The sequence below is a fragment of the Mustela nivalis genome, assembly GCF_964662115.1.
Source record: "Mustela nivalis genome assembly, chromosome: 4".
Classification (NCBI taxonomy): Eukaryota; Metazoa; Chordata; class Mammalia; order Carnivora; family Mustelidae; genus Mustela; species Mustela nivalis.
In genome coordinates, this window is record NC_139023.1 from 109,923,945 (window position 1) to 109,996,033 (window position 72,089).

Here is a 72,089-nt window from a genome sequence, read left to right on the forward strand (position 1 = left end):
GAATTCTTAACAGAAATCCTGCTATGTGGGGCGCCTGGGTGACTTAGTGGGTTAAAGCCTCTGCCTTCGGCTCAGGTCATGATCCCAGGGTCCTGGGATCAAACCCCACATCAGGCTCTCTGCTCAACAGGGAGCCTGCTTCCCCCCTCTCTCTCTGCCTGCCTCTCTGCCTACTTGTAATCTCTGTCAAATAAATAAATAAAATCTTAAAAAAAAAAAATTCCTGGTATTCAAGTAAGTTAAAACTAATGGGTGAAAGTACAGGAAAATATGACTATCTTTCTTGAAAGTAGCCCTCTAAGAAAAACTTCAACTAATGGATATATGAATTAAAATAATGTAAAATATAGAAATGGAAAAATTTTAATATTGAATGAATAATGGGGTAAATTAAAATATGTGATGATTAAACATACCATAGTATAAGAATTTGATGAATAAAGCAAATAAATTACACATGTACACACATACATGTATATATTTAGGTAATCAAAATTAGACTATTAACATTTTGGAGAGTGGGAAATAGGACAGGAGAAGGTGAACCTCTTTCAGAGAAGGATTAAAAATTAGCTTTATTAATTTAGCTAATTTAGAGAAAAATCAGTGAGGTAATTTATTAAAAAATCAAATAAAATTTCAAGTAGAATTAAAAGCTTGGTAAAACTAAAATTGAGAGAATATAAGATTTTATAATGCAGTTGGGGTAAAAAAGAGTCCCTACAAGTAAGTGAAGGAAATTTAGATTGACTGTGAGCTCTATATTAAAAGCAAAGTAAACTAAACAGGCATAGCAAAGCTGCAGATAGTGGTTATGGGGTGGAGGATAGGGACTAAAAAGGAAGAGGACCAGGGAGGGAAATGCAATGTGTTGCTAGGAGACTGGGAAGGGTTTGTTTATCAAGTTCAATGGTTGTTTTTTGTTGTGATTCAAAAATTACTGTAACTTGTATATCATCTCATGGAAAATGCTATACACACTTTTACAAAATAAAAAGGGAAAAGAAGACAGAATGATAATTGAGTCATCTGATCTATTTTGTTTTACAAGCAGCTTAAAACTGGACAATGCAAAGAGTTAAGCAATGAATGAAATATTTTAAATCCTAGAAATGAAAATTTACAAGTAGTGGGTGAAATATCAGTTTCTAAGGGGCATTTACAAAACTTGGAGGGATTTAAAGCAATTTAAATGAATTTAAAGCAATAATCTATCAAAATTATTTCATTTTATTTCATAATTTCCCCTCATTTTTCAGAATAAACTTATTCTTCCAAATTTCTTTCTTCATATGTGTTTTTTTTATATTTTTAGAGAGAAGAATCCCAAGCAGGCTCTATGCCCAGTACAGAACCCAATTCAGGGTTCTATCTCATGACACTCAGATCATGACCTGAGCTGAAATCAACAGTCTCTGAGCTACTCAGTCACCCCAGTTCTTCCAAATTTCTTGTATAGAAATCTTCATGCTTTCTTTCTCTCTTTAGCTTTAGAGGCAGTTCATCTTCAAACATTGCTCAAATTCAAACTTACTACTTCAGTTTTATTCCAGATATCTAAGTCCTTATCAGGTCAAGTATAAGGCATTTCAAAAATAGTAAAATTTTTTGGGACACCTGGGTGGCTCAGTTGGTTAAGCGGCTGCCTTCTGCTCAGGTCATGATCCCAGTGTCCTGTAATCGAGTCCCACATCGGGCTCCTTGCTCCGCAGGGAGCCTGCTTCTCCCTCTGATTCTGCCTTCCACTTTGTATGCCTGTGCTCGCTCTCGCTCGCTCTCTCTCTGACAAATAAATAAATAAAATCTTAAAAAAAAAAAGTAAATTTTTTTATCTGCTTCTGATAAAAAGACACACTACAATATTTTCATCAGTTTCTCCAACCCATAAAAACTTCCCTTTCTTTACAGACCTAGAATATAAAGTTTGAATTTATATTATTTTAAAACCTTTGGTTACACATTGAAACTAAGTTTCTTTGCTTTTTCTTTAAAGTGAAAATTGAAGATTCATTAATTAATAGAACTAAGGAGGCTGGTACATGTCTTAAGTATATATAGCACGGCCCACGTGCTCAAAACATGTCATCAGGAAACTGTCTTCTCATGTCTGGTTTTGGCTTTTTTCTGTTCCATCTTTTTCCTAAGGAGATGATAAATATATTCAGAATTAATCTCTAACATTCTATGGATTTAATAGCCCTTGTGAGAAGGACTCACTCTTTTTAACAGTTTATTAAGGAAAAGTCTCAAAATTGAGTTTGATTTAAAAAGCTTGCAACATGAAATCATCCTTAAAACAATTCTGGACCTTAGGGCACCTCAGTGGTCCATTTGGTTAAGCGGCTGCCTTTGGCTCAGGTCATGAACCCAGGGTCCTGGATCAAGCCCCGCATCAGGCTCCCTGCTCATCGGCAAGCCTGCTTCTCCCTCTGCCTGCTGTTCCCCCTGCTTGTGCTCTCTGTCAAATAAAGAAATAAAATCTTTTAAAAAATAAAATAAATTTTAAAAATTCTGGGCCATGGAATATTCTCACTGGCCATATACAGGTAACATATACAAACCTTGGAGCAGAATGGGGAATATCGTCAACTTTACTCTAACACATGGTGAGAGTGTGAGAATGGGAATATTGCCCTCTCTTTAAATAAGATGCTGGTAGAAGAAAGGAGGAATATATCCCTCTCTGGCGCAAAACATTTTTTTTTTTTCTAAATTTTGAGGAACTTACCCACAAGTATAACTTTTTACTAATTAATGCAACCTTGTGTCCTAATAAATACTATCCTGAATCTCCTGTTGCAGTGAAGCGCCTTAATGAACTCCGCACATTTCACATTCACAGCAACCTACGCCAGGACAAAAGTAACTGACTTGGCTGGGATGCCCCCTTACCTCTTGACTTAAACCAGTCCTTTTCTAAGATAACCCTACCTAAAGATGTGATGCAGTATGTGAGAATACATGTCGTAGTAAATACTCAGCAATTCTTAGTTTTTCTTTCTTTCTCTTTTTTTTTCTTTCTTTCTCTCTCTTCCTTTATTATTTCATTTCCTTTATATCCTCCTTCTTTTGCTTCCTTTTGTTTCAATTTTCTTTCTTATAAGACTTTGTAAAATATAACATCGTATGTATATGTATATATGTATATATAAAATATAACCTCATATATATTTTATATATAACCTCATATATATATATATATATATATATATATATATATATATAGTTTATTTACTTATGAGAGAGCACAAGCAGGAGGGCAGCAGGCAGAAGGAGAAACAGACTCCCCGCTGAGCAAGGACCACCCCCCCAGTAGGTAAATCCATACCAGGACCCCAGGATCATGACCTGAGCTGAAGGCAGACACTTAACCAATTGAGCCACCCAGGCATCCCAAATATAACTGCATCTTAATGATTCTACAACACACATTTATTGAAATACGACACTTAAATTTCTCTTTTCCCTAGCTTTTTGTGCCTGTGCTAACTAAATTACACAATTATCACCTCAAATTTACATATTTATTTGCTATAGTTTTACTGTAACTTTGAAACTCGTTAGGACTTTAAGTGAAATATTCTACTTTTACTTTGTATGTTGTGTGAAAGTAGCACAGTTGGGGATGGCAATAAAACGCAAAAGAGGAAGCTGGGATAGAAGCAGACAAGTTTTAGCTCTAATTCCATCACTTCCAGGCTGTGTAATCTTGAACAAATTAGTTTTGCTCCGTAGAATTGTATTTTCTTTTGCTCCAGATGGAGAGATAGATAGCTACCCTGCCCACATCACACATTTACTTTATAGATCAAATGAGATGATACCTGAGGAAGTGAAGAAATGGTGTCCTACTGTTATGGCTTTTCCAGAAAACTGCCTGGAGCAGGAAAGCAGGACACAGGTGCACAGAGAAAGTCGAGCGGTCACAACAGTCTAAAGAAAAGAATCACAGTTACATCAAATGTGCCGAAGGTCATTGGCAGGTTGGAGGGCAGAGAAAAACAATGTTTTCTTTATTCCCCAGGAGCAAGAGATGTACGAATAAATAAGTTTGCTTATAATCCTGAGACTGTAAGAAACTGTCCAGGTACCAATTTCTCTCACGATATAGACACGTGACTGCAGTATAATCCCAGTGGAAAACCCTTTTCTGATGGTTTTGTAATGTGTTCTGAGCGAGCCAGCAGATAGGATTACTTCGTTACAGAGGGGGAAACAGAATGAGGTATTAGAAGGAGTGGTCAAGATGTAAACCAGAAATATAGCAAATGCATTCTAAGCATTTGTCCATTGTCTATGGACAATTTCTATTGTCTTTGTATTCTGTGAAACTTATATCGCTCCCTTTTTTCCCACCTAAAACCAAAGAAGTAAGTCAGTGTCTATCCTGAATGGCCCCTTGTATACCTGTGGCTACTGAGAAAGAGAATCCTTTGGGAATCATATAGGAATGTTCTGGGAATTTACCAATTTTCCTTCCTGTGAAGTTGAAGCGACTGGCCATAAAACTCCTGAGCCACCAAGGGCTCTGCCCCAAGATGAATAGGACCACAGTCTAGGGAACGCTGTGGTTGTTTACGGCAAGTCCATTGTTAGTGCATCAGAGCCTTTCCCCCAAAAAGAAACTCTCCATAGCTCCATCATTTGTAGTGTTATTTCTGAACTTTGCTACTGTCCACCTTTTTGCAAATCACCGTTTCTGTGTCTCCCTCCTCACCCTTTTAGGAGTATGAGGAAGGAGATGCTATGCCTGACCCTGTGCCTGACTTATGAGTCAGGAATTGATAAGAGCTCTTCTGCTATGGGGGCTTTTTGCTTCAACTTTAATTGCTGCGATTAGTACCCTCTGTTAAGCAACACCATTTGTTGTTGTTGTTGTTGTTGCTGTCTGCTATTCTGTTATACCAGCTGTACCACATAAGAGTTAAGTCCCTATTTGGACAAGGCAAGTCGGCATAGACATCTCCTCTCTTCTCTACCTTTCTTTGAAATTATGCTGAGAAACCTTGACCTGCTAATTTTGGGCCTCTTTCCCTCTCTGACAAATCTCATGCACTGACCTCTCATATTACCATGCCAGCTGCACATTCTCGAATCAGTAGAAGTGCTCCTTAGGATTCCCCTAAGGTGCTGGCGCTGCAGGTATAAATCTGTGCTTTGTCTCCTCCCCGTCGCTCTGCCCCTCCTGCTGCAGCCGCTTTGTAAATGAGCTTGTTTAGAAAACTGGAACATGAACACAGCCTTTCACAGGGCATGACCAGAGGAAGAACAGGTGCACAGTATGTGACAAGGGCAACACAAAGTCACATTAGATGGCTCCATGGAAAAGAGAAATTAATCCTCGAAAGTGATGTCAAATAATGATCTGCTTATGACAATAAACTAACAGTAGCTGCTTTCTTATGACCGACACCGATTGTTCACCTACCGCTTAATAGGCACTCTGTTCACTTCACATATATGTTCACGCATATTTTTCCAACTTTCACAATACTGCACATGGGCATTAATGCCTTGGCTTTCTAAGTGAATAAACTGAGGATCATCCTGTTGTGCCTCCAAAATATTATTAGTATAATTATAAGAGCTTGGGATTTATTCCAGAGTTCTCTGACTACAAAACTTTTGTTGCTTTTTCCTAAGCAGAAATAAACAAAAATGCTCTAGGACTAAGTGAATAAATTTTATTTACAGGTGTGCAGTGAATGTCGTGCTATCACAACAGTCCACAGAGAAATGTATTATGTATGTGTATGTGTATGTATATATGTATGTTTTATATATTATTATGTGTATATGTATACAGAGAGTATAGAGAGAGTATTGTATGCGTGGATTATGTGTGTGTGTATATATGTATATAGAGAGATGTGTATGTATGTATTATGTATGTGTATATATATGCATATAGATAGATAGATATTTAGAGAAAGAGAGATAGAGAGAGAGAGAATAAATTGTCATTACCTGAAGATGAGATGAGGTTGGGAAATTGTTTAATAGTGATAGAAAATTATATATTACAGTGAGAGGTCACGGATTATTTTTTCTATAAGATTGTGTTGACTTCTATGCATATTGTATTTGACGCAGCTGTAGGAGTTTCTATACCCCGAGAATTAAGGAATATGTCCTCACGATATATATTCATCTTTTAGCAATTAGATGCAAGTGTGAGACTAGAAGTTCTCTAAGTAATGGCTTTCATGTCCAGAATTGCTCTTGTAAATGTAGAGCTCTCTAATAAATGGCATTCCATCACTATACTACCACGCTGATACCTCTGTGGAAAAACCTTACAAACATGCTGTGGTGTTGGAAACTTCTGGTTGAAAGTGTTGTTAAATTTGACTTTACAGTAGAAAGGTACAACATTTGACTATACAACACTCAGTCCTGGCAGGATGAAGTGTCTCCTAGCCTAGAAAAGTGAAAGCTGAGGCTTACGTCTGACTTGGAGCAAACTGACTAGATTATCAGTCACAGTGATTTCTTTTACAAAATAGTGCAATATTTCATTCTCAGCATGATTGTGAGGATTAAATGAAATCATGTTTATACCCACTCTACTAGCCTTCTGCTATACCTTATCATCATTTTGCTGTTTAAAACATAAGACAGTATTGCACTATAATTTTCTATTGCTATGATTCCATTCTATGGACAGATCTTTAATATAACTTTTTTTTAAATTATTTATTTACTTGACAGAGATCACAAGTAGGCAGAGAGAGAGGAAGAGAAGCAAGCTTCCCACTGAGCAGAGAGCCCAATGCGGGGCTCGACCTCAGGACTCTGGAATCATTACCTGAGCAGAAGGCAGAGGCTTTAACCCACTAAGCCACCCAGGCGCCCCAATATAACTTCTTATTGTGAATCATAGTGAAGAAAGTTGAGTAATTGACAAAATAAATATGAATAATTGTTTTTCAGAGAAATACTGGCTAAATAGTTACAACTTTTGTGAAAACTCACTGATACTTTAATTATAGGAATGTCTAAAAATATTATTTGGCTTATTGTATATATTAAATAACCAAAGACTAAAACAGAAAATTCAGTTGTACTAAGAATTCAATTTATAAATCATTTGCTGTTAAATGGTTGAAACTGAATTAAGAATGGCACACCAGGTACCTTGATGAGTGAGACTAAAGACTAAGGATAGGTTCAGGAGAGGTGCCCGAATGGGAATCATTTTGTTACTTTTAACAAACAAGTATCTGAAAATGACTTGGAAAAGCAAATAAAATTATACAAAAACTGGCAGAGCTAACTTGATTCTAGTTTTTCCTCATCTGTATTTAACAGTGTGGCTGATTTCTAACACAGCAGCAAAAATTTAGGTGACAGGAAGAGCTGACTAAGTAATTACTGGCATTGAAACACAGATTAATAGCATATTTAGCATAAACAGGAAGAATATTCTTAAAAATAAACTGTGAAGGGAAAATTAAGAAATATTCATTGAATGCTAACAAAGGATTAAAATTGACTTAATAAATAACACTTACATACTAAATATGCTTCATTTTATTTGTAAAGAAAATGACAAAAATTTCTTCTTTAATTTGGATGTAGCACAAAATGTTTTTTTCTCCCATTGTTGCCTTATATTATGAGTTACTGTTTTTCTCTGTGAACTCCCAGAAATTGATACTGACCACATTTGAATATTATAAACTGTTGCAAAACAAAAACACTATGCCATGTACTATGTGTCTCATCCCTGGATTAATATTGAGTGTTTCCAGACTTCAGAAGTGCTCAAATTAACATTTCACTTCCAGAATAATGGAAAGACCACAATCCTATATTGTTCATATTTTCATCTGCAGTTTTATCATTCTGCATTAGAGGGGTGGGAAAGGTTGTAGGGAATGTTGTTGTCATTTCTGTATAATGTAGACTTTTAAAAGAAAAAACCATAGGAGGTAAGAGAGACAAGGAAAAGGGCATAAACACCTAGTGACTTAATGAGATTGGTCATGTTCCATTTATGTGACATAGGTAATGATAGCAAATAGAAACTAGGGAAATAAAAATTTCAGTTAAGTGTCCTTGAAGTTTTAGATTCAAAAATACCACCCGGTGTCTCTGGGGAGTTTGACTGCTGACTGCACTTTCATCAGAGATAATCAGAGCTCACAAGAAAGCAATGTGATGATCAATAAGACTTTATGGGTCATACTTACTCTATAATGATATCCTGGGAAGCCCTAAGGGCAAAATAATGGTTCTCAGCATTGATGGGGTTGATGGGCCCCTTAGCATCTCTCTGCTGCCTTCTCTGCATTTATTTCCCACGGCTGTCTTCAGGCCGTATGTAGGCACAGTCCATCTTACCCAGATGTCTGCTGTTCATAGAGAACCAGGACAGAGGTCAAGGGTCTGCTGCAGAAATATGGCTATGAAGAATCAATGCACACTGGACATGCTGTTCCTTTTCAGAAAATTAGAAATACCATTGGCTCTGAGGCTGAAGGGAGTAGTGCACGTGGATTAACACATGTTCTTTGTCATGCCTCATAGCCACCCATAGACCCTAAAGAAAAGGGTTTGCTTCAGATACTGTTTCAAACTGAGAAAGTAAATGGTAAGGATTAGGTGGTGGGAGTGTGTGTGTGTGTGTGTGTGTGTGTGTGTGTGTGTGTGTGTGTTGAAGGGGTTGTTCATAGAAAACTGAGCAAAGTACACAAAAGAGAAGTAATGCAAAACATCAAAGGAAGAAAACATAAGGTCTTTTGGCTTTCCTTTGCCTTAAGATAGGAGGACTCTTTGTGATGTTCATCGTTAAAATAGTACAATCTTCATAATTCAAAATGATCACAACTTTAAATTTTTCAGCTATTCTGTTTTACTTTGATTGAAGAAATCTACTATTTTTAATCAGCTGCTAACATATCCATTTAATATTCTATCCTACAATTGAAACTAATCTCAATTCATTCAGCTAGAATGAATCAAAGGAAAGGAAAAAAACATGTTTAAAAAGATTAAATTATTGTAACTGAAAAAGAACATTGTGACTGAAAATGTCAAGGAATAGATTGGAATATTTTAAATTTGTCATACTGAAACATGTTGTTTTTAACCCTATACATTATATTCTATATACTGTATGTTGGCTACTCCTCGTATTGGTCCCATTGTTGTTTGTTTTGTTTTTGTTTTTTTAGAGCAGTAGGCTATTGGAAGGACTGACTTTAAAATATAGCATTTTGTTTCTTTGAGAATGAAAACTCATATAATTTTTGAATGAAATTGCATAATGTTTCTTTCATTAGATATAGGACAAAGACATAAGAGATGTAGAAATGGATTATATGTCAAAAAAATAGAAAGAACATATTAGTAGAAAACTCAGTTTTTTCCTTGAGTCTTATTCTACAAAGTTCTGAGTTTTATCATTCACTTTCACTTTTGAGAGGATGTCTGTCTTATTTCTCATTTGTGTTGAATTTGCTAGTAACAGATAGATTGATGATATCGTCACTACTAACTTCAATTTAGAAATTGGTCCAAGAAACCCATGATATCATTAATGATGAAAATTCAGAATGAAATCTTAATAACAAAAAGCATGCCTCCATATTCTTTTCTTTTACTTCTTCCCTTTACATCAGAAAATTTGACTCCCTTCTATTATCATTTATGGCTTCTTCAAGCCAGAACAGTCTTTACTTTGATTGACAAGAAATGATGATAAAATAAATGGTCTATTTTGATTTTTCTGTCTTACTTTTTTTCCTTTTGTTCTATATTCACTCATCCTGCTCCCCAACCAGCTATTACTTGTCTTATCTTTCTGCCATAATTGTCTAATGCTTCAATTCAGTTATTGCTTTTCATATTGTGCTCAAAAGATGACATGGCTTATTTTGAAAAAGCAGCAATTATTGTGCAGAACACAGTTGCATTGCTTGGAACAATTTCAGTAAAAATCAAATCAAATAAAAATATTTATGAGCACACATAATAGAAAAGGCACTGTAGTGGATATATTTGAGGATACAAAAGAAACAGAAGCAATCCCTGTTCTTAAAATTCTGAATATCCATTCATTTGGAAACTCAAGACATAAGTACAAAACTTAAATATCAGTCACAGATTAATCTGTCCTCTCCATTAGGAGAGGAAACAACCAAAAATAAGTGATTAATTGCAAAAATATGGTGAACACAGTAGGCATTCAGAAGATAGAAACATTACTTTATACTGAGATCTTGAGAAAATTTAGGACATTGGCTCTAAGAGCACGTAACAGTTATCAGTAGGCAGCAATGGTCAGCCCCAGAGAGGGTGTGGTAAGCATAAATCTGAATTAGAGCTCAAATCAATTATAGTATTTTGTAGCTAATGAATGTTAGGTTTTGGCAAGAGAGGAGAGGTTATATACCAACATATTAAGACTCTAGGAATTATTTTCTAGTCAATGGGGAGTCACTGATTCAGAGACATAGTATCCAAGCAAGAAAGTAACATGTTTACTGAAGATTAATAAGGTATCACTATGCATTTTGACTATTGGAATGAAAAGAAGGATGCCTCTGAATTAGAAAATAGATTTTGGAGGAGGAAGGGCCATGTTCCTGGTATTAGGGCTTTTTAAAAGTACCCGACACACTTAGGTTTCAATCCTGAAGGGCTGTGGAATGGAAACGACACTCTTTCCTACTTTGCCCTTCACTACCACGAGAAGCTCTTGTGACTTATGAGATACTCAAATAAGTATAAAAGCAAAAATATTTAAGAACTACTAAGCTGAGAATGATATCTTCATACTCCAATTCCTTGGCATTTAACTTCTAACAAGTGGAAACTGAGATGTGACACAATACTACTTCATCCCTTATATACAGTCACACTCTTTGTACACACACATGCATAAGACTGAACTCCTGGTTCCAGATGGCAAGAAGAGGTGATGCTTTAACTCCCTTAGCCTAGAAATATGACAAAAGGAACAAACATACATTGATACTTAAAATGAGTGGTGGTACCCTCCACATACATGCCAAAAACCTAGAGAACTCTTCACAAGAAAAGAAAAAAACAAAAACAAGTGAGAAGTGAATTAGAGAAGGGCCAATCACATCGAGAGTTCCACACATGAAGGAGAAGTCCATTCCAGCTCAACCCAAACAGTATGCCAGACTCAGAGATGTTGGACTTGGACCTAAGGCATACAATTATTGAGTCAGTAGTGAAAATCCCCTAAATGCAGCAGACCCCAACACACAACAAAGAAGACCTGCCAAGTCAGAGATTAGAAAAAAGGGAGCAGTGTTAAGATGTTGCAGTGACTTTCTCCAAATGAGGAAGTTAGGAGGGATAAAAGAGGAGTCTCTTACACAACTAACTTCAGATTGAAATAGAAATGGGGAAATCAGTCTTTCCACACAGTAGTTGTCTCATGACTGGAAAAAATGGGATATTTGAGAAAGTTGGCTCAATGACTATTATAAGCCTTTTACTATTCTAGACTTTGAAATTATTGCAAAAACAAACAAACAAACAAAATATAAAATAAATACCATTGTGGCTTTTGTTCTTCTGAAATTTACAATCCAAAAGAGGAAAATATAATAATTAATCACATGAATGTGTCATGGAAAGCAAGATAAACCATATGAAGAGAGTAAGAGGCAGCCCTGCTAGCATTTGTCCATGTTTTATATCTCATGAGAGAGTGATGTGTCAGGAAAAATTCCCTGGAAAAAAAAATGGACATTTTGGTTAAGCTTTAGAATGAGTAGCTATATTTAAATAAGCCAGGCACAAAATGACAAATGTTGTATGATTCCATTATATTAGATACCTGGAATAGTCAACTTTATAGAGACAGAGAGTAGAACAGTGGTTCCAGCAACTGAAGGAGGAAGTAATGGGGAGTTACTGTTTAGGGAGTACAAAATTTCAGTTGGGGAAGAAGAAAAAGTTCTGGAGATGGATGGTCATCAGGATTGTACAACAATGTAAATAGGCTTATTAAGGCTGATATGTATATTTGAAATTTTTTTTAAATAGTAAATTTTATGTTATGTTTATTTTGCCACAATAAAACTTCTTAATGTTAAAAAAAAAAAAAAAGAACGAGTAGATTTTAATTAAGTACAAGGGCCTGGAGAAGAGACTTTTAGAAAAAGAGTTGAAATATATGTGAAGTCACATGGGAAATAGCACTGGTATATTTGGGTACAAAAAGAAGGTGATTTGGCAGGAAAAGCAAAAGAAATCAGAAAAGCAGTATGAGATGAGGCTAACAAGATGGGCACTTCTTAAAGGAAGAATTTAAGGAATTTTATCATTAACCTGATACAAATTTGTTAGCCAATGAAGGATTTTATTTTATTTTATTAATTTTTTATTTTTTATAAACATATATTTTTATCCCCAGGGGTACAGGTCTGTGAATCACCAGGTTTACACACTTCACAGCACTCACCAAAGCACATACCCTCCCCAATGTCCAATGAAGGATTTTAAAGAGGAGGTATTACAGGGCAAAACTGGGACAGTACATTGTGGTTAAATTTGGTCATTTTCAGCTCTTAGCACAGCCATCCCCAATTCCAATGCTGTGGCAGGTACCTATGCACCTGCTCCTGGATAAACCTATGCACAACTTGTGGAAGTCAAGGTGTGTAAAAAGGATCCTGCCCTACAAATAATGGGAGCCTTTGTTCTCAGTGTTGATTGCTGCTTCTGATCACAGTGGTGCAGACCAAGAAGTGGGAAGCCAATCTTTTTGTGCCTCCCTCTATTATTATAAGCCCCTCCTTCCACTAATGTGATTTCCAGGAGATTTAAAAGGGTAGTACCCTTCATCCACACTTCACTTTCCTCTCCCTCTCTCCCTCTGTTTCTCTTTTTCTTCTGAGAACCAGACATGAAATATGAGTGTATATATTGGAAAGATTAGAAAGTGACCATACGTATTCAAGGAAAGGTGAAAGATGAAAAAAGATACAAAAATACTAAGAAACCAAACACTACAGCATATTAAAATGATTATCTAACATGACCAAGTGGACTTATTCTTGGAATGCAAGGGTGGTTCAATGCACCAAAATTGATTAATGTCACATAACACATTAATAGAATGAGGGGGAAAAAATAAAACCTGTGATGCTCATACTTAATGCACAAAGGGATTTGAAAATCTTCAATACCCCTTCATGATAGAACACACTCAATAACTCTGTGTTCATATACTGGAAGACTTAATATCGTTAAGATGTCACTAATACCAAAAGTGATTTACAGATTCAATGAGATCGCCATAAAAATCCCAATGATAATTTTTACCAAAATAGAAAAACCTACCCCAGTAAGAAAAAAAAAAAAAAAATGGGGGAGGGGTAACACAATGAGAAGTCACACCTTTGGAATGGTAAAAAAAAAATGACTGAACACAAAGAGTTGACGAAGTTATAGAAGATCTGGAACTCATGAACACTGCTGGTGGGAATGATAAAAATATCCTTAAAAACAGCTATTTTGTTTCTTAAAAATGTAAATCTATCAAATGAAACAGTCATTTCATTCTTGTTCTTTACCTAGAATAAATGAAAGCATATGTCTATACAAAGAATGAATGTTCATAAACAACTTTATCTGTAATAGCTCCAAACTGGAAATAACCTAAGTGTCTACAAACAGGTGAATGGATAAAGAAACTATAGTATAAATAATACTCAGCAATAAAATAAAATAATGTAACATAAAATAAAATAGTTACAATGACTCCCTAAGGAGGAGGAGGAGGAGAAGAAGGAAAAGAAAAGAAGAAGGAAAAAAAAGCAGGAGGAGGAGCAGCAGCATACTGAAGTTGTCTAGGTGATACTCGATAACACTGGATCCCTATATATGGGTGGTAAAATAAAAAATATTTCAAGGGCTACTCCTCAATTGTGGCTATTACAATAGAATGGGAGGGATGATTCATTGAGCTAGGAAATCATAGATGGAAAGAACAGGACTTTTGAAGAAGGGGTAGGGGAATTTTAATACTTTCAGTATGATCATATGATGAAAGATGTTGCCTGTGAAACAACCCAGTCGTTGAATGGGTCTGTAGAGTATGGAGGATCAAGTCTGCATTCCAAAAACAAAATCGAATATCACTGCTATTTTTGATATTATGCAAAGGCATGGAAGAATATGACAGGAAAATAAACATAATACTGAACTCTGAAAAACTCTGGCATTTCATGTTGGAGAAGTGGAGCATGAATCTACCAACTATATTTCAAGAAGAGGTGAGAGGAAAACCCCAACAATGTGCTATTGTTTTTTTTTTTTTAAGATTTTTTTAATTTATTTGTTAGAGAGAGAGATACAGAGCGCAAGCACAGGCAGACAGAGTGGCAGGCTAGAGGCAGAGGGAGAAGCAGGCTCCCTGCCGAGCAAGGAGCCCGATGTGGGACTCGATCCCAGGACGCTGGGATCATGACCTGAGCCGAAGGCAGCCGCTTAACCAACTGAGCCACGTGCGTCCCACAATGTGCTATTGTAATCCAAGGGAATACAAGGTATGAAAATGGATTTGTCAATAACAGCATTTTTGTTGAGAAGTCAAGTAGGAGAAGAAAGGAGTAGGGTTCAGGGAATTAGTCCATGAAAATATTTTATGTCTAAAATTTTCATATTATTATACACTAAAACTGACAGATGGTATAAAGTTTTATGAATTTTAATACATTGTTCATTCAGATATCCACTTCAAATATCAGGATATATAACAATTTCATTATCTCCCAAATCTTTATGCTATACTTTTGTAATCACACCCTCTTCCTAAACCTGGAAAACATTGTTTCTTCTTATTACCAAGTACTTGTATTTGATGATGTATTATATTTTGTTTATCCATTTATCTGTTAAAAGACAGTTGGTTTGTTGCCAGTTTTTAGGGATTATAAAAAGTGCTGCTACACTGGGACGCCTGGGTGACTCAGATGATTAAGCAACTTCCTTTGACTCAGGTCATGGTCCTGAAGTCATGGAATCGAGTCCCGCATCAGGGTTCCAGCTCCATGGGGAGTCTGCGTCTCCCTCTGAACTTCTCCCCTCATGCTCTCTCTCGCTGTCTCTCAAATAAATAAACAAATAAATAAAATCTTTTTTAATAAAAAGAGCTGCTGTAAACATTGATATACAAGATTTTGTGTAAAAAAAAAAAAGTTAATTTCTCTAGGGTGATACCTGGAGTACATTTACAGAGTCATAAAGCAGGTATTTGCTTGACTATGGAAGAAACTGCCAAACTTCTCAAATTTTGCCTTTCACCAACACATGAGAATTTCAGGTGTTCTACATCCTCACCAGCACTTTGCAGTGTCAACGTCATCATAACTTTAACTTCAACCTTCTTATGGGTATATAATGATTTTTTTTTAAAGATTTTATTTATTTCTTTGAGAAAGTGAGTGAGAGAGAGAGAGAACAAGGGAGAGGGGAGTTTCAGAAGGAGAACCAGACTCCCCACTGAGCAGGGGGCCCCATGGGCTAGATTCCAGAACCTGGGATCATGAACTGAGCCAAAAGCAGATGCCTGACTGTATAGTGCCCCTGGTGCCAATGTATAGTGATTTTTTATCATAGATTTAATCTGTATTACTCTAATGACTAATCATACTAAACATATTCTCACTATCTTATGTAGCATACTTATATACTCTTTGGTGATGTGTCTGCTCAATTATTTTTGCCTATTTTTAATTGATATTTTATTTTCCTAATATCACTTTGAAAATTCTTTATATATTCATGATGGAAGTCATTGTAATATATAGGACTGACAAATATTTCCTCCCACTCTGTAGCTTGCCTTTTAATTTTTGTAGACAATAGTTTGATTTTATTTTCTAATTAAACTATGCTTATGGAATGTACTAGATAAATAGATTGATGTTTCCTGATAAATATTTATAAAAATTTCCACAGGATATGCTAAGAGTTGAGCTACCATAGAGTTATAGAGTATGCATATGCTTAACTAGATAACTAAGTAACTTCTACCAATTCTCCAAAGTACTTGTCATCTTATATATTCCCTGTAGTAGTGTTTGTAATTATCTTAATCTTACAAGATTTAAACAATCTACAAATATAGTGATTATGATGGAATCTCAGATATTTGGCAAAGAAATTATTTGAAGAGATACACACAAAACTTAAAAATTCTTTGACTATATACAGACTATAATTCTGTATAGTCTGTAATTTTTATTAAATGAATTTGCTTTTTAAATAACAAAAGTAAAGAAAAAATATAGATGAAAGACAGTAATAAATTCACATATTTTTAAAAGCCATTTTTTTATATAATGAGCAAATATTCTTTGACAAATTCAGGAATGAAGAGTATGCAGCAAAATCTTATTCTTAGGACAAAAGTAGATATACATATGTATTATTTTTCACTTAAGCAGCAGAACACAGACAAAAGAATGATTTTTTTTTTAAATAATTGGCAGTCTTCCAAATCCTGGGTTCCATGTAAATAACAATATATGGTAGTGAAAAATATCCAAATTAGTTTTAACAAAATTCTATTTCTCAAGATTTTATGATACTGTAATCTCTGTCTGTGGATTAAGTTGCTATCTACGATGATTCCACGACATTTTGTTCAGTCATTGTTAGGAGTTCTCATCTATGCTGCATTTTAATTTATTAAACTACTTTCCCCATAGATGTTTTTGAAAGAAATCTGGCTTGAAGTCTTACAGGGTTTAAATCCCAGTTCTGTGACCTATTAGTTATTTACATGTGGATGATAAGTTCTTGAGCTAAAAAACCTGTTTCTCTGAAGTGTTTACTTTTATAAGTGTTGTGTATTATAATACTTATAATGCATACGTAGATGTTTTGGTAGAAGGCTTTCAGCAAAAGCATGATGAGAGGCGCCTGGGTGGTTCAGTCGTCAAGCATCTCCCTTCGGCTCAGGTCATGATCCCAGAGTTCTGGGATAGATTCCCACATTGGGCTCCCTGCTGGGCGGGAAGCCTGCTTCTCCCTCTCCCACTGCCCCCGCTTGTGTTCGCGCTCTTGCTGTCTCTCTCTCTCTCTCTCTCTCTCTCTCTGTCAAAAAAATAAATAAATCTTAAAAAAAAAAAAGCATGATGAGATGTTATGAAGACTATCCTCAGCACAAGCTTAATCTGTGCAATAACCTCTCAGAAGGTATCTCTTCTCTCTCTTGCTTCCCACGCTCTCACCCTTGATTCTGCCAAAACCATAATGAGTCCTAAAACGTGGTATTGTTCACCAATGAATCTGACTAAAATTCTCTAATAGTGTTCCTTAGGATTAAGTTTAAAATATTTTAACATAACTTACAAGGCCCCTCATGATTGACATTTCTCTTTCCAACCTCATGTCTTGTTAACTACTTGCTCACACTTTTCATTCCAGCCATCCTATGTTTTTTCAGTTTCTTCATTTCCAAGCCTTGTACGTCAATGACTTGTTCTACTCTGCTTTACTTTGAAACCATAGATATGAGTTAGGGGGTGGCATTAATGCCCTGGGGAGAGGGGTGTGTCACTGAGGTTTGGAAAATCTCTGCGCTGTTTGCGCCTACAAGGCTGATCACGGATGTATCAATTCCATTTTAAAATGTATTCCTGCTGGATCCACCCGACTTTCCAATTTGGTGAGTTTTACACAGGGCAGCCCATGATGGGCAGTTTTACTAGAGTCCCTGTTGATTCCCATTGTCATCTGCCTGGTCCCTACTAAGATCCAATAAGTTACCAAGAGCTTTTTTTTTCGAACAACAGTTTCTGCTACACATGGAGTGGACTTGCTCTAGAATCCTGAAGGTCTTTACCGTGAGCCTTCTATGGTGACTTATCACAGACTCAACACAAGATGTTTTTCTACACGGATACTCAGATGCCATGGGATCTACCGCATCTGTAGCCAAAATGGTAGTGGCTGCTTGTACCACTTCCAGGAAAATTGGAAGTAATAGACACATTCGACTGGAAGAATGGACTGCCCCTGACCATTCTGAGCACCCTTTACTACTCAACCATTGGACACACACACGGGAAAATACTCCCCAGTTGGAGTAACTGTTTTCAATTATCAAGAGGAAATTGGGTTGCTGTTATACAACAGGGACAAAAAAAAACTGCATCTGAAACCCAACAGATTTTCTGAGGGTGGGGGCTATTCCTGCATTCTTCGCTGCCAACTGAAGTTTTGGTTGGGAGCCAAAGGGAAATTGGGGCTAGAAGAAGGAAACCAGAACTATTACAGCCTTACGATCAATTACAGGAAGAGAGACAATAGTTTGTACATTTTTTCTTTGCTTGTCTAATTGTATATAGTAACCCTGTCTTTTTCTCTTTCCTTCTTCCCCTTTTGCTTTATTTTACATACAATTTGTAGGAGAATAACTTTTACGTCTACTCTTCAGGTAATGGAAATTTTTCAAAGCTTCTGTGATGAAACGTGATAAGGCCAATGACTAGGGAGTGTAATATTTGGGGAAACGGTGAAAATTTCATCCACTAAGAAGGACAACTCTCTCTTATCAAGGGGTAATACAGGATTGTTTGATTGTCATGCAGAAGTTCAAATGCATATAGCCGATGTATATGGAAATCAAGTAATCAAAGAAGGGGACTCTTGCAGTTAGCATTGCCCTTCTTTTCAGCTCCTAATCCACCCGCATGGTGATAATGGAGCTTGTGCTCATAGGCATTTATTTTTTGCTGCAAGTACAACTTTAAAAGTTGATTGTGGGGGTCACTCCAGAGATACTGCAAGAAGAAAGAGTTTTTCTTTCCGGTTATGGTTTTCTTTCTTTTTCTTCCATCTGTTCTCTTGCATGGTTACGTTAGCATGGGAGAGGAACCTCCAATGATGTTGACTCCCGGCTGTGCCAGAGTGTGCAGTGTGTCAGGAAGCTTGAGTCCTCAGCTCCAGTGAGTAGCCTGGGGACCGACTCACAGTGGGCCACTCGTGCAGACAGTGAACCAGCCCAAACTTGAGCCATCGGCCGTGTAAGTGCTGCCAGGGTGGAGAATCCCTCTGAACATTAGTCTGCCAGTCTCATCCCATCTGCACTGTGGAAAGTTGGCTCCTGCTTGCCTGTCCCAGCTGCTGTTTCCTGCACAACTGTATCCCTCACAACTGTCCCATTCTCAGCCTACTTGTAATCTGGAGAAATGTACCACCTTTAGTCTCTATAACCTAAGAGATATTTCCTTTGTGCGCAGTGACTGTGGACGCATGCAGGCCTGGGGCAATCCAGCACAGTTCTCTACCATCCAGCATGCTGCATTCACACCTTCTCCAGTGAGGTCCAAATCTCCAGCCTGTGGTGGGGATTCCCAAATACGTTCTTACCTTGATTGTGCTGCTTCAGTCTTAGGAGAGTCTCTAGAGTGCTTCTTACTCTTTATATTTGCTCCCTAGTCATAGTTAATTATTCTTTATATTTCACTCTCCCTGCCCAAACCATGGTTTCCTTCTCCTGATAGATCTCTACTGTTAGAGGATCAAGTGAAATTGAAAATTATGGATTTGTAGTGTTCCCAGTACCATGATATCTTGTAATATATGATAACTAGGGAGACAAAAGATTGTGCAACATGAAAGTTGAGTCAGATAGATCCTATGGAAGGTCAGGATGATGGAAGTGTTGCTGGAAAAAATAGTTCCTGCAAAATATAGAAAGCTTTAGTCCTTGGCTTTTTTTTTTTTTCCCCATATCCCTATCAGGTCCTGTGAATTCTTTCTCAGCATCTATTTCGAATCCTTTTTAAATCTTTCCAACTCCACTGCTAAGATCTTTACCCGTGCAGTGATCAACATTGATTTACATGCTGATTAAGCCTTCTAACTGATTCAACTACTTCCCGTGTTGTGTTCCTCTAAATTGCTCTTTACATACGAATTTTGATTTTGATTTCATAACATATTTCAAACATTAAAATTGTTTTATTGAAGTTTTGTGTACTTGTATTTTGTTTGCTTTGTTGTTGTAGTCTGGTTTTGGTTTTTAAAATCTATGAAACATTGAGTCAGTGTGATTCATCATTATATCTGTAACTCTGAGAAAAATGTTGGCATAGACAATAGGTATCCAATACAGGTTTGCTGAATGGATAAATGAATAGTAGGCAATTAGAAATTTACTTGGGTGAATTTTTTAAGTTGATATTTAAATCTACAAAACAGTTTAATGTATTGAAAAATGAAAAGACATTTTCTCTATAAAGACTGGTGCTTATATAGGGATGGATAAGTTGGCATATACTGAATACATTCCAGAAAAGACAGAATGCAATGTATCTTATTGTTAGAGAAACCAAATTGTATGGCAGTTCAGAAGAAGAGCAATTAGTAGGGGAGCTGAAAAAAAAAAAAAAAAAAAAGATGTTTGAAGTAGAAATTTCTTAAAAGGGTAAAACATCAGGTGGGAAGAGTAGAATAAGCAAAAAGGAGAAATGTAAGAAATTGAGTATATGTTAGTAATGATATGTCTAGATGATCTGAGCATAGGTTAGGTTACGAATAAAACAAATAGGTTTTTAAAACTGAGGGAGAGGTACATGAGTGGCTCAGTTGGCTAAGCGCTAACCCTTGATCTTGGCACAGGTTTTGATTTCAGGGTCATGAGGTCAAGCCCCACGTTGGGTTCCACACCGGGCATGGAGTGTACTTAATGAAGATAAAAAAAATTTTTAAAAGTTTTAAAAAGTTGAGGGAAAATCAGAGAGGAAACTAATAGCTACTTTGATAGACATCTGATAGTTTTCATTGTGTTCAGCTTTTGAAATCCTCCCTATGCTTAGGAAATCCACTTACTTGTGAAGCAAATCACATATTCAACTATAAAAGCAGAAAGTACCAGATAGTTGCTTTCTACATTTCTCTTGCACTTAGGGTTTAGCACAGGATGTAGGGCAATCGGATGTGCACATCCCAGTTTCTTAATCTAAAGTAGATGGCCACCTAGATACGGTAGCAATAGGGTCAACTTCACTTATTTTCCAATTTTGGCCATGAGCATAGCTCCATCGACTGTATCTATTTTTTTCGTATTGGTGATATCAGAGCAATGTCAGATATTACTGGTATCTTTGATGAAACAGTTCGGTAGCATAATTTTAAGTATTTTATTTTCTGAAATTCATGACCTGTAGTTATGGTTCTCGAATCCTGCCATAGATTGTGAGTTTGTCAGTATCCTTCTAATAAAATGCATTTCTGCAAAAACCATTTAAATTTCTGGTTTGTAATACTTGTACCTAGAAACCTTGACTGGCACACTAGACTAAGGGTTTTAAATTCTACACGATTGAAAATCAACAATAATTTAAAGTATTCTAGTTGGAAGTTATTCTAGAGATGTGAATTAGTAAAATTAATCTAGAAACCAATTGTGATCATCCTAGAAACCAAGAAAGACTTGAAGCAGTGAGACAAAAGGAAAAAAATAAAAGGCAGTATGTTACACACATTTCACAGAAAAAGAAATACAAATTACTTATAAGCATATGAATAGATGCTCAATCTTATTCGTAAATAATAAAATGTAAAATAAAACACAATAAGAGAACAGATTGACAAATATTAAGAAATAGACAAGGCTTAGGAGAATGTGGTGAAATCATAACTTGATGCATTGCTAGAGAGTATGTTGTTTCAACTACTTTGGAGATAATTTGGAAATACGATTGCATCCATAAATGATAACTTTGTAATGACACACATAAAATTGTGGTAAAGAGGGAATGGCATACTTGAATTGGAAGAGAATTTCAAATTTCATTGCAGTTTATTTTTTTAGTATGAATAAAATTTTTTTTGATAGCCTAAAAAAAGAGTAAGTGAGGGCCAGATATGAAAAGAAAAGCAACTTGAATAGAGAATAAGGGAATTGATAGAAAAAGACAATATCAAAATACAATTCAGAGGCAAAACTGCTTTGGAAAATGATTAAATATAGAAAGTGAAGAGTCGAGGAAATAAAATGTTATTGAGGCATGTGGAGATGAGACAATTGGTAAAATAGGATTATCATAAGCCAAATAAAAGAAGAAATTAGAAAAAAATTTTTTTGAAGAATAAAGTGAATTTTTTTTTGAAGATTTTATTTATTTATTTGACAGAGAGAAATCACAAGTAGTTGGAGAGGCAGGCAGAGAGAGAGAGAGGGAAGTAGGCTCCCTGCCGAGCAGAGAGCCCGATGCGGGACTCGATCCCAGGACCCTGAGATCATGACCTGAGCCGAAGGCAGTGGCTTAACCCACTGAGCCACCCAGGCGCCCCCTAAAGTGAATGTTTTTGAAACCATGCCATGTATGAGGAGTTTCTTAAGATGTCCTGTTAGATACCAAAATGGTCAGTAAAAGCTGTAGACAAGATCAGTCAAGAAGATATCGAGGTTTAGATTTCAAAAATACTCAAAAGGTTGGAAGGCTGTAACTGTGGGATGGCCAAAGAAGAGAGAAGAGTAGAGATGGAAGCAGCATGGCCCCGACTCTGTAACAACTCTGCGTGGGCAGTGGAGGAGCAGGGAGAGTCAGTGAAGAATGAAAAAGAGCAGGCTGTGCATAAAGAACCGTGTGTGCTCATTGGATTCCAGGCATGGCACAGTTTTAAGAAGATAGTCAGCTGTGTGGATAGTCACAGATCGATCAATAAAGTATTGGAAAGAGAAAGAGTCACTTGATTTTGTGATTCGACGGTCACTTTCAGGTTATGCAGTAGAAGACAACTGGTTGCAAACAATCCCGATGTATAAGGCAGAGAAATTAGCAACAAAAACTATTCTTTGGAGAAATCAGTCACAATAGGAAAGGAGAAAAGAAGAAAATGCACTCAAAAGGATTAGAAGAGCTTTAAAACAAAACTTCCCTAGAGGTATATGTGCCTACCTCTTGTGAAGATGTTACATATTTTCCTTTGTATTCAAATGTTAGTATTTTTTTTTTTTAATTAAAGGAATACCAGTAAAGCCAACCTTTGGAAGAAATAGGTGGGAAATACTATTGTTGTTGTTGTTGCTGTTCAATTCAATTCAATTCAATTCAATCTTTGCATTCAGAAATTCAAAATCTAGGTATGCTTGATAGTGGTTCTGGGTGATACAGTGAACAGAGTAGAAGAGGTGGTAAAGAGTGGCCATTCTAGTTGGAGTCTTTAGAATTATTAAATCTGAAAAGTAAATCATTTACCTTTGTATTTCTTTTCAGTAATATAGGAATTGGTACTAAACTTGTGCTTGCATCTTCTAATTTGGTCTTAGCTGTGCAACAGGCAATTAAGAGAAGGGCTCTGTGTTTTCCTTGAGTTAAAACATCAGAGGATCGTTATTCCACTGGTTTAGTGTGTCCAGCATCCCAGGGATTAACCTCCTGGTCCCCTTTCCTCCAACAGGTCTGCCCAGGGGTAGTTAATATCTAAGAGAGCCCTCAAAGGGAGAGGAAGCTTAGGAACAATAGTTGGGACTATGAAGTCTATATAGCTCTCCTCCGTGTGAAAAAATCCTTCCTTCGTTGCTTTGGAATGCCTGGATTTGATCTGGTACATTAAAAGTTAATAGAAAATCTGAGAACAATTATGAGTGTAGGAAGATCTAATATATTTATGACAACTAAAGAAGTCACCAGTAAAAAACTTAAAAGGAATATGTTGAATACAAGATGACTAGTTTTGGTTTTTAAGTGGCAAATGCATTTTTTTTTCTGTAATTTTTATCTCCAAATGGGTAGAAGAATATTTTTAACTGTTTTGAATACATCAAGAAGTAGTCACCTTAGAATCAAAGTTACAGTATATGAGAATAGTCAGTAAAGAGTTTTATACTCAGATTTATTGAGAAGGCATTGATATTGTCCTAATTCAGTAAGATGCCACCTATAGAGGTGACAGATTTGTTCAGGTTCCTCTAACAACTGGGCAGTTACTGGGAAGAAAAAGTAATCAATCAGATCAGTTACTTATAGTCTAATCAATCAAAATTCTGGCTATTTGCCTGTATTTTTCAATTCTTAATATTTCCTTTGGGCATTATGCAAGTATAACCACTTTCAATAATATTTCCTGTGTATTCAAGATAACAGTTAATTTTACTGTATTCGTACTTCCTGATATGCTCTTTCCCCACAAGATACAATAGCAATCAAATCACCTAACAGGACCAAGAATTTCATTGTTTTCAAGCATTTAATTTCTAACCAGTGAGATGATTCTGTGTACAGGGAAGAGATATTTAAATGCCACTTTTATGAATATTCAACTTAATTCAACTTAAGCTTTCCCATTAAGGCAAGTGAAGCAGAATGCTGACTATATCATGAAAACCCCTTTATAAATGACCTTTTGGGTGATGCCATATGTAAAGAGTGAATGTTAACAAGCAGTTGGGCAACTTGTATTTTTTTTTTTTGTAGAGGTGGTACATTTTTTATATCTATATTATTCCCGTGTAGTCCTTAAAATGACTGTCACAAGAAAGCTTTGAATGCTAATTTGCCAGACAGGAATACACATTTATATCTACGGCACTTAAAAAGTACATTTTTCCCTGTATAGTGACACATTATAATGATGTCAAGGTCCTGAAAAAAGAGCATGACATTAACAAGATGGAAGGCTAGCTTAATGGAAGTTCCATTGATAAAATGCCATCCTCACAAAGCTAGTAATTGTTCTTTGGCTATTATACTCTTACCAAAGAAGCAATATATCAGACGCCTGCTCATCTAGGCATAACTCTAAAAGATTCTGAGACACTGTAAGTTGTATATCACTAAACTGTGGAGCATTAGAGCAACTAACTTATTCATTAATTATTGTATCTTACTGAGTAGAATCGAGAATTATGACAGACCATTTAATCGTTGAAAACCTCATGCATAGTTATTCGGACGTGTTGTTTTCTTTTAAAATGAAATACATTCTTAGAAAGAAATGTCAAATATTCTACTTCTCATGCACAAATGAATAACCATATAGCACAGGATTGCCAAGTTCTTAGTACTACAGTTATGTCTGTGCTTCGTTGTGTTTTATTATAAATTCTTAGATCCTCATACGAACCTGAATGTAATTATGGAGTATGAGAGTCAGGACTCATCATAATAGCAGATGAAATAGCTTCAGTACAAATATGTGTCACCTGAAGTTGAAATTAAAACTTTAAAATTGAAAATATGTCATTTTAATATTTTTGTTTTTGTTATCTGCATTGCCATTATTTGAGGTCTTGTAGACCATCTTTTTGTCATTCTCCCCACCTTTGTCACTGAACTACTCAAGTTAGTTTTGGTATTATCCTCTATCCCAAGAGATTTTTCTATGATTATTACATTTGGTCACAGAGAACATGAGCAACTACTGTGCAACAATGGAATGATAGAAACAAAGATTTGTCTAATGTGATAAAATTTCTCGATGTGCCTCATGCTCCTCTCCATTTAAAACTCACCTCTCAGCATCAACTGGTAGGTTTTATGGTTTCTAAGAAATTAGCGTCATGAATAGTAACAACTCATTCTCTCAAGAAAGAAAGAAAAGAGTCAAAATGACCAAATTTACTTAAATCTCTGTGTCAAGGGTTTCTTTTTTATTCACTTTACTTAAATTAGTAAGAATTCATTGCACATTCATTGTACAAGGGTCAATCAGTCTTTGCTTTCTCGTCCACTTGCATCGGTGGAAAGTGAACTCTCAGGTACTTACCTCCCTCTGAGCACGCATGGCAACTTCCAGCATGCAGGCCGTCTTCTAAACGCCACGGGGCACTCAGACCCTGGGAATGGGTTCACATGTCCAGCTGCTTAAAGAAGGATCCCAGCAGCTCTGGCAGGGCCACGGTGCTGTCAGCTAAATGATTCTAACAAGAGACCGTGATTGTCCTAAAATGATTTTATAGCATGTTGGAATTTAAGACACAAACCCAAAAATTAAAAACTCAGTTTTGTTGATATTTAGAACTGCTGCTGATAAATAAGAACTAATACAAGCTGATCACAAAAAAGGCCAGCCTATGCTAAATGGTTTACACACAGATGATATCTGGCCTATGGCAAACTCAGTTTCATAGTTGCTAACACTTGTCCTCAATATCACCCAAATATATTTTCTTTTAAAAAAAATTCTCCATAAATGTATATGGATAAGAGCCATTTTGGATCTGCACATGTAAAACCCATATGGCTAAAGGCTGCTAAATGCCTAGAAGATTATCCTGAGAAGTTCTGCAGTTAGTTTTATATTCACTGCATTCAGTGTTATTTTTGTAATTATAAAATTGAGGAAGAGTAAATGGAAAGAGATAAAAGGTATTATAACTACTCCTTAATTAGTATGCCTTAAGTGAATTTGAATCTTTGCAAGTACATACCAACTTATTTCAGTTATTTCATGGGAAATAGATGACGAAAGAAAAAAAAATGTTCTCTGATATTCAGGCATTTCTTTTTTTCCCAAAGGCTGTTCAAATAAAGGTTTTATCCAACTGGCTAAGCACCCATCTGCTGGCCAGACAATAATTCTGATTATGTGCAACCACAGCAGATCTCCATTGTAAGACATTAAGTTATTTATTAGTCTATATGTGTTGGCTTCTTTCCTGATAACATAAAAATCCTGCAGTGTAAAAGACACTTTAATAAAAGCTCAATAATATTTGTACTCATGCCAAATAATTCTCTTAAGCCAGTAGTCTTTAAGAAACATCTTTGAGGAATTGGTGTGGGGAAGTTTATAATTCTCTTTACATATGGAAACACAGAGACTAAGAGTGGCCTTACCAGATGCAAAATATGCCCTCATTTTTAAAATAACAAAGCTTAATTATGGAAAAGAAATTTCTGAAGTATTTGCACACATGGAAATGCATTATCTCATGATATTTTCTTTTATAGTTTTAAAATAAAACACCACTTTAATTCAGGTTTAGTCACTATTAATGTACCTGTTTAAAGTTGGTAGAAAGGAAACATTTATTACAAAGATGGGTGACAAAACAGTTCGAGTGCTCACTATATGTTACCTGTGTGTTAAGACAATGGATTGAGGGACGCCTGAGTGGCTCAGTGGGTTAAAGCCTCTGCCTTTGGCTCAGGTCATTATCTCAGAGTTCTGGGATCAAGCCCCACATCGGGATCTCTGCTCCGCAAGGAGCCTGCTTCCTCCTCTCTCTCTGCCTGCCTCTCTGCCTACTTGTGATCTCTGTCTCTCAAATAAATAAAATCTTAAAACAAATAAACAAAAAACCAAAAAAACAAAAACAAACAAACAAAAAAAACCTCTGCCTTCAGCTCAGGTCATGATACCAGAATCCTGGGATCGAGTCCCGCCTCGGGCTCTCTGCTCGGCAGGGAGCCTGCTTCCCTCTCTCTCTCTCTGCCTGCCTCTCCAACTACTTGTGATTTCTCTCTGTCAAATAAATAAATAAAATCTTAAAAAAAAAAAAAAAGACGATGGATTGAATTGATCCCTTCTGGCAATTCTCATCATTAATATAGTGAATGATGATGTGATGATGTCTGACAAGAGGAACCTATAATGCTTCTTTTACTTCAGAGCCAAGAAACTCAGTTTTCATGTTTCATTCACTTGGACAGTGTGATAGAAATCATGACTTGTTAATGGTTGCATATCATCTCTCAACTCACATAGACATAACTTTTTAAAATGAAATGTGCAGGTCTACACTTCACCCGATTTACCTATTATGGGAAGGGGGAGTGGAAAAAAATAAAACAATTAGACATACAACCTGAACAATGCCATTAGGCTCATTGTAGAATGGTTTTGCCATACTCCTCATTTGCATAAAAATAGATTTAAAAGCAACATTACCAAAAATGAGCGATTATATTCAAATCATTAAGTAGGCTATCACGGAGCTCACTTCATATTAGAGAAAGCTAGCAGGCTAAATATGGAAGGGAGAGTTCTGTGAGCAAACCTTGAGCTTAGGAAGCATATGAATGCACACTCTTAAAGTTCCAATTACTTAATTCTTTCATGCAACACTTCTCTCTAAATATACTCTGCAAAATACCACTGCAGTCAAGTGATTGATTTCAAACATTTTGCTCTTTACAAATGTTCTAAGTTTTGGGAGCATTAAGGTGATATAAATATCCTTTACTTATATTTATTGATTTATTCCCTTTTAAAACAATTGTTCTGTGATAATCATTCCATGTAATTATTACCCCCTCTGTAATTATGCATAGCTTGCTTTTAAAACTATGACAATTTCATTGAATGTAATAATGAGATTTGGCTATATAAAAGGAGGAATATTAGTGATAAAGATTCTAAGGTAAATGTATGGGCTATCATGTAAGTTTATATACATACACACACACACACATATATATGTATACAATCAAATAAATAATGTTTAATATTTGGTAGTGGATCCATCAAAATTGTAAATATTTAAACACTGTTGACTTATAAAAAAGACTATTTCTTATGAGTCAATACAAGCCTCATTTGGCATACTCTCTCATCAAGATGAGGGAAAGAAAATTTTCCAGACTTGCTATTTCTAGGTTTCATAGTGTTCTTTCTCAGTATGTTCAGAATATAAACCTAACAGGGACACCTGGGTGGCTCAGCAGGTTAAACATCTGCCTTGAGCTCAGGTCTTGACCCAGGGTCCTGGGATCAAGGTCTTGGGATCAAACCCCAAGTGGGGCTCCCTGTTCAGTGGGGAGCCTGCTTCTCCCTCTTCCTCTGACCCTCCCGCTTCCACTCATGCTTTTCTTTTCTCAAATACATAAATAAAATCTTAAAAACAGAGAGAATATAAACCTAATATAGTAACTACCAATATCAGTACTGATTATAGTAATGCTTATGGAGTGCTGTGCTATGCTGGACACTGCCCAAGAACTTGAAATAAATTGTCTAATTTTATTTATAAGACATACACATTGAAGAGACTAAATCAACAATGAGACAATGATCAGACCCCCTGTTCAAAAGAACTCTGATCCATAAACTCAGCTGCCACCAGTCTAGAAGGCCACACAATTTCTGTAGCAATTGGCTTAGAACAATAAGGACTTGGTCCATGACTTCAAGCTTTCTATTTTTAGACACTGTTTCCAAGTCAGGAACAATCAGAGAAAATCACACAATCTCCCCAAAGTAATCACATAAATGCCCTGCTCCTAGTTAGTCTGTCTCCAGCTCCCCCATGTGAAAGCTTCCCATCAGAGCAGCTCTGAAGCCTTCCATTTTTTAAAATAAAGTCCTCCCAACTCTGCACTGGTTTTTGCTCTCCCAAAAGCAAGTGATTGTGGCTAACTCCCTTTCTTTTGTAAGTTGTGATTAAAGCACTACTATTTACTCTAATTTGGGTGCTTTTCTTTGACAAGAAGGTAATCCTTTACTCAAAGGAGAAATTAACCCTGTGGTTTCATGTTGACTTCCAAAAGAGAAATATCAGTGGTAAGGAAGGAGGCAGGTATCAGAAGCCCTTGGCTGTTTTTTGTAATCCCCCTGCCCTCACCATGTATGGAATCTGAGTAGGTACCAAGAGATGTTACTCACATGTAATTACAGCTTCTTCTGAAGTTCTGGGATTTCCCTGCTTTGTTGCCTGTGTCTCTGGTGGCTCTGCTGGGTGACTTGCAGTGGATGACCCCCTGCACCACAACCAGCTGTCATCCTCTATCTTCTACCAGCAGGGAAACACTGCTGCTTCCGGGCCATGAGGACAACTAAAACACCAGAGGCCAGATCAATGTGAACGTCAAATAAACAGTCAATTGTTTTTACAAAAATACAACTCTTGCTACATTTGAAATACAGTTATACACAGACCTGTGGCTTGTTTATCTGACTGTTCAGAGTAATCACAGCAGAAACAAAATATTATATACGTATTATACATACATATAGTCACACTGTAACACATGTTGCATACACATATGTACATAACACATATCTATATTATGTATGCATATGGATATATATACGTACACGATATTTGGAACATACCCTAAAATAAGCATTCATTGTTTACCGGAAGTTTAAATTTAACCTGGAGTCCTATTTTGTTTCCTCTTTTGTTTTTTAACTAAAACCACAACCCTATTCCTGTGTGCAGTTCTGTGAAAAGCAGTGCCAGGAGCTGCCGGGATATATATATATATATATATATATATATATATATATATATATATATTTTTTTTTTTTTTCAATCATCCTTTTTTTCCAGCTGTACAATTATCCCAGGAGAGTGTGGACAGAGCACAGATGTGAAGGGTTGGTGTGAGGAGGGTTACCGTGGTAGTTTCACAGTGACCCAGCAATCTAGCCCCGCCCCCCCCACCTCCGCCCCCGTCCCTCTCCTCCCCTCTTGCTGTGGCCTGTGTCAGGCTTTTACCATACTGGTGCTCCAGAGTCCTGGGCTTCTTCCATTTAACTCCGGCTTTCTGTTATGGGTGCCTAGGTTTTTAGAGCTATCTATCTCTTCCTGATCCCCAGCTGCAGACCCTTAGCAGCCTTCTTCAAACTGAGCTTATAGACCATATTTTTGCATTCTTATTTTAATTATACCTGATCATTCTATAACATTTGCAACAAGGAGAATCTCTAAGGAAAAGTGCTACTAAACTCCACCAAATGTCCTTAATTTTAGTTATTATCTAGCCAGAAAGACAAGACATATCAAAAAAAAAGGAAAGGAGGAGATGGTGGTGTCAGTAGTCAAAGTTTTCTTTGTTGCCAGAGCAACAGGCACAATAGATAAAGTTAATGCAAAATAGAAAATATTGCTGCATAGTCGTGTGCATGGGCAAGCGTAGGTAACTGAAGAGAGGTGATGCAGAATTACAGATAATGAGAATAATAAGTTATTCTATCTAAGAATAATAGTTTTTGTTGTGAAGTTTAAATGATAGCTTAACCACCTAGATCATGGTGAACACTGTGATAGGGAAGCTTGTATTTCATTTTGGATTATGGACTTTAAATGTAGGTTTGAGGTGGTAGTAAGAAAAGTAACACCATCAAAAGAACATTTTAGGCAGCTTGTTTGGTTGCTCCTATGTGGAATGGATTGAAGGAAGGACTCCCAGAGCAGGGAGATCACTTGGAAAGCTATTATAATATAGAGGGGAGACGATGAATGCCAAACATAGTAAGGAATGATACAGAAGGAAGTGATGGTATATAAAGAGAAAGTAAGAGTTGACACTCAGTTTGGAGCTTGGATCACTTAGAGAATAGCAACATTATTTATAGGATTTAGAGAGACAGAAAAAGGAGCCAATTTTTCTGGGAATATAATGATTTTTAAAAACATACAGAGCCATGGAAGTTTCTGGAGTGAGCCATCTGAGTTGAAGTATACTATCAGACACAGAGGCCATGGAGATACTGAGAGAGAGACCAAAGTTAGAAGTTAAAAATTATAAGTAATTATTAAAATTTCTTTTTAGGATGACTGATTTCTGCTGGGGAGTAAGAGCTGAGGGTAAACAACTACATTCTTTGAAGTGTTCACACAAAATGGGAGGTAAATAAACAAGAATCAGTTAAATGACATAGAGATCCTGCAGTCAGGACTGGTGTGTTTGTGTGTGAGAGAGAGAGAGAACGAGAGACAGAGACAGAGAGATCTGTGTGGGAATAAAGAAGCCCACTTGCAGAAGGAGCCTGTGATGATTTTAATGCTCTGATACCCTGATTTTGAAATTCTTCTTCTCCCCCTCCATCTTTGAACTTGTGTTTTGTAACAAATCTGATAAGAAAACAGCATGTGCATGAACAGGGAGATGTGTCTAACTCTGGTGCACACAAGGGTGAGCTCAGGGCCAGCAAACATGGATGGTTGAGGGGTGCTAAGCAATTGCTGGCAGACTGCAAAAACAAAACAAAACAAAACAAAAAGCAAACAAACAAACAAACAAACACCCTTTTAAGGCCAAAGCTGCAAGTCAGGGACATGCACCCAGAGAGAGAGCAACAACAGGAACAGCAGCAGAAGCCCTCACTGAAGACAGGGACAGCTCTAGTGGGAGGCTGGCTTGTCTGTCAATCTGGGACTCCATCCCTTGGTATTTGCACAACTTTCAACTTCCTGGCCTGAGCCCTAAACAGGAACTGGTGATGCTCAGGCTGCACACTTAGTCGGTACATTATTTTAAAAGAAAGTGCATACATTGTCATTGTGGTAAGGCATAGTAGGGTGATATTACAATTTCTCAAATTGTTTAGAGACTGTCATTCTGAAAACTGCAGCAACATTGCAAAGCAAATATCCACAGGCTTAGAAATAGAAATTATATTTAAAGATTTACCACATTTTAATAGAAATGTTTTATTTTAATGGAAAAGAAAATTGTTTGAATATGAAGCTTCAAATGAACAAAAGATTATAAAGGATGCCAATTGTAATTTTTTTTTTCTCATAATGGGAAAATGCAGTGATAGAATGAATAATTAGATGTCTTGAATTGTATACAAATCTTCAAGCCACTTTTGGCTTTTTATATAACCTCCACAAGTGACAGGAAATAGAAGAAACATAACCCACTTTATTAATTTTGTGTAAAATTAAATTCATACTTAAAACTAATTTATATGGAGTTAAATTTCTTATAGAAAAATTGTTCTGTTTGAATTATCAACCTAGATATACTGAAATTTGTATTTTGAAATAATTTATCAGAAATTATCCCTGTTGCAATTGCTCACAAAATAGATTTAATAGCCCCAGTAACAGAAGAGATCTTTCCCCAAATTAAAAAGTGTTAAACCTTCTTCAATATCTTGATATTTAACATTGAAACATTGAGACCTTGTAAGGGCCTATTCTGCCCGAGCAGCCCACCCCGGTTGAACTGCCATTTTGTTGTTTATGCACTAAAACTTAAATTGACCCTGCCCCCCCCCCCAGGGGAACTTACTTAAAAACAAGTCCTGGAAACCAGTCCCAGGTAACAAAGCCCAAATACAAGGATGGGTCAGGCCAGGTAGAGACATCCAATCAGTGGGGGGGGGGGGGATACTGTCTCTTTAGTTACCAAGGAGTGTGGGCCCCACCCTTTAAGCACCATTTGGGCACCAATTCTGACCAAGGTGATAGGCTGGTTCAAATGTCTACTAGAGTCAGTAGGAATTCAATTGGTCACTTATGTGACCTAACATGACTGTGCAGCTTTCTCTGTGTGTTACAATTTCATTGGCCACCTCTGCATGGCCAGGCCCAACCACATGGCCTTTGCCCTTAAAAGCTAGTTTGTGAAACAGAGAGAGGTTACCCTCTCTGTAAGAGGCACGGCCCGAACGTTCCATTTGATTCTCCATGCTTGGCGCGAAATAAAGCTTTGTTTGACCTTCGCTTCGTATCAGTTTCGCTCCTTTAATCACGGACCCATTATTGGGGGACCCAACATTGGGGACCCAACAACCTTACCTTTGCCAGGAAAAACTCACATCATTTCTAGTTATATCAGTTAAGAAAGAACTCGCTTAAAGTATACCTTTTGATGACCTAATAAATGAATTTGCAAAAAAGTGTGAGTCAGTAAAAAGTTATTAAATCTAAGGCATTACATTAACAAAGCATTGTTATTTATTGTGTATAGTCATGAAAATAAGATATTTTTATAGTTTTTATGTTTACATTGTTACTTATGCATCATTATTACTCCTAATATGTTTGATAAGTAGTAAACTATTTTAAGAGAAAAAGCTTTACATTGTAGTACCTTTAATGATATATTTTCCTCTTTGAAACAGGGGCCAAGCATTTTTCATTTTGTAAGTCTCAAGTTCAGTAAAAGAGAAAAAAATCAGGAGGCACCTATGCCACAGAAGCCAAAAATGTAAGTTTATTATTATTCAGATGAAGTGAGACCAACAGATCAATAGACAATTGCCATTGAAAAGGCTGTATTTAATGGAGGACATTGGAAGATGGAGAGAAGTGAGCCTGGGAAAATCAGAGAGGGAGACAAGTCATGAGAGACTGTGGACTCTGAGAAACAGACTTGAGGGTTTTGGAGGGGAAGGAGGTAGGGGGTTGGGTGAGCCTGATAGTAGGTGTTAAGGAGGGCACGTATTGCATGGAGCACTGGGTGTGATGCATAAATGATGAATTTTGGAACACTGAAAAAAAATTAAATTTAATTTTAAAAAAATTTGGCAGGAGAAAAAAAAGTGGAAAAGAGAAACTTGTATTTAGCTCTCTGTTCCCAAGGGGCCATGCCACACCAGGCATGGCCACAAGGGGGCATCAGGCTTGGTCTGGAGGAGGAGGGAGTGAGGGGGAAACAACCCTATTGTGATTCCTGTGGGAAGGAATGGGTGAGGCCAAGAGGCAGGCTTCGAGTTTCCTATTTTTAATAATTTCAGCTCTAGGGCTTGAGGCTTCTCCTCTCTGACTGGTATCTGGCCCTGGAATGATTAGTCGCCAGAAAAGGAGGCTGACCTACAAAACTAACCTAAAAAAGGAAGCTATTGGGGAATAAGGGCTCCTGATTGAGTAGTTTGCATATGAAAGGCACTCTCCTCCAAGGAAAGTCCCTCCAGGGTCAGCCAGGCTTGAGACGTCAAAATATCAGAAACACATGATTAATGCAGGGGGTTGGTGCTCAGTGACAAGCACTAGGGGAGATTAAGGAGATGCAGACTCTCCAGTGGATTTGCAAGTCAGGTAATACTGTATTATCCTTTAAAAGGACAATTTCTACAGTCCTTTAGGTGAGGAGAAAAGGCAAAACGCAGGCTGTCAAAGCAGGAACAACATATCTATTGATTATTTAACCAAAACATAGTGTATACTCTGCAGGTACTTTGAAAGGAAGCGCAAATGATGAGACCTGAGAAGAGACAGGTGTATAAACAACAACAAAAAAAAGTTGAAAAGAGAACACCACAGTAGAGGGATGTAAAGACAAAGATATTTCTGATAATAAGGATGCTAAATACCATTTAGGATGATAGACTTAAAAACAGTATTATAAGGCTAAGTACTAGCAGCAAGAAGAACAAAAGTACTTAAAAGGAAAAAGCTGTCTGAAAAAATACATATAGTGAGTTCACTTATGAAGATGGAAATGAAGAAAAATGAGGAATTTGGTAAATAGGGAAGAGGGGCTAAAATAAAGTGGAGAACAAATGGGACAGGAGGACAGCATCATGTGATAGAACTACCCCTCTTATTTTATTTTATTTTATTTTATTTTATTTTATTTTATTTTATTTTATTTTATTTTATTTCATCATGACAGGTGCACTCCTTAATCCCCTTCTCCTATTTCCTCCACTCCTCCCCCCACCTCCATTACAGTAACCATCAGTTTAAAAGAGTCTGTTTCTTGGTTGGTCTCTCTCTCTTTTCTCTCTCTCTCTTTTTTTTTTTTTTTTTGTCTTTGTTCATTTGTTTTGTATCTTAAATACCACATATGAGTGAGAGCATATGGTATTTGTCTTTCTCTGATGGATTTATTTTGCTCAACATTATACTATCGAGCTCTATCCATGTTGCTGCAAATGATAGTATTTTGGTTAATTTATGGCTGAATAACACTCTATTCTATATATAAATGTATATAATAAATACAAATATCCAGTGGTGGGATTCCTGGATTTCTTGATTGCAGGGTAGGTCTATTTTTAATTTTGGGGGGCACCTCCATATTGCTTTCCACAATGGCTGCACTAATTTGCATTCCTACCAAGTGAAATAGGGCTTCTTTTTCTCCAAATCCAAGCCAAAACTTGCTGTTTCCTGTGTGCGTGTATGTGTGTGTGTGTGTTTCCTGTTTTTGATTTTAGCCTTTCTAACAGGCATGAGGTGAAATCTCATTGTGAAGCATAGCTATTTCTATTGGATAGTGGATAAATTGAGGGCCAAGGAGAGCCTGACAATTAAAAGGATAGTATGGACTAAATCTTAAGAGATATTCTATAATAAGCTCAGGAATTTGGAAGTTATCCTGTGAGTAATAGACATGTGGAAAGTTTTATTAATGGTAAAACATAAATACATGTATATTTTCAGAAGATCACTCTGAAAATTGTGTGGAAGATAAATTTTAGCAGGTCAAATCTCTGTTGAAGGCTGCTGAAAATTAAAAGATTGGTGAAGAAGGAAAGATGCATTTATCAACTAAACAAATACTGACTGAACAACTACTGAAACGTACATATGGGCACAGATCAACACAAATATACTCTTGTAAAGCTTATAATATGGTCCAGTAGTATAAAAAACATAAGCAAATACAATGTCAGGTCACTTCCATGTTACAGAGAAAAAATTAAGAGCTCCCATTCAATATTCACAGAAGCTCCTCTCAGTACAGGAAAACTTAAACAACTCTTCTTTTAAAGATGTATTTATTTATTTTAGGAAGAGAGAGAGAGCTTGCTCAAGCATGGGTCAGAGAGAGGAGAGAGGGAGGGAGAGCAGTGGAGTCCTGCTGATCTGGGAGCCCTACTCTCTCTCACTATGCTGAGACCATGACCTGAGCCAAAATCAAAAGTAAGATGCTGAACCTACTGAGCCACCTAGGTACCCCACAACTTAAAAAGTTTCAGACCTACACAGGTCTGACCTACACAGCTAGGTAGCCTCCAGAGAATTACTCTAGGGACATGGAAGCTCCCCAGAGCTTGTCCTACCTTCCAGGGATAATCACCCATTTACAACTCTAGGGGTCCACTGCAACAAAGACAACATTCCTGACTCTATTAGACATAGGAGTCCAAGTAATGGTAATCCCAGGGAAACCCTCTAAATCTGTAAGGAAACATCAAATAGTTTACGGTCTACAAGACATAGCAGGTAAAACTGTAAAGGAAGTACAAATTAAGTTAGATGTATCTATTGGTGCCATATTTCTAGCACTGTTGCCAGTGTTGGTAGCTCTCCTGGTTCTCTCCCTTACTTGTTATGTGTCTGGTAAAATAAATCCAAATTCCAGATTTGGATTTGGATTTTCTCAGGGCAGATGCCAAATGGGAACCTGTTCAAATGTTCTGTTTATTAAAAAGAATAATAATACCACAGTATCTGCTGAAACAAGGTACAGAGAGCTTTCAGCCCATCTTTAGAGACATGTTTGACATCAGGGTCATCAGGCCTTATAAAACCAGTGTTAAAACTGGCCACCAATGAATGGAGATTAACAACTGACTATCAAAATGAAAACACACAGTTTCCCACCATTAAGTTTCCCATTCCCAGTATTACAGATGACAGATGATATCCAAAAGGCTCAGGGCCCCTACTTTGCTGTCCTAGATTTTGGCAATTTCTTTCACTCACTTCCAGTAACCGAAGCCTCAAACTGTCAATTTATTTTCAATTTCAAGGGCATCCGGTCTGTCTTTGCTAGGCTGCCTATGCTACTGTACATTCCCTACACTGACAAGATCTGAATTCACGCCAGCCAATCCACTACTGCCTTTGGCATGGGACAGATGAACTCCTGCTATGGAAACCCTCTGAGAATGCCATCTGGAAAGACTGACGCTTAACCACACAACATTTTTCAGCAGAGAGAATGGGCCACTGCCCTGCATAAGATCCAGAGACCAGTACTTCTGTCAAGGGACCTGGCATAGTATGATCAGCAGAGAACTGCAAAATTTCTCTCACTATCCACCTCCTTGCAATCCAGCCTGACACTAGATTCCAACAAGCACCTATTAGGTTATTTCCCCTTTTCCAGGCAACACAGTGCACCTGTATCCATTCTACTTAGATCTATTAATGTCATTGCAGGCCAATAGGTTTCTTTCCATTGGGGAGTACCTCACCAAGTACCTCACCAGCCTGAGGCAGGCTCAGCAAGCCATGCAGGAGAGAGGGGCCTGCCTTTCTGGACTCAGACTTCCCACTGAAAATACTGGAGATGCCTGATTTTGTCTCATGGACTCTCCCAACTAAGCAGGACTCTACCTGGCTGCCCATAGGGTCCTGGAGCAATGCCTACCCTAGACAGCAGTCTGGTACATGCCACCTGTGGGCCAAATCTTGGCAGCCTACAGGCCCTTTTAGAGAGAAAGGCATGAATGGGATCACAAACACAAAGGCAAGAATGGGCCTGTTTCCCACCCCACCGTAGATGAAAAGGTAAATTACTTCTTGCTCCAAAGCATCTTCATTTTATCCTTGGTCAGTATTCCAGATTGCTTACCAGGACTGTCAAATGTAACCTCTCCTTTGTTGTAGCTAGGACTCTTACTAAGTACCCTGGATGATGGGGTTGCTAGTCCCCTCAGGACTAACCTTGTTTTAGGAGACGTGCTGGAACAAAATCAGCCAGATGCACAATTTCACCATAGGGTGGTTGAGTGGCTGATGCTGGCAGGCCTTGAAGAAATGTCTCAGCCAGATGCCTTTGGATGTGAATCTGACCCAGAGCTCACCTCCCTCTGTATTAAATGGTACTAATGGAAGTGATGTTTAAACTAGTCATTCCCTCTTTATACCATGCCTTAAATTGTATTCCAGACTGAATGGTTCCTTCCCATAAAACCAGATCAGACTCATCTAGCTAGCAGGTTTGTGCTCTATTGATGTTACTATAGTTTTAGTATGACAATCTTCGGATTGTAAAGATGCCATTCATAAATGACCTATAATTAGTCTATCAATGTCCCTAAAATTGATATACATCATGGATGGAGTCCTTAAAAATTAACTTGGTCATAGACATTGTGACTTCCTTTGCAAAGTATACCCCTGATGATCCCATGGAGCTCACTGAGATCTGTTCAACTAGAAGTAGATCCCATACTTGTAATTCCATCCTAAGCCAGGCTTCTAGCATTCATACTCAGAATTTAACACCAGCCAGCCAGTTCTACCCTTCATAGGTTTTCTCCAAGGAAGACCACCACCCCCGGGCTGGTCTCTACAACCTCAAACAAACCAAGTGCTCAAACAATATCACCTCAGCCCAGGAAGTCATCACTGGACCTGACTGAACCCCAACACAAGAAAGCAACAAAGGAGAAAATACACCCCAACCTTCTTGGACATTATAACTGTCCCTAGAGTCTCCTACGTTCTAGAAGAGAAGTTTGCCCCTAGTGATAGGCCCTGATACCCTATAAAATATTTTGTTTGCTTGTAAGACTTGCTTCTATCGAAACACTTGTAAAACTCTGAGTAAATCCCCTGTTAACTGCCTGGCACAACTAGACATATTTTACCTTTATGGCAAGCCAAACAATGAATTCTAAACCACATCTAGCCACAATAAGACACTTCCTCAAAACACCCCTAATTTGACCTGCTTAGCCCCCATGGTTAAAGACCTCTAGCTGTTGTGTTCATTGCTCAGTGTACTAGATTATAGCCTTTGCTCTCCAACCATCATATCCAAAACAGACTATTACACTTGTTATTTCCACCACCATTGACAGCACCTCCTGTGTACCCAACACTGCCACTTCCACTTTTCTCCAGGTCTTACCTATAAACCTTCCCCATTGTATGCTCTAGTCCTGCCCCATACCACAACTGAGTGGGCAGGGTCCAACATGACAAAAATATTCATACGAACCTTCAAAAAGCAGCCCAGGTTTTTCAGGTAAGACAATGCAATCTGTCACCACACAGGGCCAGACATACAGCCCTATGTTTCTATTAGCCTGCTACCAATTACACTTGAACACAAAAGGTGGACCTCACCCTGTATGCTCATTGGCCCTAAACTGATAAATAAACCTCATTCAGATTCCACTGTGGGCCTCACTCGAGGGGCTAAGAACACATCTGCTTGACCCTGCCCAGTCTGTAAGCCATCCATAGAGGTAACCCCCATTATTGCAACATCATTACCTTTAATAAAGCCACCCTTTATCCTCCTGTCACCTCTGTGGTAAGATATACTGCTCACCTACCAAAAGAGCCATTCTTATCCTCATCCCCTTAGGACTTCCTATTACCACTGGTCTGGCATGCATAAGCACAGGTGCTACCCTCTAGTCCAACAAGATGAATTATTAAAAACCACGCAAAAATTTTCAGCCATCAGAACCAACCACATGCGGATGCTCTACCATGCTCTCAGTTTGATGCAGCAACAGTATGACTCACTAGCACAGATGGTAATGGACAATCAACTGGCATCATATTCCCTATTGGCTGAATGGGGTGGTATCTGTTCTTTACAGGGCACCTCTTACTGAATTTACAATAATAACTCAAGGCAGGTACAAGCTGACTTCCACAAGTTATTTCAGGATACACAGACCATGCATGATTTAACTAAAATATTTCAACAAATTCTCACAATTCCTGAGGTTCTTGAGTTATTCTCATGGTTCTCCACATCCAGAGGGGAAAAGGGCGAAGAACCGAATTTCAAACATAGAGTGACTCTATTTATCTTCAACTTTGTCATTATTCCCTTGGTTGAATGTTCTTTTTAATGGCTTCAGAAAATAATACCTATGTCCTTTAATATACCTGCTACCCAAATGAATGTTATTCCTGATTCTGGGCATCATAGGAAGAATTACCAAAAGTTTAGCTAAGGTACTCCATGGTTTGCTGCCTTAGCATCCATTTTCTCTGGTCAAGGGGCCTGGGCGGACCTTAAATTGACACTAGCTGCTCATTTAAGTTTATCCCCTAGATGACAGTCCCATCATCACAGGCAAATGTAAGTACCTCCCAGAGCTTTCTCCTTATAAGCCCTTTAGGTGCTGCTTAGCAAAACCCTCGTCTTCTTGGTTTGAATTGATATATACGGTCTTCACCCAGGAATCCCAAACCACTCCATCCATGGGTCCTAATAAAATCAGTTTCTGTCTTTCTGCCTACACCAGGCTTTGACTTCCCCATGCAGCCTTTGAGGATTTTTTTTTCTCCCAAGTGTTGTGTAGAAGCATAGAAATCCGAGGAAAAGGCACTTGGCAGACAGATGACAAATAGTTCCTGCAGATAAAGTGCAATAGAAAAGAGCTCACACGGCAATTACAAGACAAAGAGAAAACAAAACAAAACAAAAAAGAAATAAAGAAAGAAAAGAAAAAAAAAAACCTAAAAAGTCAGTAAATTACAGAAGGAAATTTACCAAACAATGAAATCAAATGTTTTGAATTACGATTTAGGTAAAACTATCCACTGTTAGAATGCTTAAATAAATAAAAATAAGAAATAATGTCAAAAAAAAAGATTCAAACCAAACATTTAAATCTTAAATAAAAAGTTCATTGAGGACTCAATGGACTGTGTGGGAGGCATATTACATGCACATGAAGAGAAAATTAGTGAATGGGTAGAACTGAATAAATTAACTCGAATGCAACTTAAATAGAGAGGACAAATACCAAAACGAGCTTAAGTTCTGAGGGAAAAAGAAGAGTTACTTGAGACTGGAATAAAATAGGTATTCAGTTAATAGTTGCTGAGTACCTAAATAAAGAAGTAGAAAGGATGAGAGAGAAGCAGTAATCAAAGTAATAATGACTCAGATTTTTACTAGAATAAAAGACACAAATTCTCAGATTCCAGAACTTAATTTATCCTAAGTAGAAGAGGAAAGAAACCAAAACAATAAAGTCATCATTATGAATTTTTATGAACTCAATAGAAGTAGGATTTTGAAGTATATTACAAAACATTATGAAGGAAAATAAGATTTTTAATTATATTGAAAATAAATCCATAATACTATGTATTTCAAAATATATCATAATGATATTGAAAAGACTACCCAAACTGGAAGACCTCTGCACACATAAAATTAATGAGTAGTATCCACAACACATAAAGAATACTTATTAATGAATAAGAAAAAGATACCTAAATAGAAACAGGCCAAATAGTGGATAGGATTTTCTTAGGAACAAAAACAAAAAAGATGATCAACTTAATTATTATTAAGATAATGGAGTATTATGCCTCCATCAGAAAGAATGAATACCCAACTTTTGTATCAACGTTGTCAGGACTGGGGGAGATTATGCTAAGTGAAAAGAGTCAAGCAGAGAGACTCAATTATCATTTGGTTTCATTTACTTATGGAGCATAAGGAATAACACGGAAGACATTGGGAGATGGAGAGGAGAAGTGAGTTGGGGAAATCGGAGTGAGGGAGGAACCATGGGAGGCTGTGGACTCTTAGAAACAAACTAAGGGCTTTGGAGGGGAGGAGGGTGGGTGTTTGGTGAGCCTGGTGGTGGGTATTAAGGAGGGCATGTACTGCACAAGCACTGGGTGTGGTGCATAAACAATGAATCTTGGAACACTGAAAAATAAAATAAAATTTTCAAAAATGAGATTAAAAACTAAAACTAAATTAAGATATGATTTTATACCCAGGAGATTGCTAAAATTAGAAGTTTGGCACTGTAAAGAATTATTGAGGATGAAATATAATGAAAATGATTATGTACTACTGATAAAGACATATCCCAGCAATTCCCTTTAAGGAATATATCTTTGAAAACTCTTGCATATATGAACCAGCACACATTATAAAGAATGTCTTGTTTATAGTACAAAAATCTGGAAACCAATCAAACATCTAGCAAGTATAGAATAAATAACTGTGCTATGTTTATTCCTGGGAGAGGATTTTTGAGAGTTCTTTACGTTTCTGTACATTTTGTGAGGGAAGCACTGATTACTCTTTGTTTTGGACTTTCTTTTCAAGAACACTGGTATAGCCAGAGACCTTGGAATATACAACGCTTCATTCTGGAACAGAGGACAGCTGTGGTTACAGACATGGAAGAAAGACATGGTGCCTCCCTCCAGAAGAAAAGGCAGGCCTACTTTCTGCCCAGAAAAATTATATCGCCCTGTATAGTTAATTATTCTTTATAAAAGATTTGTGTTTCATAATCTTAGGACTTCTTCCCTGCAACACAATCTACTATCCATGTCTCTGTGTCACCTGGCCCTCTTCTTGTCATTTTGTGGAAACTGAGACTCAGGGTACTGGGGAATATGCAGAGGTTCCTGTTTCTTATTGTGCATGTGTAATAAAGTTCTTTGTCTCTGATCCTGCAGGTTTGTGTCTTCTAGCAGGATTCATGAACCAGTGACAAGAAACTGGTTAGCATACAAGTGGGATAAAATCACAGACTTTTCAGAATTTATAATATTTATATAATGGAATAAGTAATATAATTTAATCTACTTTAGCCATATGCATCAAGATGGATGAATCATAAAACACTTTATTGAGCCAAAAAACACAGGTTATATAAAATATTATTTATTTCACAGAAAATAGAGTAGATACTTCATCATTTAGGTAAGATATACATACATTTGGGTTAAATCTATTTAAAATAAAAAGCAGGAAGTAAAATCAGAATACTGGGTAGTCTATTGGGAATGGCAGGGAAGAGTATGTGGTAGGGAGTAGATACAATCTGTGAAGGGTACATCAGTGCTTCACAGGTGTTGATAAGCTTCTATCTCTTCTGTTGGGCAGTGGGTGCATGGTATTTATTTTATTTGCCTCTTTAAACTCTACATATATACCTTTATATTCTTCAATACGTTGGATGTTCGCACTTAAAAAAATATAGAAAAAACAGAACAGAAAGAAATATCATAAGGAGGAAGGACAGCGATGGGATGAGAAGGGGCAACAAAGTTCTCCCTGATAAGGTGACATTAAGCATGTATCTTAGGGAATTGGGGGGAAAACTGTGGCTCTCTGGGGAAAGTGATAATCTAGCCAAAGGAACAACAGCTGAAATTGTCCTGAGTTGAGACATGTTTGGTGTCTTCAAGAAACACCAAGTAGGTTGGCATGGCTGGAGTTATGTGATCAACAGAAGGGGGTGTAGAAACTGAGTTCAGAGGGATACGGATGAGGGGAGGGGGCAGTGCAGATGTTACAGGAGCTGTAGGATAGAAGAGATGCTTGATAACACTGTATTTTAAAATAATCTCCCAGACTGTTGTGTGGAGAATAGACTATCTGGAGTCAAAAAAAGAAGGAGGGAGCTCATTTCAGAGATTACTGCCATATTTTAGGCAAGAGAAAATGGTTTGAACTCGGGAAATCAAGGAGGATATGTAAGAAGAGGTCATAGTCAGGCAGGATGCATCCTGAGGGTATAACTAAGATAATTTCCTGATGCATTTTATTTGGGAAGTTAGTGAAAGAGAATCATCAAAGATGCAGATCCAGAGGGAATGCACAGTCTGATCAGCACATTGAGAAAAAGTTATTTCTGGCCGCTTTATGAAAATCCCATATCTCCTCCTCAGTCCATCATTTTTGCTGTTATAGTGGTAGTCCATTTGTTTTATTTTTGTCACTGTTTTTTCCCTTTAAGCAAATTCTTATGAATAGAATTTTATCATTAAACATAATTGCCTAGTTGGAATAATTTACAGAATTTAACCGAAATGTATTAAGAAATAAAAGTAGGGGACACCTGGCTGGCTCATGGGTTAAAGCCTCTGCCTTCAGCTCAAGTCATGATCCCAAGGTCCTGGGATGGAGTGCCCCCCTCCATTGGGCTCTCTGCTCAGCAGGGAGCCTGCTCCCCACCCCACCCCACCCCGCCTGCCTCTCTGCCTACTTGTGATCTCTAGCTATCAAATAAGTAAATAAAATCTTAAAAAAAAAGAAAAGTAGTAAAATTAATTCTGGAAAGCATATAAGCTTAATGAAAACTAATATGCATTTGTGTTAGATTTTCAGAGATGGACAAGGTTAATTCAGCTTCTAAAGTAACTGATATGAATTGAGCATGACAATCTAAATCTCCTTCCTTTAGGCTCCCAGGTTAGCTAGGATGGGGTGAACTAATTGAATGACAAAAGGGCTCTTCTACTTTCCTCCTCTACCGGCTTTACCTCAGAATTCCTTTGTTTATTACCTGTTTCTATTCCTTTATTCCTTATTTCTGCTTCCAAACTTTAGCAATCATTAAATGTCAGAGAGGTTAGGAAATGCCAGGATTCTGCACAGATGCAGCAAAGTGCAGATGTAAGCTATGAACTTGGGACAAAAAAGATCATATTATATATATATGAGACTGGGACCTAAAGTAGGAATGGGGATCAACAAATACTTAAGTGACAGTAGGTCAGATAACGCAGGTCAGGAAATATAAGTGAGACAGAAAACAGGTAAATAAACAAAAGTAGGGCCTGGCAGAAGTCATGCCTGAATGGCTTCCCTTATATTTGTTACCCAACACAAGATCAGCACCCAAGCCGAAATCTGTAGAACTCTTTTTGGTTTAAGTCAATATTGTAAATTTCTGTTAACGTTTGAAGAAGTAATGATGATCACACTGTGAAAACTCTAGCAAATGGCTTAGGGTGTTAGAGAGCACAGACAGATCTAAAAATCCAGTACAGAAGTTACACATAGCAGTTTCCTACATCTGTTTCCTGGGTTGTGCCTTGAACTTTGACATTGTGTCTATCTTGGGGACATTATTCATGGTGTCATAGATGTCCTCAAAGTGCTTTTAATCCAGAGGAGAAATTGCCCATATATTATCAGGAACAAAGGTATTTATCCAGAAATCTAAGAATGTAAATTGAATCTCTTTCTTGCTTTGCCTTGACATTTTGAGAATTTAGAGCCAAATTTTGTTGCCAAGTGGGAGGTCCTAAGTCTATTAATTTTAGTGTGTTTATCTTTCATCTTGCCTTTATTATTATACTATATATGTTATTCTTAAAATATTTATTTTTTAGCTTTTTAATTATATGCATTTTGAGCTTTAATTTATTCCGATTCTTTCTAGAGTAAGTTGAAACTAAATTAGTAAATCATTGTTGAAATATGCATCACAGGTATATTTTATAGTTCTACCAATAATATGTAATTACCTATTCCTCTCTTCCTTTTAGCACTAAGCACTGAGTGCTTTTTCCTTCAAAGACAGTATTTATTGCTATAGGAAATTGAGAATAATATGCAATTCCCAACTATGTATCTAATTTATAAAATTTCCCACCTTAAATAATCAAAAAGTACAGTGAGAGCTCCAACTTCAGTGCTCATCATTCTCTCCAAACACTCTTCTTCTGTCCTATTTCTGCTCTCCTATTAGTCTTATTCTCTGGATGTGTCTCCAGATTGAGTTTTCTAGGGGGGCAAGCCTTAGATGACTTTATTTAACATAACCTCCTCCCACAGCATCTCTGCTAACAAATAAAAGTCTCTCCAGCACTGGCAAGGATATAGAGAGTCATCATCTTCCTCAACTATCTACCAAGTGCCTTTTCTGGTTCAATGCAGACTGGGCTAAAATAACAATGGTTAAAAAAAAAAAAAAAAAAAAAAAAAAAAAAAAACCATGAAAAAATAAGAAGAAAGAAAGATATTTAAGTTTCTTACAATTGATTGAAGTTTGTGCATGTGACACTTCAAGAATAGCACATCAGATTCTGGAAGAGGCAAAAGAAGTTAAGCTAACTTATTTTATGCCCCATCGGCACTCTTAGTGGAAGAGGAGAGGGAGAGGAGTAAGGAGGAAACATGTACTTAAGCTTGAAGCAAATACTACACTGCTGGACATGATGTCTGCTTTTGGAGGTTTGATGTCTTCAATAAATTCAGGAGTCAATTCTGACTTCTGGAAATCAAAACGTTACTGAAATGACCTAATCAAATCTTACTGAATGTTATCTCCTACAAAGAGAGATTTTCAGGAAATTAGGAGCTGGTGGTATGGGAGGACTCTAGAAGAAATTGCAGAAATTGGGGGAGGGCAGAGAGATGTAGAGACAGAAATCTGTGATCATCAAATAAATTTTTTAAAATCTTCGACCAGATTGATGGAGTGATGATATTAATAATGATATTCATACCTTGGCTTCACATAATTAGATTTAAAGATAGGGCTTTGATTTAATGGCATTAGTCATTTCCTTTATTCTGAAGTTGCAGGAATTAGCTGCAAATTCAGGGTTTAAAAAAATGAAGAGTAAAAAATGGTCATTTTTCTGAATATAGCATTTTATACTGTCCATTAAAGATATAAGATTAACCATAAAGAAATGCTATTGGCATAGGCAATGAAAGGATGTAGAGAAGTCCTATTAACAGATTGCCATTATTTTAAGCCTTTTCATGGAGATTTTACATGTTGACAAAGCAGTAATTATAGAAGCTATGTGTACAAGGTGAAGTGCCCATGGAGTGGGACCAGTTAGAAAGAAGTTCAGGTGTGCACACTCTCAGACATTGAATTGGTGCCTATCAAGCAGGTCATGGCATTGCATGCACAGGTTTTCAAAGCACAGCTGCCCCTCATTTGGATACATACTGACATGGATGCCTCTTTCTCCTGAGCTGCTTTGTCCCTTGTAATGTAACATTAATTCTATTCTTTACTATTTTAAACAAGGTTTATATAAAGTCAGAAATACAAAAGGGAATTTCTGTGTTTTCTTTTATGTAAATAAAATGCCCACTGGCTTCAGTTTGTTTTTGTTTTCGTTTTGTTTGTTTTGTTTTTGTTTGTTGTTGTTTGTTTGTTTGTTTTTACCTTAAATCTATTAAATGGTTGAATTTTTAAGGCATGGCATAATCTAACAGTTAAAATGATTGCAAGAGAGAATGTACAAACATTCTAAATGCATTTCAGCTGGGATAATCATTAAATTCTAACCCACTCATTCTTTGTTTTTCTACTTCAATGGAATCAATGGAGTAAAAGCACAGTCTCTAGAGCCAGCTGGCTTATTTTTAAATCCCAGCTTCAACGCTTACTGGCTGAGTGAACTGAAGCAAAGTATGCCTCAGTTTCCTCCTCTAAAAATGAGGATAAAATTATAGTATCTCCCTTTTTATACATACCTTGGAAAGATTGTGAAATGCTTGGAAAGATGCCTGGCCAATAATCTGCACTGCTGAAGTGTTTCTCTAAATTAAAGGAAACACCACTGAAATGCAGTTGGCAGAGAAGCTTTCACTTATTTGAGAAAACCTCAATAATGCATTAAGTACATCAGTCATTATGTACCTAAGTGGATAAACTAGATAATAAATATAGAAAAATCAAAAGACAATGTGTAAATAAATACAATGCTTTTACTTTCAATAAAAAAATATGCTACTCATTTGGTTAGATAGGAGGGTTTAAGGTTTTAAATGACTTTAGATTGCATATTTAGCATAATTTTTCATAAAGAACAAAGTTATATATTCTGACTGGAGAATTAGTTCATCTGATTACAATTTATTTTATTTAGTATGGTCATAAATGATATGGCACTGTATTTTCCATTTTAAGCTTTTTTTATATGTTTCTAATACAAACAGTAGTTTGTCGCTAACATTTTATTTTTAATACATTAAGAAATTTCAAATGTGTTTATAGAAATAGTCTATTAAGTGGAATTTAATGTTTTACAGAAGTAGATATCTGAGAATTTCAGTTATATATTTATCAAGAGAATATTCCAATTCTCTAGTAATGTATAATGAACCACCCAAAATTAGTGGTGTCACACAAAAATGGATTCTGTGGGTCAAGAGTTCAGCAAAGTCTCAGTTGGTCCATCTCTGATCTACAGTTTTTGGGACCTTAGCTGCAGACCAAAACACAAAACACCTGGGAGTGTCTCAGATAATAGGACCAGGGTCATTGGGAGGCTTCTTCACCCACATGTCTGATGCCTTAGCTGGGATGACATGGAGATTGGCTCATCTAAGACTGTTGACAGTAATATCTACACCCTTCCATGTGACTGAGGGTTCTCAAAGCATGCCAAGTGGATTCTGACATGGAGCATTCCAAGACGGAATATGTGGGAAATTAGGGGTCCAATAGATTGAGGTGAGAGCCACAAGGGTTTCCCTGACCTAGTCTTGGAAAGCATACACTATAATTTTCTCCACATTCTACCAATAATAAGTGAGTTAGGAAGGCCGTACCAGGTGCAAGACAAAGTTTATTTAAATCTACTAGTTGATGGGGGACTGCCAAAGTTAGATGGCAGAAGAATCTGGGTGATTGTTGATATTGGTGCAGCCATCTTTGAACAAATAGAACCTTCTACAGGGATCTTATGACATATAGAATTATAAGCTTCTGTCTACAGAAATTTAAAATAAGCATAAAAAATGACAAGCATAATAAATGTAAAAGGATTCACTCTTCATATACAAGTAGAAAATATTTTTAAAAGCCTTCTCCATGTGCCTGGGTGGCTCAGTCAATTAAGCATCTGCCTCTGCTCAGGTCATGATCCCAGGGTCCTGGGATCTTGCCCCCAGGTAGGGGTTCCTGCTCCGTGACAGTGTCTGCTTCTCCCTCTCTGTCTGACCCTCCCCCTCTCCCTGCTCCTGCTCTCTCCCTCTCTCTCTCTCAAATAAATAAATAAATAAATAAAATATTTAAAAAGGCTTCTCTTAAGATCTCAGTTAAGCAGTTTAAGTTTTATTCATGGCATTAATTATAAGTAAATAATATTACTAAAACAAAAGCATATCTAAAAATATTTTTAAGTATAGTAAAGTTTGCCAAAATTATATAAACCATTTTGATACACAATAAGTATTACCATATATTATGAATTATTTTTCAAATCACTTTTGTTTAAATGAATGTGATAGTATCAACACTCTCTGGAAATTTAAATAATGTTGGGGGGGGGAGTAGATTTATAAACAAACATGATACAGAACAAGAATTTCTTTAATTAGAAATGCCATCTAAGTACTCTGAGAAGGAAAAAAAAAGTTAAAATTAGCAGACAACTATGACAAAAGCTCACATATTAGTAGTTAAAGAAGTCTATGGTAGCTCAATGCTTTTCATTAGCCTAAGTCAGATATATATAAAGTGTGCATTTATATGGGATATTTCAGTATCAAACAAAAATGGATATTAGGCAAAGATTGTTTTTTTTCCTTTAGAAAGGCCTGTACTGAAAGTCAACTTTGTGTGAGATTGAAATTGTGATAAAACCAAACTATTAAAAAAGAAAAAAAAAAACGTTTTTGAGTGTCTACTTACTAGTTGCTGAGGATATAAAGATGAAAGATGTCTGCTGTTTATATGACAGAAATTAAAAGAAGTAATTTGCTATGTTTATCAGAGGTTAAAAACAAAATCTAAATGAGCCTTCAGCCCAACTTCTCCTTTCCTTTGTTTCCTCAAAAAAAAAACAAAAACAAAAACACACATTTTGATTCATCACTGTAGTTAATAACCAAAATTATGATTCTTGAACCATGAATAATTTTTAAGTTCATTTTTCCATGTTTCTTTAGTGCACATGTTCCTGTGATGATAATTTCTAAAAACATCCATGTTTCAGATACCAACACTTGAGCAAGGATGTGTACAATCTCAATAAAATGTTGATATCTCCACCATTGAGCCATTTTTTTAAGTGATATAAATTCTTAATTGTCATTTTCTTGTGCTATGACACAATAAAAATGTGTATTCAAGAAAAATTCTTGGATTAAAAAAACAATTTAGTGCTAATTTGTGTTAATTCTTCTTAATGGAGACACTCTAAGAGCAATGGCATATTTTTCTTAACCATTTTCATGCAATCCATTTATAATCATTAATCTGCTCTGGATATATTTCACAAGATTTTCTCTTAAAAGTAGCAAATGGATCTTGGTGTCCAATATGGGTGTTAATGATTGACTGATAAAATGTAATCCTGGGAAGGACTCTCCCAGTGCTGTCTCATTAACCAGATGACCTCCAGACATTGTCAGCGCAACCCAGCCAAAGTGATTGATCACCAGAGAATAGAGGTTAGTAACTCTCCTCCAGGTATTAATGTATAGCATCTTCACTTACCCCGCCCCCTCAGGCTTTTCCAGTAAAAGATTGATTTATTATGCGGCTTCAATGGGGATTTGTCAAACTCTTAATCAAGGAATCCTATATTGCCACAAGTAAATCAATGACACTTTCTGGTAAAACGACTTTTATGGCACATGAAAACATTCTTCTGTGCACAGGGTACTATTTGATAACAGCAAAATATGTTCAGGTATCTGCAAAGCAGTGATGGACCAATGGAAGGAAAAACAACACAGCCTTTTTTTGAGAAATGCTGTTGTACAGTAAAATGCTTTTTGCTGTTTCCAGGAAGGAATCAACACAATTCAAAGCTCTGGGACAGGGTAAAAAGAAGCACAGAAGGCAGAGGTGAAATGGCTAAGGAAGAAACATACTCTAAAGATGGAGTGTTTGAGGTATATACCAAAAAAAAGATGTGGAACGAAATCTCAAAGCCCGACTGTTTTTGATTAGCAGTCCTGTTTAAATGTCCCCAGAGATGAAGAAACTAGCAGGTGTTTTGTTGATTTCATGACATATGTTGTACTTGAAATTCAATAATCCACAGTGTATCTTAAGACAATGACTAGAATTCTCACTATTTGCCAGGCCATATACTAAATAAATAATGTGGAGTTAAAAGAATGTAAATAGTGCACCACAGTGTCACTACCAAACAAAACAAGTAAACAAACCTACAAACTGAAAATTCTTCTGTCAGCTATTTATGACTGGGAATATATTCGTCACCTCTGAAAATGTTTTTCAAATAACTAAAATGATATATTCTCTGTTATGGGTTGAACTGTATCTTGCACAAGAAGATAGTGACCTTACATGGAAATACCGTCTTTGCAGATTTAATCAAGTTAAGATGAGGTAATTAGGGTGAACCCTAATCTAACACAGATGGTATCCTTATAAAACAAACAAACAAACAAACCAACAAACGGGAAATTAGACACACTACAGAGGGAAGATAGTGTGAAGATGACCATGTAAGGACAAATAGAGATTGGATTAATGTAGCTGTGAACCAAGGAACACCAATGATTGTCAGGCACCACTAGAAGCCAGGAAGAGGCAAGGAAGGATTCTACCCAGAGTTTCAGAGGGAGTCCTGCCAACACCTTGATTTTAGACTTCTAGTACCCAGAACTATGAGACACTAAGTTTCTGTTGTTTTTAAGCTATCTAGTTTGTGGTACTTTGCTATGGCAACTCTAGGAAATAAGCACCCTCTCTATGCCTTGTGCACAAGAGAACCATTGACCTGATTAGGGAAAACAGAGCTGGACTGAATAGACACAGGCATGTATTAGCTCACAAGGTTGGGTAAATGAGAGATTTAGTGAACTGTGTGGGAATCAAATGGATGGAACAAAGATCACAACTTCCTTTGTAAGAAGAGACCCATCCCACCTTGATGAAAATGGGCATTTTATGAGGAGGGACAGAGGTGGCCTTTCCTCTTTAAGTTTGATACGATTTTAAATAAAGCATTAAAACCCAGTGATCATCTAAATTGTTATTTGTATATTTTTCTCTTTTTAAAAAAAAAAATATTTATTTGTCAGAGAGAGAGAGAGCAAGCAGCAGGCTGAGGGAGAAGCATGCTCCCCACTGAGCAATGAACCTCATAAGGGACTCAGTCCCTGGACCCCAGGATCATGATCTGAGCTGAAGGCAGAAACTTAACTGACCAAGCCACCCAGGCATCCCTGAGTTGTTATTTTTATCAAACCGAAATCTGATATGATTGCTAAAAGAAACTATTTCTTATATCTAATCATGTAGGCAATGAGAAAGACTTCTTCACAAAGCCAACAATCAAATATTTAAAAACCCATGAGATTTGGGGGCATCTGGGTGGCTCAGTCACTTAATTGTAGGACTTCAGTTCAAGTCATGATCTCAGGATCCTGGGATCTACCCCTGCTCTGGGCTCCCTGTTCAGGAGGCAATCAGCTCAGCTTGTCCCTCTGTTCCACCCAACTTGTGTTCTCTCTCTGTCTCTCCCTCCACCTCTCTCTAAAATAAAAATAAAAATAATAAATAAAAAAGAACCATGAGAATTGTAACTCGCCAGGGACCACAACAACTCTCATAGGTTTAATATAGTGATCTTGCAGTAATTCATTTGTTTAAAGAAATCGAGCATGAAACAAAAGCAGGGGGAAACTCAAGTGGTACCAGAAACATATCCTCACTGCAAGCTTGTCATTATTTTACAACCCAGACCCAAGCTTCAAGGACAAAACACTCTATCTGAAGTAGAAAGTACCATTTTCACTGCAAGGAACATTTCATTGTAACATTCCTTTAAAGAAGTCTCACTATCTTAGAGGAATAATCTGTCTTTGAGGAACTGCAAGGACGTTTGAGAATGACTTGAAGGTTTTCTTTCTTCAAATATCTTATAAATAGATATGATGACCATATGATAAGGGCTCTTGTTGAAATTGTACATGTCAATAAATATCTCCTGAATAAGGATATAGGTTGTATTTAGAGAGTAATCACCACTAGCACTGTATAGTTCTTAATGAGTTTATACCAACTGCTAAACTTTGTATTTTCCACATCACTTCATATCTAACTTTATACCTAAGAATTTGTCTTTTTTGCATCCAAATAGTTTGAACCATTGATTTATATACCATTGATTTATATTTATTTAAATATTCAAAGCTCCATCAGAATAAGGAATCAAGCATAACAGATTTTGCCATGATGTAAATTGAAAATATATTAATATGAGATGTTTTTCTTTAGAAAATATAGCCTAATATGGGGGAAAAGCGAATCAGCATTTTATAATGACTTACTTCAACCTTATTAAGAATTCACATCGCTGTTATCACCATATAAACATATGGAAATCAATCATTCAAAAGAAATTCCTACTTAAAGCAGATTTTGGTAGATCTCACTTAACTTGAGCCAACAATATCCTTGAATAATCCACCTCAATTATAGCTACACAAAGACAGAAAGCTGTGAATATGGACTTAGACTTCACAGATAGTGAAGAGCTTTTGGGTGCATATGACAGAATGTACTAGAAGAAACTCCTTCTCAAACGTAGAGCCCCCCAAATGACCTTATTGATTAGCCCTGGGAGAATCTCCTTCCAACACAGGGTTTCATTTCATTCAATGGATGTCCTTTGAAGTCAATTAAACTTAGGCATGGCGCTCCCAGGACTGCAAGCACTTTTATAGCTGAAGGCAACAACTATTTGACAGGATGACATGGAAATCAGACTCCTGATGTGGAGCACTATTTTCAACCTTCAAGCACATGGGAAATATAACGTAAGGGTATTTATATGATATTTGAAATTGAGCTGTTTCAGTGTTTTGGAGGATAAATATACAAATTCAACTGAGCTTTCCTTAACTTTTTCTCAATTCAGGCTTGCAGAGCCTCACTCTGTTTCTAGCTACCAATCTTCTCATAACCACTTGGCCTTGCCCACCTTTGTGAATATGATCCAAGAACAGAAAAAAGAAATTTCACAACCACAGATACTGGAAATATCTAAATGTGGGTCATCAGGGCCCATTTATGAAGAGAAATTTTAGTTTGGTTCAGTTGTTTGAGAAAATCTTTGTGAGGTACCTCATTATTCCCATTTGACAATTTTATATAAATCTGGTGATAAAACCAAACTATAATTCAGAATAGTCTTGTCCAAGCATGGGCATTATTTTGCTTATACACTAATATAAGCAATCTAATTTAGGAAAGAGAAAATCTTTTTAAACTTTCACCCAGATCCACAATATGTAATTCACAATTAAATAAAAAATTACAGGTTAAAAAGAGAAAAGAAGTTCATAGGTATTAAATTCTCAATGGAAATTAGATAAATAAAATGTAAAGTAAAGATCTCAAGTCATACTTTAATGCTTCCAATTCTCTGAATTTCACAGGAAATAGAAAAAAAACCTTGTCTCCATTTATTTATGAAAAAAATAGTAGTTAGCTATTTCCTTCTGTGGGTATTATCTTCCCATTTCCACTATGAAAAGAAAAGTATAGACAACAAAGTGCATATTCACTTTGGATGATGGTATAACTTTGCTCATACTGTGTTGCCTTTTTCTTTGGTATAGGCTATCTGATATCCTATATTAAATTAGATTTAAAAGTAAGTTTTAAAAATAATTACCAAGGAGTCATAAATCTTAAGACTCTAACAGAGAATACTCCATTAAAAATTTGCATATTAGAGGAATAGCTGATTTTTCTTTCTGTTCATATTAAATAAGAAAATACAGTAAAATTCTTAGGAACCTTCAAATGCATTAAATGTAAATACAATATTTCATTCTAACTTTACAGTTACCTGTAGGAAATGGGTCAGGGGCTCAAAGATTTCTGCTAATTTGTGATCCCAGGTTTATTGTTTTGACCTTATATTTTTTTGCCAGCATTGAAAAATGTGACCTATTCATCTAGCCAGAGACATTTTAGCATATTTTCTATATATTACAAGTGCATTTATTTCCACAACGCAGTTGGAAGACGGTAATTAGAATGTTGGTTACTCAAGGTAAATACTTGAGAACATTAACAAGTGATATCAGAAAACACCTTTATTTAATGAAATAAGAGTTTCATTGACATTGGAACTCTTCCTCTGTTGAGCACCATTTCCCCACATTCTTCCAAGGGCTACAAATGATGTCATCAATTGTTGCTTTGATTGGCTCACCTCACTTTTGACATTCTCATTGATAATTTTAGCAGTTTATCAAGCATTTTGAAGTACTCACCCACTGTTCAGAGCTCTGCTATGGTTCAACATTGAAATTCCTTCTTTTTTTCACTCTCTTTAGTATTGCTGCTTTAACAGCATGTGGTTCAGATTTCTCTTTTAATCACTACCTTGTGCCTTGGTACTCCAAGTGTATGACTTGGACCACAGCATCAGCAAAACCTGGAATCCTACTAGAAATGCAGAATTTCCAGCTACGTTATAGACAGTTAATCAGAATCTGCATTTTTGCAAGACCCCTGTGTGATTTTCCTTCATTTGAAGTTTGAGAAGCACCGTTCTTGTGTATAAATTCACTTTCCTTTTATACCTACAATACTTCCTTTCTAACAGGAAAAAAAGTAGAAGTAAAATTGGATCAACAAATTGTATATCAGAGGGGGAGGTAGAGAATTCTGTTCTTCTATATGTCAGTAATTAGTTGTAATATTTTAATTAGTAATTACTAGTAATTAGTAATTTGATGGTTGCCTTTCCTCTCTGTCCTTTCCTTCATTATATCTGTGCTGTCCATACACAAATTCTCTCCGCTGATCTGGTCAGGCAGGTCAACTCCTGCTACTGGTTTCTCATTTCATCCAGCTTGGAAGACTATGTTCTGCATAATTAGCAAACATCTTCTTTAGCTAATAAGCATCCAAAACTTTATTGAATTTCCCCTCCACTGGTGATCTTTTCATTACTATGGTTTTATATCATTAAAATTATTTTTCTATAATATTACCTCAGGAAATACTTGTATGATATCTTCTACTCAATGTGCCAATTTTAATCAAAAAGTCTTCCATCCACTATTTCAATCACTCCAATGTTGTTTCTGTCCATACTCCTTTATCTTCATCTCATTCAGAGTCTCAACAATATTTTAGACAGTTGTCTTCTCCTTCCTTCTTCTGACTTTTCTCATAGTATATGGGCCAGGTTTCAGTATTCTTCAATTGCTAAATATAGCTGAACTCAGGGCTTTTGTCTTCTGTTCTTCCACCCACTCCATGGCTGATCCATCAAAGGCTTTGGCTTTAAATATGACCCGTGTCCTCAAGACAGGAATTTCTATAAATATTTTAATGCTTTTCTAAACCCCAAACTTTTTATTCAACTATAAAATTTTTATCTTCACACCAGTAGATGTACTAGTCTTCTAAAACAGAATATACCTGGAAATAAAAGTCTTGATTCCTCACTCCTTTCCCAAACTATCTCTTCATTAGTCTTCTCCACCTCAGAGAACAGCAAATCATATACCCAATTATTCAAATAAAATCCTCAAAGTCTTTCTTGACTCCTTCCTTTCCTTTATTCCCAACATTTCAGTTTATCAGCAAGTCCTTTTTTTTTAAGTTTTAATATTAATTCTGATTAGATACCATATAATGTAATATTTGTTTAGGTATACTAGATAGTAATTCAACACTTCCATACATAACCCAGTGCTCATCACAAGTGTCCTCCCTCCTTAGTCCTCATCATCTTACCCATCCACCCAACCAACTCCCCTCTGGTAACCATCAGTTTGTCCTCCATAGTTCAGGTCTGTTTCTTGGTTTGTTTCATTCTCTTTTTTACCCTTTCTCATTTGCTTTGTTTCTTAAATTTCACATGAGTGAAATCATATGGTCTTTCTCTGACTGACTTACTTCACTTAGCATTACACTCTCTGGCTCCATCCATGTCATTGCAAATTGCAAGATTTCATTCTTTTTTGCAACTGAACAATATGATATGTATAATTCATCATTCATCAGTTGGACACTTGGGCATTTTCTGTAATTTGGCTATTGTAGATAATGATGCTATAAATATTGGGGGTGCATGTATCCCTTTGAATTAGTATTTTTGTATTCTTTGTGTGAATACCTAGTAGTGTGATTGCTGGATTCTAGTATAGTTTTATTTTTAACTTTTTGAGGAAACTCCATAATGTTTTCCAGTGTGGCTGCACCAGTTTGCATTCCCACCAACAATGCAGGAGGGTTCTCCTTTCTCCACATCCTCATCCTGGCTGAATGGAGATCTGGACATGGGGCTCGATCCCAGGACCCTGAGTCATTACCTGAGTCAAAGTAGATGCTTAACCAACTGAGCCACCCAGGTGACCCCACCATCACCTTGTGATGATTTTCATAACTTCTTAATTGGTCCCCCTGTTTCTACTCTTATATCCTAAGACCTAGTCTTCACACAGTTACCATTATAAAGCATGTTTCTGTTCATGCTATTTCCCTGCATAAAATGGTACAATGATTTTGCAAACTCATTGTCAGCACTGATGGTACAATCTTACATATTTCTTGGACTGCTCCTTCCATTCTCAGTGTACTCCAGAAACATTTGCTTCCTATCTTTTCATTCAGTTGCCAAGCTCTGCTCTATCCCAGAATTCTGTTTTTTTACTTGGCTCTTTGTGTAGCATGCTCCTCTCACCTTTCAGCTCTCAATCCTAATGCTACTTCCTCACCTTCCCTTGATACTCAAATAAATTACTTTACTTACTCAAGCTGCTTTTTTTTCATACAATAATCTTTATTCCAGAAATTTTTGCTCTCTAAAATTAACTTCTTTGGTGCATAAAACAAAAGCAGTGAGATTTTCTGTCTCATTCAGCACTTCCCTCCATCTAAAAATGCATGTAACAGTATTAGATGTTCAATATGTATTTGATGGATGAATAAAAAGAAAGAATGACAGATAATCTATTCATATAGAGCTTATTGTTCAGTAGACTAAGATAGACTAAGAACAAAGGGAAGGTCCAGATAAAGTGCTTTATTAGTTCAGAAACCAGTAATTACATCCAGTGTCTGAAGAACACTTATACATTTAGAAGCACTTCTTCTAAAAATGTTATCCTCAGACATTGCTCTACTTATGTAATAATGTTCAAGTGTCGGGCACCTGGGTGGCTCAGTCAGTTAAACATCAGTTCAGGTCATGATCCCAGTGTCCTGGGATTGAGTTCCCATCAGGCTCTTTGATCAGTAGGGAGACTGCCGCTTCCTCTGCTTGTGCACTCTATCTCACTCATTCTCTCTCTCTCTGACAAACAAACAAACAAATAAATTCTACAACTAGGAAATCTCTAGCCTTTTTCTGTATATTTTTATTGTATTTGAGATCTTTCAATATAAGCAGTTTTGTATCATTTTTCTTCCCTTCACATGTATTGATATACATATTTCAATGGCTGCTTTTGGGCAATAATACTAATGGTCAATATTGTTGATTTATTGTTCTTTAGCTATGTGGTAGCTATAGCAGTAGCTAAATGATAAAAACACATTAAATTCATATTCATAACTCAAGAAATGAAGACTCAATTAATTTCCTAAATAACAACATATCATATCATCAACTTATCAACATTTGAAGATAGATGTACCACTTCTGGAACTGCAGAGACACCAAATATATGATGAAGTGATATGAATCTGAAAAAATTCAATAGGCCATACTATTTATAATATGGCCTTATTGGCCCAGGACTGAAAACCAAATAAGGCAAGATTTTAGTGAATTATTTTAAATGTTACCTATTCAAGTAGTTTAGTTTGCTTTCAGCTTTGAACTAAATGTATTATCCTGGGTCTATATTGAGAATTAGAGAGAAAAGCTAGTAAAAAACGTTGTATTATCCAAATACTATTGAATTTTTAGCAAATCTAAAAGCATGAAAAATAATCAAGATAAAAATTGACTTATTTTTCTTGAATAGTGTGATAGTATTTAAGCTGACAAAAGATCTTCAACAAGTTCTATGAAAAGACATTTTGAAAAATGAAGATGGTGTATGAAAGATATCTATTCCTAAAGAGATAAAAATATTTTCAAAATTTTCCAGAGGGTGAATCCAACACTTATTCCTAAAAGATATTTTGTAATTATAATTCACCATCTCCTTTTCCTTGCTGCCTTTTCTAATTTTTTCTTTTCTTACTGCCAAAAATACCCAACAGTGCCAACATATATTAAATGCCATGTCATCCTATTATAAGTTTATACTATTGGTCCTGTTGAATTAAAACATTAAAATACATACATTTTATATATAAATAATTTTTTTATTTTATTTATAGATTTATAGATATATAAAACATGAATATTTTTAAATATATGTGTATTGCATATAAATATAAGTTTCTTAGATTAAATTGTGGAAAAGAATTTCTGGGATATAGTAAAAATTAAAAATGGATACTTTATAACACAATTTTGAAGTTGAGATGATCCCAAATAAAGGAAACAGAATCTAGACTTTTTTTTTTTTAAGATTTTATTTATTTATTTGACAGAGAGAGATCACAAGTAGGCAGAGAGGCAGGTAGAGAGAGAGAGAAGAGGAAGCAGGCTCCCTGCTGAGCAGAGAGCCCGATGCGGGACTCAATCCCAGGACCCTGAGATCATGACCTGAGCTGAAGGCAGCGGCTTAACCCACTGAGCCACCCAGGCACCCCAGAATTTAGACTTTTTCACAGATATATGTATATTATATGCCTGCATCAGCTTTCTGTACTGTGGTAAAACACTAATAATATACAGGCAAAGAAAGATTCTAAGATGGTGATCTAACTTTGAGAGCAGGACACCTTTCTAGAGTGGGGATATTTGTCCTGAGAAGTGTACCAATTAAATTAAATTATGAAACATTAAATTAAATTAATTATGAGAATATCATTATTAAATTATGAATTTAAGTTATGAGAGAATAAACTAAAATAGAAACCTCTCACATGAACAGAGTTAATATCAGAGGTTTGAAGAAGGACAGAAATATGAGTTAGGTTCCATAAGAATTCAGTATTAAACTTGCAAGGCATTGGGTCTAGGATGATGATTTAACTCTAAATTATAGAGAGAGGAATAAGGCATTGACACACTTTTTGATTTTGGTGGGATAGCCCCAAAACTGGAGTGCACTTGAGACATTAGGTGGGAAACATAGAAACAGATTTAAGAAGCTAATTCAGGTAAAGACAGATCATTTGTGATACTTCAAAATCCTTCACTGGGACCTACCGCTACTGAGATAAATTCAATCAGGCTCTCAAAGGTATCATAATTGGTCACTGTAGTTTTCTACTTCCAATAATTATCTTGAGTCATATAATGAGGTCACAAGATTCCTGTATTTATTTTTAATCAGAAGGAAACAAAGAACTTATTTCTAATTTTTTATTAGGAATTAAACATTTTCCTTAATCTCAGTGGTGAAAAGGGGTAGAAAATTACCATTAAAAGGAGACATTTGGTTGACTAGCATAGAGTAGAATAATTTTCTAGGTTATAGTTTCATAGAATCACAAACTGTATGGAGGTTCCTCAAAAAGTTAAAAATAGAATTACAATATTATCCAACAATTTCATTTCTGGGCATTTATCAAAAGAAAATAGGGGCACTTGGTGGCTCAGTTAGTTATGTGTCTGACTCTTGATTTTGGCTCAGTGTTGTGAGATGATCCCCAACTTGGGATCCCCTGGGTTGGAGCTTAGGATCTTCTCTCTCTTGCCCTCTGCTCCTCCCCACTATCCTCCAAAACAGAAAATGAAAACACTAATCAAAAAGATGGATCTCCATTTCACCCCTGCATTATTTACAAGAGCTGAAAATTCCAAGATATGGAAACAACTTTAGTGTCTACCAATTGATGAATGGAAAAAGAAAAACAAAGTTGGGGGCATCAGGTTGTCTGATTTCAAGCTTTATTACAAAGCTGTGATCATCAAGACAGAATGGTACTGGCACAAAAACAGGCACACAGATCAGTGCAACAGAGTAGAGTGCCCAGATATGAACCCTCAACTGTATGGCCAAATAATCTTTGAAAAAGCAGGAAAAAATATCCAGTGGAAAAATGACAGCCTCTTCAATAAATGGTGCTAGGAAAAATTGGACAGCTATGTGTGGAAGAATGAAAGTTGACCATTCTTTTACATCATGCAGAAAGATAAACTCAAAATGGATGAAAGACCTCAACATGAGACAGGAATACATCAAAATTTTAGAGGAGAACATAGGCAGTAACTTCTTTGACATTGGCCATGGCAACTTCTTTCAAGACACGTCTCCAAAGGCAAAGGAATCAAAAGTGAAAATGAACTTTTGGGACCTCATCAAGATCAAAAGCTTCTGCACAGCAAAGGGAACAGTCAACAAAACAAAGAGACAACCCACAAGAAAGGAGAAGATATTCGCAAATGACACTACAGACAAAGGCCTTATATCCAAGATCTATAAAGAACTCCTCAAACTCAACACCCCAGAAAACAGAACAGTATCAGAAAATGGACAAAAGGGGCGCCTGGGTTTCTCAGTGGGTTAAGCCTCTGCCTTCGGCTCAGGTCATGGTCTCAGGGTCCTGGGATCAAGCCCCGCATCGGGCTCTCTGCTCGTCATGAAGCCTGCATCTCCCTCTCTCTCTGCTTGCCTCTCTGCCTACTTGTGATCTCTGTCTGTCAAACAAATAAATTAAAAAAAAGAAAAGAAAAGAAAATGGACAGAAGACATGAACAAACACTTCTCAAATGGAGACATACAAATGGCTAACAGACACATGAAAAAATGTTCATCATTATTAGCCATAAGGGAAATTCAAATCAAAACCACATTGAGATACCACCTTACACCAGTTAGAATAGCAAAGATGGTGGTGATTCCTTAAGAAATTAAAAATAGAGCTTCCCTATGACCCTGCAATTGTACTATTGGGTATTTATCCCAAAGATACTGATGTAGTGAAAAGACAGGCCATATGTACCCCAATGTTCATAGCAACAGTGGTCACAATTGCCAAACTGTGGAAAGAGCTAAGAGCGAAGGTGCCTTTCAACAGACGAATGGACAAAGAAGATAGGGTCCATATATACAATGGAATATTACTCAGCCATCAGAAAGGATGAATACCTAACTTTTGTATCAACATGGATGGGACTGGAGGAGATTATGCTAAGTGAAATAAGTCAGGCAGAGAATGTCAATTATTGTATGGCTTCACTTCCTTGTGGAACATAAGGAATAATATGGAGAACATTAGAAGAAGGAAGGGAAAAGTGAACTGGGAGAAACCGGAACTATGAAACATAGAACTATGAAAGACTGTGGACTTTTAGAAACAAACTGAGGGTTTCAGAGGGGAGGGAGAGGGGGATGGGTAAGCCTGGTGGTGGGTATTAAAGAGGGCATGTATTGCATGAAGCACTGGGTGTGGAACAAAAACACACTGAAAAAATAAAAAAATATATTAAAAAGAAAATACATTCTCTCCAATAAAAATGTGATGTATTTTATATTTAAATATACATATAAAACACTCACTGATATACACACACAATGGAATATTATTCATTCATAAATTGAAGGAACTCTTGCTCTTGAAACAATATAGATGGACCTAGAAAGCATTATGCCAACTAACATAAGTCAGACAATGACAAATACTGTATGCTCCTATTTACATGTAGAATCTAAAAATAAAAACAGTAAACAAAGAAACAAAATGAACTCATACAGTGAGCAGATTGGTGGTAGCCAGAGGTGGAGGGTGCAAGTGGGAAAAATGGGTAAATGTGATCAAAATGTACAAATTTACAGTTATAAAAATAGGTAAGTCATGGACCGTAAGGTACAGTGTAGTGGCTATAGTTAATAATACTGTATTATATATTTGAAAATCACAAAGAAAGTACACCTTCAAGTTCTTATCACAGGAACATAATTGTAACAATTTACAGTTATGAATGTTAACTAAAATTACTGTGGTGATCATTTCACAATAAATAAAGATATGGAGTGAATTATTATGTTGTATAACTGAGACAAATAAAATATATATTAATTATGTCTCAATAAAAATGAGAGAGGTGATGTGTAAACTATATATTTCTATCATATATGCTTTTTAATAAGATTTTTATATTAGAACAATTTTAGATTTACAGTATCACTGTGAAGTATTCCAGACAATTCCCATATATCCCAGTTTTCTCTTACTATTAACATCTTACTTAATATGATATATTTGTTACAGATAATGATCAATTATTGATCCATTATTGTTAATTGGAATTTTAATTATATTCAGATATTCTTAGTTTTTGCCTAACGTCATTTTTCTGTTCCAACATCCCATCCAGGACCATGTATCCCAGTCATGTGTTCCTTAGATTCCCCTTGGTTGTGACTGTTTCTCAAACCTGACTTGCTTTTAATGACCTTGAAAAAATTGAAGAGTACTGGTCAGGCTTTTGTAGAATAGTCTTATTTGGAGATTTTTTAGAATAACCCTATTGGGGGTTATTGTGTGATATTTCTCTTTTGATTGGATTGCGGTTACTTTTTTGGCGGGGGTAGGAAAGCCTTATAGATCACATGCCATTTTCATGATACAAAGCTCTCAACACAATTTATCACTGTTGATGCTGAGTTTGATCACTTGGCTGAGGTGGTATGTGTCAGGTTTATCCACTCTCCAGTTTCTTTTCTTCCATTCCACATTATACTTTTTGGAAGGAAGTTACTATTTGAAATCTACACTTGAGAAATAAGGAGTTACACTTTACCTAACTGAGGGTAGAGTACCTATATAAATTATTTGGAATTCTTCCACATAAGAAGTTTGTCTAGTTTATTTATTTCTTTGTTTATTTGTTTATTTGCTTATTTATATCAGTGTGAATTCATGAATATTTGTTTTGTGCATTGAGTTATAATCCAATATTCATATATTTTGTTACTCACCTTTTTACAGCTTTGACCATTGGGAGCTCTTTCAGTTGGCACCTGGATCTCTTTGACACACCCCCATTATTCCACCTTTTTCTTTTTAACAATTCCTTCCTTTCTGGCACTGCATAATTTTGCAGACTCATCTTGTGTGTTTTCTGTCCTAGTCATAGAATCCACTGTTTTTCAAGGAGTCTTGATTTCTTTATAGGAGAATGTCATTAGAAATTGATGTCCAGGGTTGCCTCTGTGGCTTAGTGAGTTAAGCCTCTGCCTTAGGCTCAGGTCATGTTTCCAGGGTGTTGGAATTGAGCCCCAAGTCCTGTGTCCAGTTCCCTGCTCAATGAGAGAGACTGCTTCTCTGTCTGCTTCTTCCTCTGTTCCTCCCCTTCCCCTAATTCATGCTCTCTCACAGCCTCTCTCTCTCTCAAATAAATAAATAAAATCTTTTTTAAAAGATACTTATGTCCAGCCACTGCTGGGGTGTCTTTATTCTTAAGTCCACCTAGCCACAGAACAAGGAAATATATGTACATATAATAATCTGTGTGTATGCAAATGTCTATAAATACTTTATATGTAACCATCTTTATATTAAACCAAACATGAGTTTGTATGCCTAACTCTAAGCCATTAGCACATGGATAATTCAATCCTCCTACCCTTGATTATCCATAACCTACTACTCCAACAATGAGAAACGTGTTTTATTTATCCACAATCCATTTATTAAATTTATCAATTCCAGTATAATGAGTAGTATCAGAATTGTTAGCCCTTACTCTGTGGGAAACAACTTTACCAACTAGACTACAATGCTTATATACAGTTTCTTTTGCTTTTAGTCTTAGAGACACCAATCATTCCCAAAATTATAGAGGTCAGCACTTTCCTCTTTCCATTCACTTCAGTGAGGTTGCATCAAACATGTATAATATTGTTAGATTGTTTTGTCATATTTTATATTCCATCTTAGGATCCAGTGACTTCCTGAAGGATTTTATTTTAAAATCATATATATAATCATGTGCTGCCAGTTTCTATGGGCTTGGACAAACTCATAATGTCCTGTACCTACCATTATAATAGCATAATATTTTCATGCCCTAAAACTTCCTTTGTGCTTCACTATTCAATCTCTCCCAACCTACCTCCAAGCTTCTGACAATGACTGCTCTTTTTACTATCTCTATAGTTACGACATTGACAGAATTTCATATAGTTGGTGTTGGATCATGTAGTCTTTTTATATTGGCTTTTTTTTTTCACTTAGAATTTTGTATTTAAGACTCATCCATGCCTTTCTATGGCTTGAGATTCATTGCTTTTTATCACTGAACAATATTACACTGCGGATGCACAGTTTATTTATCCATTCACCTTTTGAGGGACATTGTGGTGGCTTCCAGTCTTTGGAAATTATGAATGAAGCTCCTCTAAACATCCACATGTAGGACATAATATTTTCTTTCAGTTTGTTAAATATATATGATGATGATGATAAGATGATGATAGACTGATGATAAGATCGAGGAACAATTGAGAAGGAGCACGATGGTGTGGTAAGGAAGGGTTTAGCTTTGCAAGACACTGTTAAATTGTCCTAAAAATGGTTGCCCATTTTTTGCATTCTTAAAAGCAAAGATTTGAGAATTCTTGTTGCTCTGCATCCTTGCCATGAAATGGCATTGTTATATTTTCGGAGTTAGCCTTTTTAATAGCTGCGAAGTGTTATTTCATTTTTGTTTTGGTTTATAATTCTCTAATGAGATTTGACATTAAGCATCTTTTTATATGGCTGTCATTTGCATATCTTCTTTGGTGAGTTGTCTATTTAGATTTTTTTGTCCATCATTTAATTATGTTGTAGCTTTTCTTACTGTTGAGTTTAAGAATTATTGGTATATTCTGGATACAAATTCTTTATCATGTATGTGCTTGTCTTCAAATATTTTGACCGAGTTTGTTAGTGTCTTTCTTAGAGAAGAATTAAAAATTTTAGTGAAGTCTGGATACCTGGGTGGCTCAGTCAGTTATGCATCTGCCTCTGACTCAGGTCATGATCCCAGGTTCCTGGGATTGAGTTCCACATTAGGCTCCCTTCTCAGCAGAGAGTCTACTTCTCCCTCTACCCCTACCTCCCATCCACCCAACCCACTTCTCATGCTTGCTTGTGTGCTCGCTCTCTCTCCCTTGCAAAAATAAATAAAATTTTTAAAAAACAAAAATAAATAAAAATTTATTGAAGTCCAACATTTTTTTTAGGGATTGTGCTTTTAGTATTGTATCCAAAAACTCATCTCTAGAAAAAAAAATTACATTAGTTTTCTTCTGTTATCTCCTAGAAGTTTTATAGTTTGGCACATTACATTTACGTCTATGATCCATTTGGATATAATTTTTATAAAAGACATAATGTCTGTGTCTAGGTTCTTCTAATTCTGATGTCTGGGTCATATATAAGTCTGATCCCAATGATTGTTTTGTCTCTTAAAACTGTTTTACCTTGTCTTTCAAAATGTCTTGTAATTTTTTTTTTTTTTTGACAGCTGGATGTGTATTAGCTAATAGGTAATGAGATAAACAAAGCTTTATTGTGAGAATTTATTTTAATCTGACTAGGAGTTGGGCTGTGATTAATGTTTGCTATAACTGCAAGTGCTAGAGACTTTGCATTCCTCTAGTGAGATTTTTGTTTGTTTATTTCTTTGTGTGTTTGTTTATTGCCTCCCTGCCTGACTTTGGGCTTCTTGAAGTACTACTTCTGGAGAATGTGTTTCTTACAGCTCTTTCAGCTATAATCCACTGCTATTTTGCCGGAGTTCTGTTGCTATCGTAGTGATGTGTAGATGATAGGAAGCATTCTAATATCTTAAGATTGTGTCTCAGTCTTTAAGAAGTAAGCCTGTGGCTCTGGTCTGTGATTCCCACAAGTTTTTCTCTAGTGGTATAGACTTTCTTCTTCACCATATTTTAGGTGAGACAGAAAAGCTACAGGGATATGGAATGGGGAGAATGTCTTTAGTTCATCTAGCCGAAGGATCTGGCACAGCCTGCTCCCCTGGAGAATAGACATTTGTTATAGAGAACTCTGTGGGTATATTTTCACAATGAGCACTCTTCATTACCTGCTGCTAGAAACATGAGAAGGTCTTTCCTGAGTATTCATTGTGAAGACCTGGCAAAACCTGTGGTAGACCAGGTAAAACCTGTGGTAGTTTTGAAGTTCTATGAGATTTCAGCCCCTAGGAATTCTACACTCTCTTTATTAGTTTGCACTCTGTAAATTTAAGGTGAAAATGTAATAGTAGAATAAGTATATGTATTGAAAATGTTCACTTTCTCCTACTTATCAAAAAAAGAGTGTCTTCTCGGTTTAAATTTATAAATAAAAATCAAAGCTTGGATAATATAAGAATATTTAGATTTGATTCCCATATAGAGTTAAAGCTTATAGGATGTCTGCTTTGCCTTTTTAAACTACAATTCATATTATAATATCTAGCATATTTTAATTTAATATTGTACCTTCAGGACTAGGGGATGCTAAAAAAATTATAATTATCTCTATTTCTTACCTTGTTTCTAAGATTACCAAAAAAAAAATTGTCTATAAATATTGTAACTACTTTGTTTGTTTGTTTTAGTGGACAATATACCCATATGAAAAAAGTATTACAGAAAACATGACTTTTCCTACTGCCTAGACCAAGATAGTTGATAACCAATACAGGTTTCTCCTGCTATCTAAAAATAGAGGCTTTCTATTAAAACTTTCACAAGCCAAAATGGTCTAAAGGAAAGGGCCACTTACCATTAATTTATATGGAAAAAATTTTTAGTGGTCCCAGACACAAAAAATAATCTCTCATAGGATTTTCTGATACCATAGGACACATCTTGTAAGAGATGCCCTTCTCAGGCGCCTGGGTGGCTCAGTGGGTTAAGCCGCTGCTTTCTGCTCAGGTCATGATCTCAGGGTCCTGGGATCGAGTCCCGTATCGGGCTCTCTGCTCAGCAGAGAGCCTGCTTCCCTCTCTCTCTCTCTGCCTGCCTCTCCATCTACTTGTGATTTCTCTGTCAAATAAATAAATAAAATCTTAAAAAAAAAAAAAAAAAAAAAAAGAGATGCCCTTCTCCAGAGCATGATCTGAGCCTCCTGCCTCTTCCTGAGCTTGTACAGCTTTGATTGCAGAGTTGGTGATGTAGACTCATTGAGGCATAGATTTGTCTGTGATGGTCATAGGAACAATCCACTTAATTCTTTCTTCTCAGTGTGTGTGTGTGTGTGTGTGTGTGTGTGTATGTGTGTGTGTGTGTGTGTTTAAAGAGCTATACAGCAATATAACTGGCATCTAACAAAGTATATTTAAAGTATACAATTTAATAAGTTCTGACATTTGTATACACCTGTAAGACGATCAGCATGATCAAGACAGCAAATATCCATCCCTACCCCAAAGTGTCCTTGTGGCCCTTTGTTCCTTCACTCCATCCTTTCTGTACTCTTTCAGCCTCCAAGGAACAACTCATTTCATTTGCTTTCTGTCTCTAGCAATTAGTTTCCAATTTATAGGATTTCATAAAAATGAAACTATGCTGTAGTTTTGTTTTTGAGTTTCTTTTACTTAGCAACGTTATTTGAAATTTATGTTGTTTGATGTATCAGTAGTTCATTGTTTTTATTTCCGAGTAAGAATTCGATGTGTAGATATACATAACTTGGTTATCTAGATGAACATTTGGGTTGTTTCCAGCTTGGGGCAATACGAATAAAGCTGCTCTGAGCATTCACATAAAATTCTTTTTATGAAAATATGCTTTCATTTATCTTTGTTAAATACTTAGTGAAATGACTAAGCATGTGGTAGGTATATATTAACTTTCTAAGATGTTGCAAAACTATTTTCCAAGTGGAATGTTTTACACACCACCCGGAAGTTTATGAGCATTCCAGTTGATTCAAATACCTGCAATACTCGGGATGGCCAGTCTTTGAATCATAGACATTCTAATATGTGGAAGGCAATTTTTAATTGGGGATTTGAGTTTGCATTTTTCTAATGATTAATGATACTAAGATTTTTTCCATGTGCTTATTTTCTTTCTTTGTATTCTCTTTCAACAAGTGTTTAAATCGATGGCCAAATTTTTCACTGGGTTGTTTGTTTGAAAGTCCTTTCTATATCTAAATAAAAGTTCTTCATCAGATATATGATTTGCAACATTTTCCTTAGTGTTGTCTTTTTTTTCTCTTGAAGTATTAATCTTTTAACTATACATTTCTGCCCAGATTTTTTTTTAAAAGTCATAATTAAAAGGCTCATGACATCAATTTAGCAATAAACATTATTTGTAAAATTATGATTACAATGCTTCTCTCTGTTTTGATTACATAATTCATCAATTATGCTAACGATTCAAGTATCTTAATCTTCTTAATCCCTTTACAGGTTAATGTTTCTTCTGAAATAAACATGTAAATTATAATCTTCATGAGAAGTTCTTTGAAACATATCAGATTTAAATATTTATTGAATGAGTTCTCTGCAAAAGATGCTGCCAGTTCCTCATCTGATTTCTTGAACTACTCAAAATGTTTCATTTCATTAATATGTTTAATTTCATTAATAAAATATTGAAAATTAAATTTAAGAAAAAATATTTCCCCATTGTATATAATCACACATACTAACTCAATGAGTTTTTGATGGAAAGAAAATGAATGTTATTAATTAATCATTAATACCTAATTGATTAGTAATTTTAATCCTTTTTCAGGGAAACAAAGACAGTAGAAAAATAAATATATATATACTTATATTCACACTTGTATTTATTCATTTATTTTGAATAAAGGTATTCAAATACCTTTATGATAAATAAATTTATCATTTATTCATTTATCTTATTCACTTATCTGTATTATTCATTTATCATATCACAGTGCTTAGGAATCATGTTGATTCTTCTTTCTACAGGAAAAAGGGGATTTTTATAAGTTACAAGATTTACTCAAGGGTTGTTTTTTCTCTAAATATTTTAAACAAAGACCTACTAAGTGCCAAAAGATACTTTATATCTATAAAGCCTCTATTGCTAAAATGGTAAAAGGCTGATAGAGATGGTTCAGATTCTGGGTTTCTTTTTTTTTTTTTTGGCTAAATGTATTGAGACTGAATAATGGTAATACAAATATTTTAAATGTTATTTCCTGGCCTTTTGAAATAAAAACAATGACATTTAGAATGCAGCCAAATAGCATTAATCTGACTTCTCTGCCTGCAAGTTATATTACCAATTTATCTCTAGCAAGGTTTCATAATTAAGGTGACATCACACAATATGCCACTCTGGAGAGAGAACCAATGACCCCGTTCTGATAGGATAAAAACCCAAACAATATAACTGGCTGTATTTCAAATTACACCATGATGTATCCTAAAGGACTCTAAAAATCCAAAGTGAAGAATTCATGCATCAACTGACTTTCTAGGTCAATTTAAAGTTAACATCATCACTGATTTCATATTTTTCAACAAATAACTATTGAGCATCTACTATATTCTATTCACTAGTTTAGATAATTAACAGCGAAATTCAGCATAGTCATGGAGTCTGGAGTCTATTTAAGGAATAAAGAAAATGAGTCAATTATTAGTAGGTATAAAAGTATTAGTGGGGTAGAAGGCATATTAGTATAGGTATATTAGTAGATAGAAAAGAGTAAACAAAAACAAAAAGAGAGATGACAAAAGATAGAGTTAAAGATGGTTTAAAATTTTCAACAGAGGATCAGGGAATGCCTCATTAAGAAGATGATATTTTTATTGTTTACAAAAAACACTTTTATAACACTACCTTACAGGCTAAGTATTTTTCAAATATTAACTCATTTAATCTCCATGATAATTCTACAAAATAGGCACTATTATTAACCCCAACCCATAGAAAATGAAGCCAAAGGAAAGGTTAATAACTTACCCAAGATCCACGAAGCTGGAAAGTAGCAGAGCCATCTCCTAAGGGCAGGTGGCTTGCCTGAACTCCATGCCCTTCACCATTATGGCTCTTAGCCTCTCCTCTTTGAACAAAGACACAAAGAAGATAAGGAAGAGGAAGGCAGTCATATAGGTATATGGAGGAAATGCATTTTAGACATAGAAAAGAAATAAGGGCCTAAAGTTTAAAAAATAGTCAGGAGTTCAGGATGGCTGGTGTAGCTTGCTGTCACAGGACGGTTCATAGGGGGCAAGGTCTGAGAAGTAGTGGGGTTTTAGATCACATAAACATTTTACTTTAATTCTGAGGGAGACAGGGACTAGGAGTGAGATCTGAGCAGAAATGACATGCTATATATGTCTTATTTTAAGAGGATCACTGTGGCTGCTAGGGCAAAAATAGACTATAGAGAGTAGAAAAGCAAGGCTGGAAATGGGGAATACAGTCTCAAGTTTTTACAATAATAGCAGTGAAAGATTATCATTGTTCCTTGAATCAGGTGAGAATGATGGAGTTCATATATAATCAGATTCTGAAACATTTTGAGTCTGATCAATGGAATTTCTTGGTGATTAGATATAAGGTTAAAAAAAAAAAAACCAAAACAATACAAAAAGACCAAGAGAAACCAGAATGATATCAAGGATATTTACATGAATAACCAGAAAGATGGATTTGCTGTTAATTGAGAAGACAAGAAGAATAGAAGGGGAATATGGACGGAGATAGCTTTGGACAGGTAAGTTTGGCACCTACTTGACATCTAAATGGAGATGTCAATTTGGTGGTTGGATTTGGTGAGTTTGGAGTTCAGAAAAGAGAGCCACACTATAGCTATAAGTCTGAGAT